Consider the following 72089-nt stretch of genomic DNA (forward strand, 5'->3'; position numbering starts at 1 on the left):
GTTTTGTTTTAAACATTAACACATAACATGAATGAACAATCTTTATATGGAGCCCTTATTTTCTTAAACAATTGTGAGTAAAGTATACTGGACATTTAACAGAAAGAAGATGAACTTGTCGGAGCTCTCTGGTGGACAGACTGTAGTGGAAACACTGGTTACAAATTGCCTCAGATCTAGTTTAGCATTTCTGTATCACAATTTTCTTGTTTCATATCGTCCGACATATACAGCCGTTTTATCTGCGATAAGCTAATATCGACCTGGCTGATTTATTCGTGTAACATACTGAACTGGCTATTTAAGGTTTAAAGCATCACCTCAGGTTAGTGCACTATTTCTACATCTTCCAGTGATGGAAATGAACTAATTGCATTTACTGCTATACTTTACACATACTTTACCATTTTCTATTACTTTATACTTCAAGGGAATATTGTACTTTTTACTCCAGTACACGTGTTTGACAGGAGTAATGATTAGTTACTTTTCAGGATAGAATTTATTGTTTTTAAAAATATTTTTTCAGATAATGATAAGCTTACAAAATACAACACATTGTTAAAGATAGTACCAGTGGTTCAGAACTTCAGAAAGTTTTGTCACACTTCAGATGTCTATGAGTTGATCAACCTCTAAATGTCTCCGCTGGTTTCTTTTAAATAGCTGTTTGAGGCTCAAATTGGTAAAAGTGTCCGCTGTTTCGCAAAACAGTCAAAGATAAGAGAAAAGTTCAAAAAGGACTCCACGTCTACCAGCTACATTAGTAAAACAATCTAATGATCAGTCGCAATTTTCTGCAGAATGAGTACTTTCAGTTTTAATACTTTAGGTACATGTAGCTGATAATCCTTCTGTACTTTTATTCAAGAAGGATGTAACATGCAGGACTTTAACTTGCAATGGAGAATGTTGGTAAATACTTTTACTTGAGTAAAATATCTGACTACTTTTTCCACCCTAGGTCTGTTTGGATGCCTCGACGCTATTGAATAATGGCTGCTTCCTCTGCTTGTCCCCCCCCCCTCACAGTAGCAGCAAGGTGATAATGTATTGCCAGCTGCTCTCTGGCATAAATTCATTTCACAAAGACGTGGCATATGTTAGAGGATCAAATGTCTTTATCCTGGTAAAGGTTGTGTTGTTTTCTAAATTAAAGGAGCATAAGGTCCCACTTTCACGTGACAATATAAACCCCTCACCTCAATAATTGTATCAGCTTATAAGAAGCTTACTGTAATTACAATATTGTCTTTTTAGAGCAGCAGCCTAAAACATGAAATACAAATCACCCATTTCTAAATTAAATGGAAACTCGTTCAAAGAGAAGATATACTAGAGGAGGACAGAGGGTTTAACGTGTAAGTCCAGCACATTTAATATTTACAGCACAATCACGCAATTAATCTGACAATGTGTTGTGTGTCTAATACCTGAACTGACTGGCCCTCCACCATTATCGCTGGTGCGCACAGGAAGTGGAGAAGCAGGGAGCGGGAGTTTAAAACTCCTGGTCTAAATGTATGGTGGCCCTGAGAGCTCAACGCACTGCAAAATAAGAAAACACATGCAAATAGACACACCACAAGCAAATTAGGAAACTTCTCCACCGAACCAAAGCACTTATTGATGCCATTTGTGGATTATGATGTTATTAAAGATGGCTATCGGTTATTTAACTTCATAAACCACAAACTATGGCAACAACAAGCATGTCCCAGCAGCGAGCATCGCTTTTGTGTCCCCTGTAATCAGTTTTCTTTCGTGAGCTTCTCTAATTGGAGTGCTTTTTCCAAAAGCTGCGTATTCTGTTTTTGTGTTTCAAGTTGGTGTAGATGTTTCTTAATTTGCTTGTGTTGTCTCTATTTGCATATGTTATTTTAATTTGCAGCGTGTTGAGCTCTCAGAGCAACTTTGCCAATTGCAACTCATCATGCAAAGTTAAATATCTGTACCTTAACTAATTGCCTAACTGTGATAATCCAAAAGTCTAAAATAGAAAAGAAGACCAAAAAATGGGGCCATGTGCCAAACCCTTCCCTAAATGTTTGCAATTTAGTCAACTACATAACAAGGAGAACTTGCAACGAATGCTTTTTAGTTGTGAGACACATGAAAGATATAACAAAGTCCAGTTAAAGTCCAGGGCTGTGGTCGAATAGTGCTTAGGAATGAAATGACCCAGAAGTATCTACTGTAAGTAGCCGCCATGATAAGAGATGTTTGAATTCTCTAAATGCTAAGGAAAGGTGATTCAATGCTTCCTTTATTACCTCCTTAAGTAGATAATTCCACCCCACAATTCCTTGCGGCAGCAACATTTAAAGTGACGTGGTACAAGGTAATCTCCCAAGAAGGTGTAAATGCACTGCAATTGTTGGATGAGGCCATGTTAAACAGAGTTGAAACACAAACAGGTTATGCATCAAGGCCGCTCCAAGGTCTGTCTCTGAGTCTCTGACATATATACCGAGGATAACACACAAGTGCGTTGGAACAGACTGATTTGCATAAAGTCTGGACATCATTTGGATCCGTTTCTTTGATAATTCGTTCTGTCAAGGCTCATCTTATCCTAATCTCGGAAGACGTCATGGTTGCAAATCAGCCTACGTATATACTGACGTGAACACAACAGATTTACTGTCGACCCTTGACGCCCGGTCACAAGTAAACAAACAGATGAGATAGCCATTAAGAAAGACAACTAAGACACTCAATGAAGAACACAGCTGAGAAAGCTTGTGTGAAGATTGGTTCATAGGACACAGACTTTATGGAGCCAGCTGCTTAGATTACAGTGGCTAAACAAAAACATTAGTTAACCTTTAATATCATCTTATCTTTCAATCATGATGATACAGTAAATAAACAAACTCCACCTTCACCAGCTGCAACATTACAAGTAAAATACACATGAATGCATCACTAATTATACCCCATTAATAAATTGGTCCTACACAATATTCAGAAATGGACCATTCTGCATAACGAGTACTTTCACTTTTAGTATATTTTGATGCTAGTACTTTTGTACCTTCACCTTCCCCATTCACCTTTTTGAATGCAGCGTATATTACCATAGCAGTGCTATAGTACAAGGTAGTAAGGCTGAGGTTGAAGTGTGTAAAATAAGATGCTGGGGGTCTTTAAAGGGTTAACAGGAGGAGGCGCAGCAGCGGGCAGCTCGTCTGGGTGGAGTGAAGTTTAGATGCGTAACGTTAACAAATTAGCCAAGAGGACTGCGTTATGGCTGTGTGAAAAGTAGCCTTCCAAGAGAACCAGAGACACCGTTTCTGCAGAAACTCGTCCAGGTCGCTACAGAGAACAACACTGAGCTGAGATGAGCGATGTGAGTGAAGAGTCGCTGCTGGATTACTTCTACTCCGCCGGAGGCAGCTCCGGCAGAGTCAAAAACGCAGACATACTGAAGACATTTAAGCCCTTTATTGGCCACAGTGACTTGCAGTTACGTGGTAAGTAGCGAGTCGTTGTCTCGTGGATTCAGATAGATGTGAATATTAACCCAAAAAATGGGTGGGGGTGGGGGAGGGGGGGGGGGGGATGTGGTGCAGTCGCGCGGCATCAGTTACTACTCGGTACTGTGAGATGGCACGAATATTAATTCACCCCAGCGCTCATATTACTCGTAGCATGAATGTATTTAAACGCAGCATTTCAGTCAGCGTTGATAAAAACGGGGTTTTATGTCCTTTCGTTGTTGCTCTGTTGTTCAGCAGACATCTGGTTGGCATTAGAAAGCCCCTCCAAACATCTACAGCTCCAGCAGGAATTGTGTCATTTCCTCCCCCCCCCCCCCCCCCAGGCCACTTTGAGCTGCCTGGTAACTGAACACATGGACCTGATCCATCCGACCCATCACCAAAGAGCACAGTGTCGCATGAAGGCCCTCGTGGCTCCTCAGACACAGCTGTGGTCCCTCAGCACAAAAAAGAAAAATGAGGCATAAACTCGCTTTTTTTCCCCCCCGCACGATTGCAGAGATTAGCTGAGTACTCCTATATTTACTGTGTGGCTCTCTGCTGTTCCCCTCCGCCCACCTACTGTACAGATGCTTATGCAACCGTTATGAATCATTGCTAAACACCAAGATTCCTCTCATATTTGGCTTCTTTAAGACAAATGTTTTTGGCTTAGGTGTTTACACCTGGCTCTATTACAGCCCTGTAATAAATCCCGTCCATTGCCTCACTATTTGACTTTAAAAAGAAGCAATAACACAAATCTTCCTGTTACAAATGAGTTGCACTCAGGAGTTTTTGCAGTTGCAGACTTACTTCGTATTTGTCGTCCTTGTTTTTAAGCTGTGTGTCTGTTTCTGTGCACATAGTCAGCCAATAACGCTGATTCTGATATGTCCAGTTACTTCACTTAGAGCTGCAATGAATAGTCAAGTAATCAATAAGTTGATGGACAGACCATCAATTGGCAGCTGTTTTGTTAGACTATTTATTGTTCCATTCATTTTTAAAGCATTCATTCATTTGAATGGTTACAGGTTCTCAACTATGAGAATTTGATGCTTCTTTTGTTTTCACAGTACATTAAATTCGGGGTTTTTTGGACTGTGGGTCGAACAAAACAAGACATTGGGATGTACATTTTCACCCTTCTGATATTTTACACACCAGATTTAACTAAGCAATGAGAGAATCATCAGAATAATCTAAAATAATCTTAATTTGCAACGCTAATGTTAGAAAACCTTAGATACACATTGCTGTGTAACTAAGCCAGTTTGCTAACTTTTCTCCTCTTGTGTTACTGTCCCACTACCATTAGAAAATGATTTATCTACAGAAGCAAAACAAAAAGTAAACACATCGTACTAAGGATGCACCGAAACTCATGTTTGATAACGGGCCGATACTGACTTAAATAGCTGGATCGGGTATCGTGACAATGGAGCTGATCTATACAATTACATTCCATGTATATATATATATATATATATATATATATATATACTACATATATTATATACTGGAACTTTATTTCCGCTTTAGGTTTTGGCCAATTGGTAGCTGCATTGAAAAGGTTTCCACTTGAATTGTAGTTCCAGTTCATTTTGGGAGATTTTTTTTACCAAATTGCTGATGCACTAATTATTATTTTAATTATAATTAACAATTAGTCAATTCATATCAATCTAGTTATTTGTTTCATTTTGCTTTTTATAAAGTTAGGAAAGCAATATTGAGGTCAAGCCTGATGTTGCGTTATACATAAAAAGAATGATCCCAGTTACTTCCACACAGTGAGGCAAACAGCTTTCCAATTACTGGTCAGATGGGTGCATCCGCGTATCGTATCTCACCAGGAGTATCTCAAGTCTGCTAACGTCAGCTAACGTTAGCCACCAGAACAAGCTGTTGGTCACGCCAGACCAAGGCAAGGCTGTGACAGCGTGCATCAGCTGAGCAACATTGTATTTTACTGCTTATATAAATTCAACTCTTTCATTTGCGTTCCCTCTCAGAATGCAGGACTGTTGTACAAACATGAGTTCCCATTGCAACCCTTAAAAGACAAAGCACACACCACTGACTAATGTCAGATAGCTTTTGGCCCAGAAGACAAATAATGAGCTTGTGATGATTCTCAACTGTACTTTTACCTTTGGCACCGCCTGACATGCAAACATATGCCAACCTCCCTAAATGATTATCCAAAGTGACCTTGCGTAGCCGTTGCGAGCGCTGTCCAGATGCGATGTCAGCACTGCAGTTGTTCACAGAGGTTTAGAGAGCTGCCTTTGATACTCTGCCATCTGACATGTCTGTCTAATTACAGAAGTGCTTCCCAGACATTTGAAGTCTGTCGTAGCGTGTGGTTGCAGATGTCGACGTCGTTATTGTGACGATAGTGTTTTAATCACGATTAAGTCCGCATGCATGACGGGATGTAGAACCTCTAATGGGGTTGCTTTTTCATCCGATCGGAAAACTGGGGCACGGTGGGAATGTAGCGGGGTTGGGAGGGGGTGCGCACACACATGTGTGTGCGTGTGTGTGTGTGTGAGGTGCTTGTTTGTGCAGACCTTTGGCTAATAAATAACTGGCACGCATACTATGTTACTCACTTTTGGCAAGCAAGGAATTCTTTTGTTGGGACAAATGTAAGTGGCTGCTTCCTTTGGATTTCCTGTTGTTGTTGAGCGAGAGCGGTTGCATCTATCTCACCACAAACTGCTCTTTTCCGTCCACATCAGGAAAAGGAAACACTCCAATTGTCCCCGAGCTGCATGCCCATGTACACCTATATGCATGAATGGAATACCTACGCCTGGAAAATTCCTTCGCTTGTGTTGCTCGACATGGGCTGCTTGATAATCAGCACAGTCAGCTCTTAATCACAGTCTGCTCACCGGTTTAAACAAAGGGAGATATAGCTTTATCTGATGATGTCTATATCAGCTTGTCAGCTCTATAGTTTGTTTAGTTCCCACAGGAAAGATTCACTGGAGGTCTAAAGTAACTCAGTGTGACGCAGTGTGGATCTTTGCTGCAGGGGAACCTCTTTCCTCTCTAGCTTGGCTTGCAGTGTTTTCATTGAAGCAGCTGTTCCTTTGCAGTGTGAGCTGCATGTAGCTGGGTCAGCCCAACGTATACTGGAGGAGCAACCCTCCTTTCTCATTACTCTCACACAAATCTGCAAGTCATCCTGCAGACTGTAGCTCACCGACCAAACGTCTACTGTAAACAGACACCCTTACATTCTGGTTGTTTCTGGGAATACTTAGTGTTTTATAGTAAATCAAACTGAATTCAAGCTCTTTTCATTCCTTCCTATTTCTGGCAGAGTCGGTGCAATTTATTTTCGCCCCCCATTTGACATTTGTTGGAGTTTGTGTTTTACTAAATGCGATAAATTAGAAGCTATATTTAGTTCTCCGTTTTTCACAACAAATATTTCCCCCCTGCAGCTAAACACAGAGAGGAATTCAAGCTCATCATTGACCGAATCGCTGTGGTGAAGTCAGAGAATGTGAGTAAACTATTCAAATATTTTTTTACCTTCTGTGGAAAAAGCTCTGCTCTCATGTATTGATACGTCAGCAGTGTGGCATTAGCTGGAATACGTATCACTTCCATTAAAAGGTTGTTGTTCTAGCGTAACTATCATGACTTCATAAGGAGTTTTTACAGAACCGTTTGTACCCACTGGTTTCCCCCAAGGGACTGCAGCTGCAGCTTTCATTTTCTTAGAAACTATTTTTATGACGCATTTTCACATACTGACAAATTTAAATCAACACTTTGTTTCACTTAAGCCCAGAACTAGTTTAAGCACATTTTATGTTCCGAGTAAATAACATGACTTATTAATTGGATTTAAAAGGGAATTAGAAATATGATGTACAGCAGTATCTTTATTTCTTTCCACAAAAAGAGTTAAATTACCTAAGAATGCATAAAATCACATCTGTTCCTTCCCTTTCATTACAAAAAACAGAATCTCTGAATATCCAAATATCGTTCCATTTCCAAAGTTTACCTTCAAGAAACACATAAAAACACACAGTACAACCCACATGACTGTGTTTTGTTCCCCTTCTTTTTAAAGGCATATTCTGCTTATTGACTCTTGTTTGTCACAGGGCGAGAAGTATCTGGTCCTGAAGAAGAAATATAGGCAAATGCTGCATGAGCGAGATGCCAAACATCAGTGGACGGACGGGGACGGACAGAGACGTTCGAGCCCAGGCAGAGCTCCTCCGGCCTCTGTACAATGGGACGCGACGGACGCCTCCACTTCTTCGCCTCAACAACAGTATGAGCCGATGTCATGTGAAGAGCCCGACGGTGCTGCAGAGGTGAATTTAAATTCTGATCGCTAGTCTTTTCTTTTCTATTTGTAGAAACTAAAACTGTGGGACAAGCTGGTATGATTGAACCACAACTCTGGGTGCTAAATTACAAAATTGCTGAATCTGCTATCACCCCCCAGCACACAGTGTTTACTCTCTATGTGAATGACGCATTTATTTCTAAACAGGGCCATCTTTGTTAGTGTCCTCTGCCTTTTCCCTATTCTCTACATGTCAGTGTTTAATGAGGGTTGACACAGAGAAGTACTGTGGGACAGACAAATGCTCTGTTACTGAGGCACATCTAAGTTAGCCAATATGAGAACAAAGGGAAAGTCAAAGGGCTTATGTCTTTACATAAAAGGCAGAGCCTTTTGAAACTAATGCATGGAAGCACTTGACACTATGTGCCGGTTTAATGCACAATAATCCTCTGGAAGTACTTTTTACATATTGTTCCTTCAATAAACTTGAGCATTTAATCATAGATTTGAAAGATTAAATGTATTTTATGCTGCCGGTTTAATGTTCCGGCACAGTATTTGCTCAAACAGGCACTAAAATAAACATTATTTATCGACACGCTGATGGTGCAGGGAGGGGGGAAGAAAGGAGCAAGCAAAGTGCCAACGCTGTCCGTTAACCTCAGCCAGCACTTGCCACGGCTAAATGTTTATAGCACGTAATGTCTATACTCCTGCAGGACCAGCAGACAGGAACATCCTTCATGCAGAACGCTCTACTGCAACTTCCTGCCATCCCAACCCAGGAACCCTCGGCGCAAAGCTACGGGGACGATGAGCCGGACAAAGATTCGGGGTCAAAGGTGACAATTTGGCCGATTGAGAGGCAGTGTGCCACTTGCTGGCACTCGCTTGCCCATTTTGCACACTGTTAATTATGTGCACTGCCACACTTACAGTGTCAGTGACTGTAGGTGTGCGTGCTGTGTTTCATTTCTCAAGCTGCATCACATCTTTCCTGGCCAAACGAGGCTGCAAAAAAAGGCAGAAATATGATGCGGAGCTGAAAAACGATTAGTCAAATAAAGGCTTTGTTAATCATCATTTTGCCCATGTCGGTTTATAGTAATCGCAGCCGTCGTAGTACAGTACAGATATGAAGACAGCAGGTAGGCCCCTTGTTTGTCACATAAATTCATAGCATAGCTGTGTTTGTGACTTGTGTGTCATTTTTTTTATTCAAACCTTTATGGGTCTGGAAATAATGACCTTGTAGTATAGCTATACGCTCACTAGTTTGCACCTTTTCATTATTAAAATTTAAATTGAAACATTGTTTTATTACATTTGACTGTAAATGCTCAGAGGAAGGACACAACTTGCCAAATTCAGTACAGTATATCATTTCACTGAGTTCTAGGTCACTCTGGTGGTTCCTCTGTTACCCACCAGGTGGTGCTAAGTAAATTACCTGGATTTGTAACCGACTGCAGTATGTGTTGAATTTGAGTGGGAGGAGGACCCAAGAATCTGCATTTAAATTAAGCCCTCTGTTATTATGTTAAGCAGCGACATGTTGAAAGTCATTAGAAGGAGAATAATCATCTGTATCCATTAAAGAGATTGAGATTCATCCCAGAGAAAGATATGTGTGGCTCTCCCTGATGGCCTGCACAATCGGCAGATGAAATATGCTGAAGTGTGTTAATATAGCACCAGCAATCAGATTAAGTGTGTTTGCTTAAGGTATTAGTCACAACATTGAACTCTGTATTTGGGACAGCCAGTGTGTTGACAGTTGTTCCCACATTGAGAAGCTACCTGGCTGGTTTCGCACACTATTCTTAATCACAACACCTGAGGCTGCAAGCTTTGCTCCTATTCATAATATCGCACTCCCAAATGCAGGATGACGCTCTGCGGCAGATGAACCCCGGTTCCTTTAACGCTTGGTTTTAATCAGGAGGAGAGCAGCGTCCCTGTCCTTGTATTAGTTTGTATTGTGATCAGTGAAAGACAAGAGCAGCTGTGGGCAGTTTGATTTATAATGAACTCAAATTAGAGCCCCGACATATCTGTATTGGGACATATGTACAAATAAATTGCAGTGCATGAATGCCAAAGATATTTAAGGAAGTTTTGAGATGGTTGTCTCAATTTCATAATGTAGTTTGTCCTCCAGAAGGAGAAGAGAAGTCTATTATTGGACTGAAACATGTCTAAAACAATTTAGGGGTCATGTAGAAGGAAAAAAAAAGAATTTTCTAGCTGTTGCATTTGTAAAACACACGGGGGGGGGGGGGGCAGACAGAAAGGTACACATGGTAGATCACGTTGCTGTTACCATGGGGATCCAATGTAACTGACATGAATTCAAGCTACAGCTACAGTTCCCTGCGAAGGACGGACAAAACTTTCCTTTCAGCCGGTGGGAGCAGTTTGACATTCATGGTTTGGAGGGAAATATCTTTTAATGGATTATCATGAGGTTTCACACACACATTCCTTAACTTTTAATAACCATCAGGACAAAAACAAGTGTTCAATTTATATACAAATTGCTACAAGATTATGACCAAATTCTTGTAAAACTGATGACATTCCCATCTGAAGCGCAAGTATTAGAATGCTTACACACTGAAACTAAGATGGTCGACAGTACCTGGTAAACGTCTGTATTTTAGCATTGTTAGCATGCTAATGTTTAGCTCAGTACAGCCTCACAGCTGCAGACTCTTCTTTAAAATCGTACAACATTAACTTGAGCTAATTATGCGTGGTGTGTTGTGAATCAGTATGAAATGTCATTATTGACTTAGTGGTCAGCTGATGCCCCCCCTGCACTTTGAAAACTCTCGTCAAATTAGTTTTGTTTTTTTAAGTACAATTTCATTTCAATCGATTTCTACTCCACAGGCTCCACAATGTCCAAGACAAAACAACCAGGGCTGTAGCGATTAGTCGGTTAAGGATAGATAATTGATTAATGATGCCATTTATATTTTAAGAAAAAAAAAGCCAAACATTTGTTGATTCTAGTTTCTCTGTTTTAGGTTATTGTAAATTAAATACAAGTTTTTAACTGTTGGTCTGACAAAACCTTGTAGAGATCACCTTGAGCTATGGAAAATTGTGATGCGTCTTTTCTAATCATTCAAAGACCAGACGAATAATTGAAAAAACATCTGGTAACCCCTCAGTCGTTCCCTTCATGCCCAACGATGTTTTTAGTTATTTTTAATGGTCTCCACCAAAAGGGAAAAAAAGGACGCGCCAGAGTGGAATAGGCTGGAAAAATACAATCCCTCCACTTTTCATGTTCAGTACACTGACGTGTGGCAGTTTGTGCAAGAGACTTGAAAGGGCCGAGTGTTTTAACATCATGTCTCTGTGTGATCTGAGAACAATTTGCAATCAAGTCGAGGAAAAAGAAAAAAAAAAACTTGCATAAATCAGCCAAAGTGACACTTTTATACATCGCTAGATGTCTGTGTTCATTTTTGCTCTCTCCTCTTGGCCCATTGAGACTGAAATGGTGACAAAAACACATGGCCTGACTGTAGGCGTGTTGTTTTTTGGTTAATTGGTAATTGGATTGTTATTCATTACCCCTTATGTGTGAAACCGGCACCTTTGTCTCGCTGCCTCATTACCTCTCTGTCTGTCTGACGCCCTTCGGTCACGTCTCGTCAGCTGGGAAACATCACAGCAGTGTGACCAGTGCGTGAAAATGGATGGATGTGTGTGTGTGTGTGTGTGTGTGTGTTTGCACCATGTGATGCTGGATCTTGCCGTGTGACTATTATAACTGATGCAGCACAGTCAACTTTTTGTCACCGCTGAGTAATAGTCGTGTGTTTTTCGTGTCTTTCAGTCCGAATCCGAGCAAGACGAGGAGTGTACGGGCAGCATGGGCTCCGCTGCTGTCGCTGTAAGTCATTTTCCTTCCTCTTCTTTTATTGTTCTTATTACAAAAGGGTTAGGGGAGTTACAAATGATACATTTGATAGACGACCGTTGGGGTTTGGTCTTGGAAACGTCACTACTCGTTCCCTTTAAACCAATAACAGAATTAAAAGCATGAACTGCTGACCTATGTGCAAGTGTGATCATGGGTGTCTCCCAAATGTGTCAGTTGGCTGTGACTCAGTCATTTGTAGGAAATGGATTTGAGGTTTGTAGCTTCAGCATTATCAATAGAGCCCACAAAAGGATGTGGACAGTAGGGTGTGTGTGTGTGTGTGTGTGTGTGTGTGTGTGTGTGTGTGTGTGCGTGCGTGCGTGCGCGCACATCTGAGCTCTCCCTCCCCTCCCTGTGATAGCTGGATCCTATAGAGAAGGAGTGGATCTACTCCGCTGCAGGTGCTCGAGTCCCTAACCTCTCTCATCTGCTCAGACAGGACCCCTCGCTGGCAAACAAGAAGGTAACGCCATGGACCCTAAATGAACGAGGGATCTTTTTGGCCATCTGTATGTGGTAATATCGCTATCGCAAAGTCTGACGTGGCAAGAAACACGGCAATCAAATGAGCTTTAAACCCAGATCAAGGCTATAGCCAAATTTAATTAGAAGCAAACAACGAGGACAAACGGAAGAATTATTACCCACTGGTGTCGAGCCCATTCAGAACGTGCCTGGTCGACACCGCACTTCATTAGGTCCTCAGCAAAACACCCCCGCCAAGTCAATCGGATGAAAATTCAAAAACAACAGACGGACAGAGACTTCTTTCATTTCAGTTAGATAAATTGTCACATGTCTCTCGAGGGGCTGCTGCAAGGCATGGGCCAGAGACAGGAGGCTAAATCATTGTGGCATTGTGAGCTTGTCAACGTTTTAAGAAGATAATCAGTAAAAAAAAACACACAAACTGTCCTTTAAATGTTTTGTAAAACTCTTCAGGAAAGTGAAAAATGCTTGTCAAAGCTTGGTGTGTTTCGTTGCTCTTTCATCCCTATTTAGTTTTGACAACAATTTAGATTATTTAGTTGTGATAAAGCATTGAGTAGTGCCCTCTTCAAACAGGGTACAGACCTCATTTTGTAGTGATTCATTCCTACTGAAGTGTATCCAATGCAACATTGTAAAACACACAGCCTGTCCGTGTTGTGGCCCTCGCCTTGCAGGTTGTAGTGGTCCCTCGAGAGCCTCATGTCGTGAACATCCATCCCAGTTCACAGACTGACCTCTACTGTACTAATTACAGGTACGCTCTTGTTTCCGGTGCAACAAGTGACTTGTACTGACATGTCAGGTATGTTCACCTTTAGTTTAACCTGCAAACAAAGGGATTTAGATAATCCGGCAAAGCTGTTGGCTTGTATAGAAATAAAGGCCATTTCTGGAGAAGGACCAAAGGACAACTGACTTTTTAGGCAACTCAGGAACTTTAGCTGCATTTCAAAGCAGAGGATTCAGGGACTAAATTTAGTTCATACACTAACGCTTCACGTACCAAAAAAGTCCCGACACCAACTTTTACAACTTGAGTACGGCTTCATTCACAAAACACAGAAGTACGAGGTGCCTCTAGTATCACCGGGACATTTCTCATGATGTTTCTCGACATAAAAACAACAGTTATGTTCAGATCCAAAGAATGTGAACGAGAGAGACAGTCGGGAGAGCTATACGATGAATGAGAGGGAGGGAGCAGCAACGAGAGGGAGAAGGGGTAAAAATATAAAAATACAAACATTACTTGTACGGTCTAAAGTTGAAATAAATAACTGTCATACTCAGATCATTGGTACTGCGGAGGGAGGAGCTTTTTGTCTCCTTTCATCCGTTTAAAAATCAGTGTCATGCAACAGTACAGAGAACAACATGATGCCGAGTCTGTGTTTTTGTTTCTTAATGTGTGAAAATGTATTTTGTCCGCACTTCATTTGTCTTCAGTCTCATTTTCACGTAAACAGGGACTGTTAAGTTCCTTTGGTTCAATACTTTCTTGCCCTGTTGGACTTTGTTATAGCGTTGTCAGTCTGTTCCCAGATCTAATCAATCACTCTGGTGGGTGCAATGTTATCAAAACTGATAGAATTAATTACCAAAACAACACAAATAATAATCCTTCAATGTAAGACGAATACAAAGTGAACAAACCTGAAAGTACATTTTCTATAAAAAAAAAAACTCAAACTGTTTCATGTGGTTGGATACATGGTTTCACTAATTTATGCTTTTGTGTCTTTTTTGTTGGTGGGGGGTCGAACCAGGACTTTACCTCAGTGAGTATTTGATATACCAGCTACAGACTGTAGATGTAGTTATTAACAACTGCTCTGTTATTACATGATTTTTGTCTGACTAAAAGCTTCTCCTTTTTTCCACTTTGGCTCTCGACACTGTGACTACAACCATCCTTCTCAGGGGGTAAGTTTCATCATAGAGTAATAACTCCCAACACCCACTGTAGCCTGTTGGAACGGACGCTCATTTGCAACTTGCGTTCAAACCGACCGTATTATTATCTCTGCGTTTCTTGATCTCTCATCTGTGATGGCGTAGTTCAAAATGCACAATGACGCTCGCTGTGTTTTGCTTGTATAACTTTCACAAGCTCATTCTGCCGAGACCTTTTTCCCCTTAATACTATTCTGAGAACCCTGTGTTGAAACATCCAGATCATGCATTTCAAAAGGTCCACTATCAAACGGATTATGAAAGATAGCTTTTAGCTCCTGTGCCCCCCTGACAACCCAAATCCTTTTATTTGTCTCCCTGTGCGCTTAAGAGATTTGAGCTCATGTTTGTTGTCCCTCCCCTGTGTCACAGTTCTCACACTGCCCTGTGACCATGGCAGACCACCTTCTAAGAGTAGCCCTAAGCCTCTGCCATCCACACCCGGACAAGATAGCACGGCCGCCATTGAAGTGTAGGGAGAAGATGTGTGTGTGGGAGGGGGGGGGGGGGGGATTAAGGAGAGTCTTAATGCCGCACAAAGACTTCACCCACTTAAAGATAATCTGAAAGTAATAGAGCAGGCTGGGATTAATTGTAGAACAATGCAGGTTGTGTCCCTGGGAAGGTGCTAAGTCCCCCTCAGGCCTCTTTGATGTTCCCTTTAGCCCTCAGCCTTTCCCTGTTCTGAGAGGTGGATGCCTTTCCAGAGATAACGCACAGAGATACCGAGAATCACAAGAACCCGTCTTTAAAACCAGGAGTCATATATATTTGATCTGAATTCTGTCATGTCCTCACTTTGCTCAACAGAAGTTGTGCTAAGTGTTCCAAATACCAGGCTTTAAATCACATGTTTGACCAGGACTGAAGGGATTACTCTTCATCCTGGGAGGACTTAAGCGTTTCCTGCTCTGACCAAATGTTTGTTAGGTTTAGATGATCTCATAGAAAACGTGTGAAGTTGCTTAAAAGTGAAGACCGGTCAGAACACCTTAGACCTCACCGAAGCCAAACACGTCTCACTCCAAAGTCTAACGCTCTTCTTCTTTTTTTTTCCTCTCTCCCTGCTCTCCTCGTGACGTGGGCCTTCGTTCCTGCTGTGACGGACTTCCTCTGCCACACAGTTTGTAAGTACATCATTAGCCCATCACTCCTCTCTGCCTTCCTCCACGTCAAGTGTCAGGCACACTGGCCATTGTGTCGCCTGTTGATGGGAGTCCCTTTTTGGGCCACCACTTCCCTCACTGGGGAGCGCGTGGCGGGGACAGGGACGTCCCTGAGTGATTGGACAGGTGGCCACCCCCAGTGGGCAGGAACAGAATCGAGAGGCGCAGGACGGGAAGACGCTGCATCCTGTTCGGCCTCGTCCATCACCCCTGCCCACTGGGAGGCCTGCCGAGCCGCCTGTCAAACAGCCCTTTGGCCAATCTGTCTTGAGATGTGACAGGGGACAGACAAAAGAGCTGGAGATACTTGAGCCAGACAGCATCTATCACAATCTGTCTCCCAGACACACGGCACTCGGAGGTGCAGCTATACCTATCGCTCCCTCAGTCCCCTCAGTGGGTACAAGCAGACATTTTTCTCTCGCCAGCTGTTGGACAGGCTTGTTGTGCTACGCTTAGCACAATTAGCAGCATAGCTTCTAAACAAAAAAAAGGACCTGTGTGCTGTTCAAGCGGCGCGCTCGCCCCAGTTTGTGCCTCTCATGTGTTATCATCACATTCAAAATCACCGAGCTAAACATCTGTTTCCCTGCTACATAAATGCCCGGTGTTGTCGTTTAACAACACTTACAGCTGTTCTGAGGGTATTTTCCAGAATCCTCAAAGACTTTTCTAACCTTGGGGAGGAAAAGAATATTCTGTCCTCAGAAAATCTAATTTAACCAGTTTCTTGGCCTGCAACTATATTTCTGGATCCAAGTAGCCGGAAAGGACTTTTTTGTACAATACATGAAAAATATAAACCCATTCTTTAAAAAAAACTCCAGTAAATTCTTTTGTAAAATGTTGACATTTCGGTATATTGAATATGTAATTTCCAGATGTTATCTTTGTTTGTGTTTGAAGAGTCTGAGGATTCTGGAAACAGCTCGAGTACATCTGTAAGTTCTGTGTTCTTCAAAGATTGACAGTTTGTTTTTTTGCAGATGCTTAGCTGTGCGACTAAGATAATGGTAATGCACGAGAGGCAAAAACTAGGGCTAGCCCTCAATTATGTGTGTCCAAAAAACACTCACGAGGTATTGTTTCAGCACGCTGTGGAATCAAACAGCTTTGCTATGAAAGTTATGATTGTTTTTCGCGCTTACCAGCACATTTCATACTGCGCACGTGGCAGCGTTGAAGTCTGAGGTTGATTTAAAAGTAGTTTAGGACACAAACAGACATATTTTTCATTAAGGACAGTATTTGAACAAGGTGCGTATCTGTTTACAAGATTTCCAATGTTATGTGCATTTACTTTGCGTTGATATTAACTTGTTTCAACTGTTCAAAATCTTTGCAAAGAAAGAGACTTCTCTTCTTTTTTTAAAGTTCAACATTGTTGCTGTTGGATCTCCACAACTTTTCAGTAGCTAAGAAAAGTACTTTTCATCTCGTCTGATCGACAGACAAAATAAAAAAGAGTGAGGTTATAAGGTTGCCATCTATCCACAGTCACCATGTCATTCTGATGGTTACTGTTTGATTCACTGTGTTAAGGGTCAGACTCAGAAGGGGTGGATGTGGTTACTTTGCAGACATCTGCACTTACGCTCTGCTTTCACCTGTTGACAGCCCATAATTACGCAGCTTAAAGAGTGTAGGAGAAACTGTGGAGATCACAGTTCCAGTCCGACAGGTGGATGTGGTTTGCATGTGCTTTTTCGGTGTGTGTTGTACATACATGTGTCTATTATTTTCACATCTTTGCATGTGGACATGTGGGTGTCGTGTCGCGGGGGCCCATGTTTTCCTCCTTGACGTGTGCTGACAGTAGTGCGCTGATGTCTGGGTGGGTCTCCACTCTGCAGGTCACACTAACATCATCAATCTTCCCCCGGGTGACAGGCGGCTGGGCCCCCCCCAACTGTGGGCACAGTGCTGTGTTGTTTTGTAATTAGGCTCTGTTAGATGGCAGGAAACCATCTCTCCATCCCTCCCGCTCTCCATCCGTCCACTCCCCTCTGTGCACAGCTGGCCTTCTGCCCTCACACGGCCAATAAGAAGCTGCCCCGCTCAGCTTAGACAACTTGTGATGATGCTAAAGCATTTACCATGCCTGCTATCTTCTGTAATATTGTCAGAGGAAGTGCATTTTATGAATGACTCTTCTTTCCTTATTGCACACAGACAGCTCTGCACTGGGCTGCCAAACATGGCAACAAGGACATGGCTGCTCTGGTGGCTAATGCGGGTGCTGATGTCAACACCAAATCAGTGAGTGCATTTTATTTTTATTATACATTTACTATATATTTTTTTATCATTACAGGGACACTCACGCTATTTAGTATTGGACATTGGTTGAATATTTGAATTGCATTGCGAGTAGAAATCTGCAACGACTGAAGTTCTTTCATTACCTCGGACCAAAATGTACACTTACATCAATTTGGCGAACAAAGTGACAGATAAGCATTTTCTGTCTTTAAAGGCAAATATACTTCACAATAAAATGTAATTATTTACATTATGGAGATCTGCATTTTGTCCCCAAAAGGAAGGCGAGTCCCCACAATGTTACTGGGTAATAGGACTGAGCGATATGTAGAAAAATCAAACATCACATTATTTCAACACACCTCGATACCGCTGTTGTTACGATCGTGGATGGTTGACCATTGGTGTTTTTATAAAATCTTTACACAATGTAAACAGTAAACTATATGTATTTGCCACAATGCCGTTTGCTTTTCTGTGCAACATCACTGATTTATTCATGGTGTTCTTCTTTCTTGCAGCATGTGAGTATCCAGGTTTTTTAATCAGGAAGTGATGGGTATGTACAGTAAGTTGTTTGATTTTAACTTGAAACAAAAAGGACAGCAACATGGCTGCTGGTTTCTTCTTCTGTGCCCCTCAGTGACATAATGCTCCTAAATGATCCAGCTGTGCAAATGTATCACAGCAGCTCGTGTTGTCGGGCTGCGGGAGTACTCCGCTAATAAATCATGTAATGTCATGTTAATTGTTTCCCCAAACAGTGCGTCTATATGCCAGCATGCACAACGCTAGAACTATGCAATTTTCAGCAAATTACCAAGCAATTATGTTTTTATCATTATCTTATGTTTCCATAACCTTTGCTAATTTGTATATTATTTTCCCACATTGTTTTCATTGGCTGTGTTTGGGCCTGGGAAACTCTAGGGGGTAGGTACTAAACCCTTCCACACTTCTCCCTCTGAACTCAACATAAAGTCAAAATGTCAATTCATTTAAACTGCCTTCTTTAATGTGTCAATGAGGCGACTGTACAGGGTGTGTTTGCATGCCACGTCATATCACCACTGTCCCTAAAATGAGAATAATTATGAAGTTCATCATACAAGTTTTAAAATGTTCTTGATGCATGTTTTCCTTTTGTTCTGCAGGGATATACGCCTCTACACATTGCAGCGTTACATGGTCATCGGCATATTCTAGACCTGCTCATCGTGACATATGGTAAAAACTGCTTTCATTTAACCAATATAGCACCGCCGTTAATGCACAATAAAATACATGATTTTACAATAAAGTGCAGTCAATCAGTTTAAGAGTGACGACTGGGTAGTTTAGTTTACCTTTGGATCATGAATTGTCTCTTAAAGCTTTAGGTGAAAGACGTCAGTGAAGTAGCTATCTGCAGTCTTCCAAGACTTTATTCTCAGCTTTCAGAGATTTTTTTTTTTTTTCTCATCAGGGGCCAAAGAAAACTTAAGGGACTACAGCGGCCATTTTGCCGGCCATTATCTGAACATCAAAGAACCAGAGGGTCCAGAGGAAGACTGCGACCTGCGTGAGTGACTCTTACTTATGCTGCTGTATGAAATGTTAAGAGTTAGATAAACGTCTTTGAATTGTTTTGTCTTTGTTAAGTCTGAAGTATAACATTTAAATACATTTGTAAAACAAAGTAAAATATGCTGTTTTTATTTCAAAGAAAAAGTTGATCAGTTTGGGAAATTCACTTACTCGCTTTCTCTGCGAAAGTTAGAAGAGAAGATCAGCACCATTGTTATGTTTGAACGCCAAATTAAATAACAAGATTAATACCGCTATCATATCTGTCTGCTGATTACAACGCTATACTGCCAGCAGCTGGTTAGCTTAGCTTAGCATAAAGACTGGGGGGGGGCAGCTACCCTGGCTCTGCCAACAAAACCCACCTACCAGCACCTCTTCTTACCTCTATTCATTATTTTACTGTAACATATTGCACAAAACATTTCTGAACAAAAGTATTACAGATTCAAAAATAACCAGCGTCTGAGCCTTTTATTGCACACATGAGATTAAAATGATTAAAATCAGCGAGGTGTTATTATTATTATAATAATTATTCTGCCACAGTCTTGAAGGGCAGCTGTAAGTTGTGCAACAACCAGATGTCACTGCGTTTGAAAGTGATATCTCTTAAATGTAGTCAATGGTAATCACAAGCTTTCCCTAATCGTGTTTCCTTTTGTTTCTTGGAATCTCAGAGTTTCAAGTGACTCAGGCCAGAGAACGGAACAGGAACAGAAAGTTGGCATCGTTGTTTCACTCCAAGAAAAAGTGGGGCTCAGCAGAGGAGCTGGCCCCGATAGAGGAGGAGAGGACGGCGTCGCATCAGCTCGCCCTTCCTCCATTCAGACCCAGAAAATTCTCCCGCTGAGAAAAAAAACAGACCCCGGGGACGATCTCTGTCTCTGCTAGGCCTTCTACACTCACGCATCCACTTTGACCTTACATGCATATATATTTACACACATGAGGTTAACCTTCATGTATGTACAATAGAAGCCTAATATGTGTATATTTGTTATGTACACACATACACCAACATTTAAACCGTATATACGATATAAAGACACGATCACACCTGAACAGCTCATCTATGCTGAACACGGACGCTTTAACATTAAATAGGAGGTGTTGCAGATGATGCTTTGCTTCTACGTGTATTAGCAATATTTATGCTTATACCATAAAAGTATTTCTTGAAGCCTTTACATTTGAATGAATGTCGCTATATGTTACTTATGCCTTACAATTTCAAATGAGCTCAGGCCACATGGATTCTTTAAGATCGTCGTCGCCTTTTGTTTGCGTTAAAGACGACGAGTAGACGATAGGACTGTGAAGATGTCCAGATGATCCAGATTCACTCTCAGTGAGGAGTTAAATGATGATTAAAATATATTAAAATAAGCAGACTAAACTTTTTAATAAAGACACTGGTTTGTGTGTTTTGGTCTATTAAAAATAATTTGTACTTGCTTGACATTTTCCATAACATACCACAAGTTAGTTTATATTCATGTCAGTATGGCATCAGACTCAATTTGCAGATACCTTCATTTTGTATTGAATTAATAATTATAAAATCACAATTAATCTGTCAACTAAGGGATAGAACGAAAGTTTAAACCAGCATAAACCTCTACAGCGTTTTAAATATTTTATCATTTTTCTACAGTCCCTTATGACAATGAAGTATTGTTGATTGTTCAACTCCAGCAGCTGAGTTTGTGATGCAATTGAACCCTTTGCATTTGTTTTCACCAAGTTTGTGTTTATTGCTTATTGTTTTTTTTTTCCAAGTAGCTTGTGAATATGCAGCGCTGCATGGCAGCAAAGTTGTATTTCTCCGTGAATGAATACACCAGCAACAAACCCTGCTCAAATATTTATGAGACAATACATTTACGTTGACAGAAAAGTGTGTTAATCAACATAAAGGCCAGTCCATCAATAAAATGTTACATGTTTGTTGTGATTAATTAGCTATTTCAAGGAAGATTCAGTTTCAAGTAAATTGTCAAACTGTGTTTAAGACAGTCGCTTCTTGGAAGGAAGCAAATTGGTGTAAAAGGTAATGCTACGCTTTGCAACTTTGTGAGTAAAGTGTAGTTATTGGGCTACATACAAAACCATAAGTGTTAATCTGAGCCCAGAGACATGTCAGAGCACCAGAAGGTTCCAGACAACATTTTCATCTGCTGTCAAAAGATGCTCATTGTAAGTATTTGTTTATAATTCAGTGCCATTGTAAGAGGGAGTCGTGTATTTTCAAGCTAATTGTTTCATCTAAACAAGAAAAAAAAAAACTGCTTCCATTACATCTTTTGCACAATATTTATATCATGAAGGTATTTTGGTATTAAACTATATTTTATATCAAACTGAATATTTGTGCTTTATTCCTCATTCACACCGTTTCTGCTCCGGCATTGTTCACTTTGAACACAGTTGAAAGTCATTGTGCGTCTACTAACATCAACCTCCAACCTCTGGACTGGCTGCTCACACACAGCTTCTCCTTATACGAAGCAGAGAAGAAGAACAACTTGTGATAATGCCGCCCCCCCCCCCCTCTTTCTTTCAATACAATAACCCTAGTTTTTTAAGCCCCCTTTGATCTTACTTCAACTACCTGACTTTGTGGGCTACGGATGGAGTAAATATGGGGCCTGCTAACTCTCCATACGGCTTTAGACCTTAATTCCTGATTAGCTGAAAAGGGCAGCACTTGCTTCTGGGTCTTGGATATCAGACGACACAGAGGGGAACAGAGGCAAGTGTTTTTGTGCTTCATTTTTGAAGCGAGGATGTTTGGGGGATAAGAGGGGAGTTTCTGTAATAGATACTTATCTTACTGCCCTCAAGCCCCTCAAACAAAGTCCCCCTCTGAAGAGATTATAACCCAGGGAGGGCACATTAACTCTAATCCGATGCTTTGAGGCCTTGCACCCCCATACCACCCTCTGCCCCACTTATTCCAACCCTTCTGTTGTTGGGGGGGGCTACCTTGTATCTAGTGCTTGTATGAGTAGGGCCTGTGGCTACACACATGGGTTGTGTGTGTGCGCATGTATGTGTGTGTGTGTTTGTGTGCGAGTGAGGGGGGTGGGGGGACTGTTTCAATAGCACGCTGACTCTAATGAAAAGCATTGAGGGGTGCATACTGCTGTGTAACTGATTCCTCTCTCTGAAGAGATTAGGCGCTACATTGTTGGTTCAGTTGCTCATTTCCATGAGAGCACAGCCTCCCACCAGCGGCTGCTTGGCTTTGTTATTTTGAGTTGGAAAACACAGAGCCCAATGTCCCGGGCTTCCTTGTTACCATTGTTTCACAAATAGGCCAAAATGTAGATGTCACGTCACAAATGCCCAATAACCTCATTAGCTGCTCTCCGTGAGGCTAAAGAGAGAAAATAACAGATGCACGAACTTCAGTTTGTGCATCTGTATGGAGACTCTGCGTACAATTTAGATAATACTACTCTAAAAACATGTGTTTCACTGCAAATACATATCCCCTATTCTACAGATGAAAGACAGATACATGGGCGGTGGAAACTTTCAACTGAGGTGGAGAAACTGCCGCGATTAAGTTTATAGGGTGACTAAGTTCCCTTAGCATCCACATAAACATGTTATAAACGGTTTATGACACTATAATGTAGTTGGAAGCAGATATTAGTGTTTATAACAACTATTCCTCATCCTGTGGACACCCATAAGTGGAGGCTGGTGTATAAAAAGATAATAAATGACAGTATTGTGAAACACAGTGATAATGTGGAATATATCTTCAGGAGAAGTTAGAAATGTTGATCTGGTCCGCAAACAACTACAATATAGTGTATAAAATGTGAATTCATTGTTTGTTTACTGCTTAGAACTGCTAAACAGGAGTGCAGTGTTATTGCTGAAGACTTAAATTGTTTTAATTGGACTTTGTTATACTCAGAGATACGGATGAGACATGTGCAGGGAAAAATGGCATCCCATCCATTATTAAAATCCACATACAGCTTGCAACTACGGTGGAGAAAGGGGATGGGGAGAAATAACGATGTTAGTACCGTAAAAAAACAACACAGCCACTCCTGTAACACTGAGAAATAACCGGTATGGCTACGTCCTCTACGTATGTGCAGGGAAACTTGCAGCCAATGTGTTGAAACAGGGTGCAGCGAGCTAACAAGCTGGTCTGGAACTCCAGGGAAGCTGCTCTGACTGGGCTCCATGCAGCAAACTGGGCCGGGGCTCCAGCCGTGGGATCCCGGGGGGGCCCTGCACCCACCCACCGGGGCCCGACACATGCAGGGACACAACCAGCAGCAGCAGCACCAGCTGTCACGCAGGCCATCACGGCCTAACCAACGCCGCCTGTCACTCACCCAGCGGAGGGCCGTCAATCAGGCTGCACCCGGGAGGGAGCTGGGAGGCGGGACACTGCCCGGCCCCAAACAAAGACATACTCACATTTGCAAGCGGTTTCAGCGCCACTACTATTTTGAAAGAATGATAGAGTGGTCCTGATAAGAGAAACGACAAAGGACAAAGAGTGGAGGGGGGTCTGGGGAAGAGGGAGTCAGATAGTAAAGAGGTGGGAGAGCTTGATAACATTCACACGTTGCTTACATCTCTCCATTTGTGTTGTTGGTGCCCCAGGGAAAATCTCATTAGGGAGTTCTGGTTGGAGACCATTATGCATTTGTTGTCAATTGATTATCTGTGCTTCTCACTATGTAAATCTCTCTCTAGAATTTTAGCTTTAAGTCTTTATTGGGATTTTTCTGTGGCTCTATATACATTTTCTGGCAACATGTCTGAAAACACACTTTAGATACACACTTTTTCATCTTTTCATTTAGCTTTTTTAATGTCTAAGCATGTTTCACGAATATAATTCTTTCATCTCCCCCGGCTCAGTTTCTATGAGTCTGTCTGTCAACTTTCTCCCCTCTCAGTATCTGGTGCGGCAAAAATAAACTAACAAGCAATAGGTGTGGAAGACTCTGTGGATTCTCTTTAGCCTCTTGTTGTCTTGTTCACACCTAGTTATTCTAATTGCATGTTTCGTCCCTTTGTCGGCTCGCAGGTATGGGGATTGCCTGTAATTGAGGTCACACCTAAACCTTTTGTCCTGACCTGCTCATTAGCCCCTCGCACTGTCGTTCTGCATGTTCACCCAAAGCCAGGGGCTTTCTGTGCAGTGAGTTGTGTGGAATATGCACAGGATTTGTAGATAAAGGAAGGTTCACAGCACTATTTCAATACAGAGGAATGACTCTCTTCTCACAGATAAAGATAAGTCCATCCTTTTTGCTATCTTGTACTGTATCTCTTTGGGTGCTGAGAACAATCGTCTTCCATTTGGTCACTTCTCTCTGCTGCAAACGACTGACATCCTAATGGCAAACAGCACAAACTCAACCTGTCAGAGCAAGACCAACACCTGCATTGTGGTCGGAGCTGCCAAAAGAGGAAGAGAATGAAAAGGAGTTCTACAAGAGGGACAAAGGCCGCTGCCCTGAGCTGTTTGTGTTGTGAGATGTAGACTACTGATGCCATAGGCCTCCTTCTCTTTGCACTCCAGCTGGAACTATTGTTGCTCTTGTTCAAATTTGCTTTAGGTTCTGTGGACCCAACCCAAAGAAATTCCTCCTTTACCACGTTTTAGTTTCTCTCTCTCTTCATATTTTGGGTCCATCATTACACACTAGTCTACCCTGAATTATGCAACATAATATTTACAAACACCTCTTATGATAACTACGGGGCTATGGTGGGAGAAACAAAACGGGAGAGGTCAGCAATATAAGCGATTATTTTCATTTTCCGTAAATCAGACTATTTTTTGACCGTTTGGACCACAAATGTCAAACAACTATTCAAAAGATGTCCAAACTACGTCTTCAAATGTCTTGTTTTGTCTGACCAAAAGTCCAAAACCCAAAGATATTGAGTTTATTATTAGTATTATTATTGTATAAAGCTGGAACTTGATAGCATTTTTTCACTGTTAATGCTTGACTTAAACGATTACTCCATTCAAAATAGGTGGATATTATTTTTCAATCGAATAATCCATAAATCGCTTCAGCATTTGCAAGCTGTACCTAATAAACTGAAAACTGAGTGTAAATTCTTAGTAGGTGTAAATTTGCTGCAACAAGGAAATCAATACATTACATTACATGGTTGAACTTTTCCCCCCAATACATTTGCAAGATTATCCTTTTAACTGTTTCAAATAATTAAGAAAAAAGAAAACCAACTGCTGGTGTAACTTTTATAAAGTCAGACTTATGGACAGATATGTTAAAAATGGGTATGTGCACACTTATAGGCTAATGTGAGGCTTAAATTTTATAAATAATTCAGTTCATAAGTCTGCAACTTGCAGGTGTTATTATTAACAGTGAGGGCCAATGCATTTCCTCAAAATAAGAAACAAGGTTTGCACAACATGAAGAAGAAAGTAAAGCATGTCTCATTATACGCCTATCGGCTAAAGAAATGGAGAGATTTTAAAAGAGTTTCATCGAAAGCAAATACAGAAAAAAGCAACTTATTGAGGCTAAGTGAAAAGAGTTACAGTTAATGAAAACTGCAGGCAATTGAAGGTTACAACTCACAGCATTTCAAATATAAAATTGGAGCATATTTTGGGTTTAAAAATGTAACAAAAACAGAAATTAAAATCTAAACAGAAAATATTGTAAAATAAATATTGTAAAGTGGCTTTAGGTATCATCACTGCACGTTTTTTCACTTTAATACTTTTGTCAGTATCGCTACCAGCACTACCCCTCTCAATAGGGTTAATATAATAATACAAATTATGCAAGATAAAAGAGGTGAAGCTCCCTTGAACCCAAACACAGAGCTTATGGCTCTTTTGAAGGGTATGAAGGGGGGAGAGACAGTGGAATAAGAAGTGTAATCTTCTCCTCTTATCTCCAACAACCCCCTCCACACACACATACATTAGCATCTGTTATCTCACAATTATCATTAGTCAACACCTGTTTCACTTAACCTCGTTTAATTAGGACCATTGAAACGTTGTGCTTCATGCAAAACAATGCCATCCGACATGTAAAAGGTCAGTTTGTTATGGTTCAGTCAATAAATGAACAAATAAAAAGATATGCTTCTAAAAGACAACTTGGTTTCATTCAATTATTTAATGAAAAAACTGCAAGAGGTTTATTTTGGAGAATGTAACACATCCGTCTATAGTGACATTTTTACGCATGCATGCGTAAAACGTACTTTAATTGTTTATTCGCCTAATGTAATGTCATTGAGGTGGTTGATTCAATTCACAAAACTACAGATCTGTAGAGGATGAAGTGTCATATGCGACAGTAGAGACTGGCGGGATGTTGTTAACTGAATTCAGGTCATTTTCTAAGCTCTCCGGCGATTAGTGCTAGACATGCGAAGTGTTAAATCCGTCTTTAAAAATACATCAAACTGGTGTAAGTTCCTATGTCTTGAAAACTAAAGAGGTAAAATAAAACCATAATAAAAACGATTAAAACGTATAAATGGAAAATCAAATAATGTCGCTAAGTGGGCGGATATAATTTATAACGTTTCGTCTTCTGAAGAAAGAAAAAAAGTTTTATTTTGGGCTGTTATCAAAATGAGATCAGTAATACAAACCGAAAGACTGTATTTCTATGACAAAATATGAGCCGATGGTAAAGTCTGAGTCTTTATTCACCTCTCAAAAGACAAATGTTGCATTTGAATTGAAACTTCAGTTCTTTACAAACAAATCTTGTGTTGCGATAAGCAGCACATATTTAGCTCCTCCACGAAAACGCTAAAAGGAACAGCGGAGGGCCTCTTTGATGGGATTTGTTGCCAGTGAAAGCTGTGGGTCTTTTGAACGTAGCTGTCAGTCACTACCAGTGGGACCTCCCCCTGCTCCCCCCCCCCCCCCCCTGCAAACACACGCTGGCAGCTGGGTGCATATAAATAGATCCAGGAGGTCGGATTGCCACTCAAAGCCGAATAGCTGGGACGCAGGAAAGATGCCCGCATCGCATCCTGGAATTGGCAGCTTTTTCTTGGAGCGGAACATCAGCATGCCGACTGGATATCAGTTCCCGGTGCTGGGATGCCCACCGAGTGTGCAGCAGCAACAGGCTCAGCATCTGGCAGCGATGGCAGCTGGAATTCCAATAACGTACTCTGGACTACAGGGATACAACTTCATCCCCTATCCACACCACAGGCACATCACACACATGGTGAGTTGATAATTCACAAAGTAATCCAGCATTTACATTAAAAGCTCAAGTGGAATCATTACAACCTACTTTTAAACAGAAACGTAAGTAAAATCTGATTTTGGAGAAGTTTAACACAAGTTTGAATTGTGTGCTCTGGGTCAAGGGTCGGCAAATCCGTGCGTAATTGCGCACAATCGAGATTCCTTTGCTTGCTCTTACGTTCCTTCTCTCTGTTTTCCAGAACAACGGTTTCGATTTGAAGGCCACCTCTCCCTACCATCACGCGCTACTGGCTCGCGGGGGGGCTTTCTATCCACCGTATCGCCCTGGAGCAGCCGAGGATCCCGGTAGGGTCGCCAAAGTGGCCACCCGAGAGAGCACCGGCGCGCTCAAGGCCTGGCTTAACGAGCACCTGAAGAACCCGTATCCGACCAAGGGCGAGAAAATCATGCTCGCCATCATCACCAAAATGAGCCTCACGCAGGTCTCCACCTGGTTCGCCAACGCAAGGCGACGCCTTAAGAAGGAGAACAGGGTCAGCTGGGCGTGCAAGGGGAAATCAGACGAGGAGGAGGATGATGAGCAGGAGGGAGAGAGCGACGATGCAGACAGTTCCATGCAGAACTGTCATCTGGATGAGGAAGAGCCTCGAGGTGACTCCGCACACACCGATGAGCACGAAGACGGCGCTTTGGACAGCTCAGCGTGTGTGGATGCGCGGTTGGAGATGCCGCAGCAGCCAAGCAGCGAGCACGAGGACAGACAACTTGCACTTGTTAAGAAAGTTGAAAAGAGCGACTCTGATCACACGCTATCGGAGAGTAAAGAAAACATTGCCAGTCAGAAACCCAAAATCTGGTCTTTGGCCGAGACCGCCACCTCAGAGACTGTTAAGAAACCCCTGGACAATATTTACCACCCGGCCGGAAAACTGTGGGCCGAGTGGGCTTCAAGAAACGGACTGTTCGTTCCGTCATGTTACACCACTCGTGAAATGGTCTGAGTGGCTATTGAGACACACATGAGAGACACTTTTCCACTTCTATGCACTTTAAACTTTCAAACCTCAGGGAGTTGGTCGATTATTCCTGAAGTTTGCAGTGAAACGAAAACCTGTTTTGAGACCAAAGACTATAAACATGTTGTAAATAAACGTAGATGTATTTTTCCATCGCCAACATGTAAATTATGTTTCCTTTGTCTATTCATGAAGAAATATTTTTGCTTGAATAAAGTTCAGCGTCTAAATACAATTGTTTTGACTGGTCTGTATTCGACTTAAACGCAATGATAAATTCAGACAGTTTTACTTTGGATAAATGGAAAGCCATATCGTTTCTCGTTAATAGGAAAACCTATAAAATGTGAAAACTCCAACATATAACAGTTGGTGTTAATAAAGGTTCGGCACAGAATGTAGCATTTTCTTCAAGATGAACTTAAATTCTCATGTAAGACTAAAAGAGAAGTTAGCTTATTCATGTAAATTGGATGAGTACAAAGAGAGTATTGGCCTTACTTTGCATATCAAACCCAAGACCCAAGTCTATTTAATCTTCCCAAACAGGTTTTGGGTCAGATTGTTGGGTAATCCCTGCCATGACTGCGTGTTGATAGTTGTGTATATTTTAGCCAATTTATCCTCAGGTAAACTGCAATATAAAATGAATTTAGATTAGGCAGCAGCAGGCTCACATGTCTGTTCCAAGTGTTAGTTACGTTTAGGGTCTGGAAGAAGGATTCTTCACTATCACGTTTCCGTGTAAATTCAAAGGGCTGTACCTTCATTAATCCGGGGATAATGAGAAAGCCCCTGGGCGCGTTGTTGCCTTGTCTTGTGGCCTCGCCTCTGCATGCAAATCCCTACAAACGGGAACACACAGAGGGCAGATTAGCTCTTATCTGAGCCCATTTTCTCACAACAAACAGATGAATATAATAGAATGTCACAAAACTTCAAAATGTTAAGAGCTACTTCTAAAACTATCTCCTTTTGATTTGGACGTTTACAGTGGTAGCATACCTAATTACACTCTTCTACTCCTTATAGTGCCAGTTTACAAAGAGCATAGTTCAGCAGTGGGGCACTGTAGAGACACTATTTGATGAGCTGCATTTCCAACAGTCGACAGTGAATCTATCGCGCCCCTCTGAGGACATGAAGTGGAACTACAGCACGATACATTCCATTCAATCTGTGCTGGGAGGGAAAAGCAACAGGTGCATGACGCTGTTCGCTAAATGTTATGATTCAGTAAATAATAAGACAATGGTTAAACATATATTTTCCGATTGAACGTGACTTACACTTTCCAAGGAGATCATTATCTCCAATGTCCATCACGAATAAACGTCCATAAATCCGCTTAGATATCATGAACGCTCATTAAAACTCCAGGACTTGACTGAGAATCTTCATGTTTTTACGTTTTCGTGAGTATCAAAGTGATGCAGTAATAGGTGTCCGAACACCCGTGGGTCCACTGCAAAGATGAACTGCTTGTAGCTAATTCGGCTCACTTTTAAAGCTGCCATTCTTCCGAAATGTAAACAAACAGATAATAATGACTGAACTTGAGTTAGCATTTCCGACACATGGATCTCGAAGGACATTACACTTCCTCATAATGTCCCCCCCCCCACGGCATTATGGGAACTGACTCGATTTTAGTGACAGACTTTGAAAAACTCCTGCATTTGATAGACACACTAACAAATATCAGGAAAAATAAACACTCCAGATTAACATTCAAGTGGCGTGCATTTTAATGCAAGTTCAAATGTTTTTACATTACATGCGTTTTCCATGCACAATTATCCCCATAACAGAACTTTGTACAATTATGTATTTTTTTAAATTATGCAATCTAAAAGACATATAATACAATGACAAAATGTATAGAAATACTTATAACATATGCCATACACTGCAGTATAATGTCCTTTCTAAAGTAGTTACACTACAACTCCATTATTAGAGAATGAGTTAATTATACTGTAAACACTTAAAGCTATATACATCATAAGGGGGAAACTATGTACAACAGAAACATAGGGCAACATTACACAACAGGTTAAATCCATAATTACACGCCATCAGCAATGATCAGCTGCTTTCAGACTGTGAATGTCTGCGTTTGTGATTCCTGTCGAGAAAAGATGGACGATTTCCCATTCTCCTGAGTCACATAGTTTCCATTTTCACTGAGAACTAAATCTGGTAACACCTCCTGGCTCAGCTCATCTTCGTTTTCCTCCGGTGTCCTCACGCCAGCCTCCTCTTGAGAGGACTGCAGCTCGTGCATCATGGACTCTTCCTCAGTAGGATCAGTTGGGTTCGTTATCAGCACTTTGGTTTCTCTCAGTGGCTCCTTTATGTCACCCAGACATGATTCAAAACAGGCCTACAAGAGAGTAAAATAGTGTTCAAATGTAGAAATGTAAGAAATATGGAATATTACATTTTCAGTTGTGGCCAGAGAAAAACCTTTTTTCATGAATTCAAGGTCAACAGTTATAGTTTGTCAGTGTGTTTATATGCTCTGAATGTAAGAGATTACTCCACTTCCACATTAATAGAAAACCTGGTTTCCATTCTCAGGTTATGGGATTAAGAATATTAACACCGTTACACCCTGTAGACCCCAAATTAAATGTAATTTAAAATAATAGTTTAACATTTTAGGAATTAACCTTAATTCACTTTTTTGTAGATAGTTAAATGAGAAGATCCATGGGACTCTCATGGCTGTTGGCTAAACATGAAGCTAGTACCAGCAGTCAGTTAGCTTAGCTTAGCATAAAGACTGTTTAACAGCTGGCTCTGTTTAAAAAGTACACAAAACACAGCTTATTGTTTTCAAACTTCAGTTTTTGTTTGTTTTAAATAAATGACACACAACTAGTTTACTAGTGAGGCGAGCTATTCCCCCTGTTTCTAGACTTCATGCAAAGCTAAGCTAACCACCCACTGGTTACAGCTTCGTATCAATCTTCTAATCCAACTCTCGGAAAGAAGGCGAATAAATCAAAAAATCTCAAACTATTCCTTTAAGTGTGCATCTTAAAAAGACACCGGAGAGGTAAAGTAACATTGTTTTAGAATCAATTATTTCCAACAAAATCAGTCACAGTAAAGTGTGTTTTTATGAGCGCAATAATTTGGATTCTTTTCAGAATGCTACAGGTTACTTCAGTCAGTTTATTGCAGTCAACAACGTAGGATGAAAATAACATTTACCTTCACTTGTCCTTTTGCGTCTCCTGGTTTACATAACACAGAAACAACAGAGAACATGAGTACAGTAAGTGGATTACTGGAACTTGAACTCACTGAACATGTCATAAAAGAGAGCATTTAAAGCACAACGTACCACGGCAAAAACACCACCAGCAACCACAAACTATAACCACAAGGAAGATCAGAGAACACACAACTCCGATCACAATATGTGACCGTGAGGTTTCCTCTGCAACACAAGAAAGAGAGAGAAAAAACATTAATCACATATTGACACTTCCAGCAGTGTCACTTTCCCAAGGCATCATCTCCAATAATACAGGATCATTTGATCATTTGAGTAGGATACAAATTGAAATAACAGGAAATGCGTTTTCAACAAATCACTGAAACACTTTCATATTTGCCACACTGTAGCAGAGGAAGCACAAATAGAAATTGAAGAAAAGAGGATTTTCATAGAGTCCATGCTTACTTTTAAATTCTAAAAATGTGATTATTTAGCCGTTTAAAACACAGTGGAGCCCAGACATGAAGGTAGCGTAAACAATGTGTCGGTGAAAGCTGTTAATCACACACTCAAAACCACAGAGCAACACAGATTCACGAGATCTATCATCACCTCGCCTCCATAGTTTCGCTTTAAGCAAGCCACCACAAAACACACAGCTGCAGGTGGCAGGAGAGCGAAAAGTGAGAAACTTTGACAATTTATCAGCCTACGCAGAACTTACCACAGATGTTGTCAGACACGTCTGTTCCTTTTGTTTTAACATGGTATCCATACATACATCTGCAAAGGATTTAACAGTGTTAAAAGATAATTCCTGGTTTCAGATTCAGGTGATGTCCTGAAGCTTCTTATTCAACTCCCATTCAAGCACACTGACACTATGGTGAATAGGGTACTCTGCTAAAGTGACAAAAAACAAAGTTGAAGCCCCTTCCTGTGTAGGACATTATGAGAAATGTGCTTTCTTACAGAGAGTTTGATGAAAATGATCAATGCCACTCTCCTACCTGACCAGCAAATATACAGCTACAGCTAGTTAGCTTAGCTTATAAAAACATAAACAAATGTGGGGGAAACAGCTAGAAACACACCAACTAGCACTTTTAAAGCTCACTGATTAATATGTCATATCTCATTTGTCAAAAAAAAGACACTTTGTGGATTCATGAGGGGTTAAGAGCTGGACTATTTCTAGGCCTGCTGCTGGCCATAGATTCATATTTAACATACATCTACGAGAGTGGTATTATTGATCTTGTCATTGAACTCTTTGTAAAAGCTCAAATAAGCGGATTTTCTGAATTGTTTCCTTTATAAGTGACGTAGTAAGCTTGAGGGAGCCCATGACAAGACAAAAAACAAAATGAGAAGAAATCATTTCCATGTTTATCTCTGGAACAGCCTTGAGGACAAAAAGGTGTTGTTCTTTTGAAGGTTTGTTTGCCGAAATACACCAGCCGAGATGAAATGGTAAACTGAGGTTCTAGGTGTGAGATTTGTGGACGTGGAATTTGAGTTCCTGCACTTACTTTGTCCATTCCTTACAGACATCGCCCCATGAGTTGTCTTCAGAAAATGTGCCCTCTGTGCATTTCTGACACACCGTGTCATGCGTGTGGTTGCCTGAAAGCAGAGTGTGAAAGATTCAGCACATTGCCAAAACAAAGCTGGTCATACTTTACGTTTTTTTAATGTGAATCAAAGCGATGTGTCATACCTATGGATCGAGCTCCGTGTCCTGGTTTACAGGGTGTGTGTGGCACACAGGTTATACACTCTCCACTTGAGCAGTGGAATCCCTCTTTACACATGCAGGTGCTTTGTTCCTTCTTGTTCTTTTGGACATTAACATTAAAGTTCTTATCTGAAAGTAGAATGGACACAAGTTGTAAGTTGTGCTACATCAAACTGAAGTCTATCAGTGTATACCTAGCAACAGTTGTGTTTAGTTCTTACGTAGGTCACAGTATGGTTGACGTTGACACTTGGATTCAATTGTGTATTTATCCTGATACTCATTGTCTCCACATTCTGTGCACTGAGGATCCTGACAAGTACCGCTGGACGACATTCTGGTCCCTGAAAAAAACATACTGTAAGTTCTTGTTCATAGTCAAAAGTCTGTGCAGTACTATATTTGTCTCAGGTATATACAGTAAACGGGGACATGTGGCTTCAAGGAGTAGTCAGACATTTTTGGGAAATAAGCTTTCTCGCTGAGAGTTAGATGAAAAGATTGATACCGTTCTCCTATCTGTCTGTTAACTACATAGTTACATCCAGGGGACAGTTAGCTTAGCATAAAGACTGAGCACAGGCTAGCCTGCTCTGCCTAAAGGACGGTAACAAAACAATGCCTCCACCAGCTCCTCTAAATCTCACTAGTTAAACGTTTCGGATTAGTTTACAAAAGACAAAGTGTAAAAACAAGAAGTTGCAATTTCTCGTGGGGTTGTGTGCTCTGCAGATCTGCAGATATATATATATATATATATGTATATATATATATATATTTTGGTATAGTTTAGTCTGTGACATGTTAAATCCTAATGCCCATTACAAATTCCCAAGGTGACATCTTAAAATGGGAAAGTGAAAGAGAAACCAACAAAGGAAAAAAAGCAAAGTGAAAGCAAAAGTAAATGTTATTAGCATCAGTGATCATGCTCTTTGATAAATGTGCTACTTTTTGCCATCTGTGACTTCTATATGCTGTACCTTTAATGTGTATTTAACTCATGTAGCTATGGGGGGGGGGGGGGGGGGGGGGGGGGACATTCATTACATTTACACCTCGATATAGACTACGTGGCTCCCAATTGTTAATGTTTTTAGGACAGTGAGTGCCTGTGTGGCTGCAATAATAGAAGGTAACATGTTCCTGGATCATTTTTAGATATGTTTACGTACCTGGACCACACATTTTGCAGCACATCCCATTCTTCTCATATTGAGTTAGAGGGTCGCAGACGTGCTGAGCAGCGGTCATCACCTGTATGACAACAAGCGGGGATAAGAGCAGTGAACATGAATAAGAGCAGTGAACATGAATAAGAGCAGTGAACATGAATAAGAGCAGTGAACATGAATAAGAGCAGTGAACATGAATAAGAGCAGTGAACATGAATAAGAGCAGTGAACATGAATAAGAGCAGTGAACATGAATAAGAGCAGTGAACATGAATAAGAGCAGTGAACATGAATAAGAGCAGTATCCTCTGTATTGATGGTGAGGTGTGTCTGTCATGGCTGTTGGACCACTTCCTCTCCAGAGTAGACTGAGGCGTGACGGAAAGTCCCAAACGTTCAAGAAGCTCTCAACTCTGAAACTGAATGCCAGCTGCTTCTCGTTCTTTCTTTTGCACATTGTATCTGCTTTAATATCATTATTTTGCGTATTTTGTGTAATTAAGAAAATAAAATAAGTCATGCGTTTCACTGCAGCGAGTTAAACGAAAGTGAAAGTGACTTTTAACAGACGTGCGTCAAAGGGTGTAACCGTGAAATAAAAATGCACAATTTCGGCCATAATATCACATTTAGCTGTACATCTGAGTAAAACAACAGAATGATTTAGAATTAGCACCAATTATAGCCAACAACCCCACGACTAAACGATACAGCGTAAATGCTGCTACTTATCATATCTAACAACGAAATACATTGATTAGATTACTCACCGAACAACCCATGATCATCATCATTATCATCATCAGCAATAGATGCATTTTAGTGGATCGTGTCCGCGGCATGTTGCTCTCCGCTTCAACAGTAACAGCAGTAAAGTGCGTCGTCGCTACTCTCAAGTCTGCCCTCTTCTATCATGGAGGGAGGAGCTGCTTTAAGGGTATTTCCTGTGTGTGTGTTTTTTTTTACTTGACCGTTTCCTGTAAATTAATAGTATCGTGCCGGCAGTTTGGTTCCTAAAATGTCCAGAAGTGACTGTCAATTCATTCATTGTTCTGGGGAAATTTCACATTGGTAAACTTCTCGAGGTTTCGCCCATCGTTTGAACCCTTGAGGATTGAGTTCAGAAAGTAGTGTCTATCCAAACTATAAACAATAACAAATGTGCTCATATACTTAATTTGCTCCAGGAATCTTCTAAAGAAATGTTATTGCCTGTTAATATTTGTATTTTTTTTTCCACTCCTCTCTTGTTCTTTTATTTATTCATTTTATAGTATAGTAATATAGTTTCTTATGTCCTGGTTGAATATATCACCCTAGTGGGAATTAAGACAAGGTGTTATGGTATCCCTATTTTAGATTAATACCTAATGTTTTGTGATAATTTCACACATAAATAACGATTACAACAATAAAAAAACAACATGTAGTAAGTCATATTATTATGTTATTCAATACCACGTTGCATTTAAAAAGGATAATTCGCTTTTATAAGCGACAGAGGCTTATTGTTTTCATTGCTGTCGTTCACACATGTGCCTCGAGCATGAAACTACACCAGATCGAGGGATTCCCCAAGAATTTTTCACCAGGGGGGATTTCCCAACACGCTCAGCGTGTGACTTTTGGTGAAGGTGCTGCTGCTGTGTTCAGACATGCGCACTGACCATTTAAAGTGTCTAAAACGTAATCGAGTGAGCCCTGCACCGTTCAGATTGTTTTGCGTGTGTATTCATGCAATTACGGTACATGTACAGCGGGTAGGCCTACAGCTAAAGAGGCACATGCGCACTTGATTTCTCACTTACTGCAAATTCCAATGGATTCCTAATAATAATAATAATAATAATAGTGTTCTTTTCCTGTGCACACATTGAACATGATGCCATTTTAGAGGAATATTTATATAATGAAACATCTGAATTTTGTACATTTCCCTCATAAGTTTTGTAACAAAATGCTTCAGTACAAATCACTGACCTTACCTTCATCCTATTCCTAGTTGTAGGATCTCTTGTTATTCCTGTTACAGGATACTTGTGAGAGAAGTTATTTTGAATATGCGTGTATGTTTGTGTTTTTCTTCTTCTTTTACACTGACATTTGTGTTCCTACATGCACTTTTTTGTGTTGCTTTTCTTGTATTAGCTCTACTCAACATTAAAGACCAGGACTGGGGAGGAAGGGATGATGGAAGGGTGGGTGAAGGATGAAATGTAAACTTTTCATCACTCTATACTAGACATTTTCCATTTTTTCTTGAACAAAGAATATAAATATTACGTCTAATGTAGTCCTAGTAATGTGCTTCTCTCTTCCTACATAGCAAAATAACTTTTTTGTCCATTTTTGAGAATTAAATATTAGCCTAAAATCCAATTTCAGTCAGTAGACATATTAAAAGTTCTGAACTGTTTTGCTGAGAATTCAGTCGGATATATTCACTATTAATAAAGTGCCAAACTACATTGTTGTTGTTGAATCCACCTTTTATGGGTGAAATCATTTTTTATAAAAACACGATGAAAAGTTTACATGTGTTGATTTAGAAGTTTGCGGTTGACTTTACTTTAAAATTTTCCTTAAAAACTGACATTACAATTAAGTCATATTTCATATGTCTATAGGCAATTACATTCTGATTAGAATACATGAGAGGTATAAAGTGCATTAGTGTATTTCATTGTATTGTTGTGGTAATGGAAACAGCAGCATGTTTCTCAGCTCTCTCTCTTCTGGGTCAAACAGGTTGAGCAGCAGATAAGGTGCATTGTTCTGCAAGTGGAGACACGTAAACTTCCAGGAAATGTTTACTGCTCTGCAGCGGGTGTGGCCGAACTGCCTCTACCTGCCTTACTAGAAAAAGTAAACCTTTAACCCAAAGAGGGCGGCCGCAGAAAGACTGACACAAATCACAACACTGTTGAGAGAAGCAGATTTGTAATTTAGGTCTTGCGTGACAAAAAAAAACCAAAGCATCTTTCATATCTGTGCTTTAAAAGAGGATCGGTTTGATGGACTGATAGGCTGCATGGACTTTCCTGTGAAATCTAAACAGTTATGATGCCAAATTTAGGATCAAAGAAGAAGGACAATCCATCCAGATTGGACAGACACACCGAGGACTTGCCACAGGTAAGATTTCACTTCATATACTTTAGACAAGGGAGCAAGCATCAAGCAGTAACTCCTTTTATCAGCCAGTCTCAAGTCCTACTTTACCACGAAAGTGTAAAAATCATTGCTTCTGCAAATCAGCCCTCTCGCTTCCATTGTGCAACAAGAGGAATAGAGTTTTGTTTTATGGGAGTCTCTCAAGCATTTCTTACTTCCTCAATTCAACCTGACTTCCCTGCTGTTTGAAGTTTCCCACAAACGAATCACCTTTTTACTCAGAAATGTGAGCAACAACAACTGATTTACGGAAGTACGTTCCTGTAATTGCACGTATCTTGAAGATGCAGATGCTGATTGTACTTTGAAACGCAGTGGTTCCTCTTTACAATTCCAGTGAACTGAGTCTGAAACAACCGTCTCTCTTATCAAGCTCCACACATAATAGAAGATTTGGTGAAAAGAATACTGCATGACAGATAAATGGAAAAAAGCATAAAAGCCCTAAAGGAGGTTTGAAAATGGCTTTGTAGTAAAACTCTAGGATTTATTTGTTTGTTTGCCACACTAGGGCTAGTTTTTGTCACACACCACCATGCATATTTTGGGAAATACTAACCAGAATGGTGCACGTAGAGTATACTTAGTTCACAATAGAGATGATTTCTTAAAAAGAAAGAATATGTACCTTGTTGTGCTTTCAGTTGAGCAATGAGATGCAGCTGAGCATCATGCAAAAGGTGAAGAGCGGAGAATTGTCCATCGAGGACGCCCTGAACCAGGCCAGGAAGGACGGGAAGCAGGGGCCTGATCAGAAGACAGTGGCTGAAGAGGTATGAGCGTTTTAAATCAATTCCTCACTAGTTTGAGGGTTGTGATCCTGAAGTTCTGTCAACCTGATTTTGAGTATGGCATAGTTTTCTACTCTATTTTGATCAAAATGGGGGACTTACCGTTGGTGCTATAGGCAGGTAGCGCACAGTGGGTCTTCAGAGCTATTTCACTGGAAACAGCTGTTGAAAACAACATGAAAGCAGTGAAAATGAACCAATTCAGTTAAGTTTGGGGGCTTTAAAACAATGATGTTGTGTTCACCAACTTCCCCATCTCCACAACACATGAGAGTGGCATCAATCGTCTCATCTGGCTCTCTGCCACATTGAAGTGTATTCGTTTTAAAGATATAACTTGCATCTTATATTGCTTTGTTAATGACCTACTTGGCAACTCTGGAGTTAACGACCTGCTCAGCCTGCTGGATCGGTTCAAAGTACATCTGTATGTGGCCAGTTTGATTAGGACAGGTGCATTTCTTTGAAGGAATGTAGCAGACATTTTGTCTGTGCCTTACTTAGCAGGAAACAGATAAAGGACAAAATATAGTGTCCTTAGGATGCTACTTGTTGTTGACTAAAAGGAGATTGCCATTACGTATTCATGTCTGACGTTTGTTTTTTTTGGCTGTTGTTGCAGGAACCACAACCCTCACAGTACAACTTCAGTGTTCACAAACACAGTCGCTACAGATGGCAGAAGAGGGTTCTTCAGGTGAGTTAAAACAACAACAACAACCAAACATGATTAAGATCATAAAGCCAGCAGCCTAGCAGCTCTGTGAAGCTACTTGTACAGCTTTGAGGTTCAGCATGCTAAAATGCTCACAGCGGCAATACCAACATGATGTATAGCAGGTATAATGTGTACCATATTAGTTTAGGGTATTAGCATGCTAACATTTGCTAATTTGTACTAAAGTACAACTGAGGCTGATTGGAGTGTCATTTGCTTTGCAGCTAAATGGTCATAAACCAAAGTATTGGACTAATTAAAATGTACCTGATACGGTAAAAACTAATTGATCACCAAAGTGATAACAATTCATCCTGAGGGGGACATGAACATGTGAACCCAATTTGAACAGGACAAGTCAGGGGACCAACAAAGTCAGTAGGATTCATCCTCTGGAGACCACAAATGTCTGAAATTGTTTTTATTGCAATCCCTCCAGTAGCTTTTGAGATATTTCAGGGTGGAACAGCATGCTAGCTCAGAACTCAAAAGATCAAATGTGATCATTTTTACTGTGTTACAGTAGATGTGCGCTAGTAAACTAATTAAAACCCTCTCTTTGTTTAAACCCAGATCGATTTCAAGACCAAAATGCTGTGCAGTATTGAGAAAGGCATCATCAATCGGCAACTTCCCTTCCCCTATGTCAAAAGTTGTGATGATGGAGTGGGTTCTAGGTTCACCATTTCCTTTAAAGGACATCATGATTATGAATTGGAGGCCACTTCACTGGAGGACAAACAAAAGGTAAATTCATACGTAGTTTGTACACTTAAATATGTCATTTACCATCACATAATTTGCTACGGCTGGGAGATATGGAGAAAATCTGACACTTTTACCAATACCTTGATATCGATATTGCAAAGTTATTGTAGGATTGACCATTGGTGCTTTTACAAAATATTTATTTAAATGATGTTTAATCAATAATCATCACTCATGTGGATATATTGACTAAGTGGGAAAAGGCAAATAATATTTTATATATTTTATCATCATTTTACTGTAATGCATCCTTTTAAACTAAAACACAACACTTATTACGATATCCACATATAAGACGATATCTAGTCTCACAGTATCGATATAACCCTTATTTGTGCTATGAGGAGGAATAGCACTTGTTCTTCTTTTTCCGTTTTGTAATCGATGTTTACATTGGGACTTTGTTTTCCTGGTTCTCAGATGATGCAGCTCGTGAATCAGATCATTTATGGGAACATATACAGTGACAATACAGAAACACGTCAGCAGCCTCAAGCGTCACAGAGACTTCAGGAAGGCGTCTTGTTACTGCACCGGGGTGGCCTGGCATCCTCCAGATGGGTGAAGTACGGATGTGTCCTTATTACTGTAAAGCTGCTATTGTAGAACAAATACACAACAAATGTGCAGCAAAGTTAGCGTTTTTTTGTGCTCCCACTATAGAAGTGACAAAAGTAAAGACATGTTCTAAGATATTTAAAACACTTTAATTTGAGTAATACTTTGTCTGATATAATATTATTCTTGTATACAGTACATACTGAATACAGTTGGTATATAGTGAGGAATTGAGACACAGCTCAGGTCCTTCTTCCTTCTTCATTTTGTTCCAGATATGACGTCCAGCTCCATCCAGGTCAGCTAATACTGCTCCCCTTCAGGCGACGAGGCCCCGGTAACACTGAGGTGACATCCTCGGTGTCCTCGTCCATCGTGATTCATCTGTCAGACGGCGACACCAGTGTACAGAAACCTAACAGCTCCGACGCGTTCACACTGATCACCCACAAAAACATGTACCAGTGAGTGAGGATTTTTAAGATGTGGAAACAAACAGTTAACAGTTAATCAAATCAGCTGTTTCTCTTCGAATTCATGGCCTTGTAAAAGTGTGTAATTTCAGTTCCCCGAGATATCTCAGCCAATGAGGGAAGGTGAGTTAGGTTTTGTTGATTTATTGCAGGTTCCGGGTCCCTGTACCAGATCAAGCAACTTCCCCTGGATCTGTCCAGACGGAGCGAGATGCTTGGGTTAAGGCTATTGACAAACTATGTTCAGGCTGGAAGAGGAAGTCCATGGACGAACACACGTTTATGGAAAGAAAGGGCCTAAAACATCTCAGCATAGCTGAAGACGCAGAGGACACCAACGCAGAGCTTGAGTCAAGTGGTGAATTGGGTGGTAGAAATACGACTTATCCTCCAGTTGATTATGAAAATGCAAATCCCCCTTCTGGCGGTGGAGATCATTTATCAGCCGGTGACACGAGTCAAAGTTATCCCTCAGCCGATCATGCAAAGCCTGTTCCGAAACCTCGCAGCACCAGCAACACTGATGTCAGGCCTGATATTTTGCCTCCCGTCCCATCACCAACCTCCCCTGATGTCTTTGCCTTATCTACGTCTTCTTCCCCTCAACCCTCACCCTCCAATGCTATCCGCACACCCTCTTCCACAGTCCCAGAGTCTCTTAACCATGAATCAGGCACGTCAGTTGAGAAAGAGCCTTCATCCGCGAGTGTCCCACCCACCCCACCACCTTTACCCTTCACACTCACGATGAATTTAAGGAAATCACGTATCAAGGCTTTCCACTGGGACCTAGTTGGCAAAGAGAAGGTAACTGTCACAGTTAAAACTTAAAAATTACATTATCTTTACATCTACGTATAAAGCTTACAAAGTGTCTCATTAGTGGAACTTGTTCACATTTAAAAGCAGTGTTTTATTATTGTGGCAAACACTGAAAGGTCAGTTTCAACTTGGTTTCACTTCATTATTGCTGATATTGCATCATTGTTGTGAATTAGTCTTTGTTTTTTGTGTCAAGTTATTGCTTCCCTAGTGTCGCTCTTTTGTAACGCTCACATTGATTTCCTCCCATAATGGTAGTTGTCTCAGTCCTGAATTAATTTGTTTCTTGGCAGATTGCAAAATCATTTTGGATACAGGAATGCACCGGGAGGATTGAAATCGACACATCGCGCTTATATGAGCAATTTGCCGTTAAAGATCTGGGGACGTCTGGTGTGGCTGAGCAGAGCAACACCCAGAATATTATGCTCAACAAGAAGATCGCACACAACTTCAGTGAGTAACTCAACAATTAATATGTGACTGAGTGGTGAGGTAAAGTCGCTTAATCCTGCAATAGATCAGATTAGATTTTCCCAGCAAAATTGACCTAATTAGTATAATTTCATGTTGCAATGAAGAGGCATTCTACTGGAGTATATGTCAGATAAAAGACCTTGCTCTCTCAGTATATTAGAAGTTGTCCAACAGAGGGAAGCACCACATAGAAAGAGTAACCAGGATCTATGCAGAAGCAGTGTTTATTTTAATTAGACTTGCCCAGTTAAGAGAAAGCTGACCTGGGAACTATTTTAGGAAGGGCCTATAAATGCTGCCATTTAGCTTTTTAAAACAATGGTTGAGACTGTACTGATGCCACAACGGCAGATGGATGTTCCCCCCACGTGTCAGCAGGGGGCAGTGTGTCACCAATCCTCGCGGTGCCACAACTGCCCCTGCAATCTGCAGAGCCATTGTGAAGTGGAACATATTCTACATCCCTTCTAATGGCTTTTTCGCTTTTGATTAACTGAGTGTGCGTGGCTTGTATATTTCAAGACCCAAGCCAGGGGAGAACATCTCAGAAACTTCCTTTCACATCTCTTCCAGCAGGCACAGGCACTGGGAAGTGATACAGATGTGGTGGTGGTGGTGGGCTGCTAAGTGGAATCAGTGTGAGTGTGCAGACCAGCAACATAATTAGAGTTCACATGTTCATGAAATATGGATAGGGGATCTGAGCGACAGCCACAGCGATTTCCTGTCTTGATTCAGAATATCCTAGCGTTCAGAATTCGTGCTCCTGCCTGACCTGGAAACTTTGCTCATGTCAGGAGCAGGAGCTGAGTGATGACAGCCTTCAGGCAACCCAAGGCCATGCATCGTTCTGTTGCAAGCTTTAGAAAAATGTAGACATTTGAAGAACAAGGGAAACTCTGTGTCTCACTCTCTCTCCTACTTTGGTATAGAAAGTGACATTCAAGCAGCATCAGAGGAAGTATTTAGATCCTTTACTCAAGTAAAAGTAGTATTACTGCAGTGTACAAATACTCCATTACAAGTAAAAGTCATGCATTGAAAATGACATCTAAATATTATCACCAAACTGTAGTTAAACTATCAAAAGTAAACGTTTTCTTAATCCAGAAAACACTATTGTATATTAAATTATTGGAATATTATTACCGATGCATTAATGTGTAAGCAGCATTTTCTGGTTGTAGCTGGTCAAGGTGAAGCTAATTTGAATTATGTTATAAACTACTCGGTAGTTTAGCCTAGACTCATATGTTTTGTATGTAAAATCTCCTTTGCTATATATAGTAACATCAATAAAATCAGGGGAGTAAAAAGTCACACTACGCCACTGCAACTGCAGCTATTGACCTACTGCTACTATATGTTAAACAATTGAAAAGACAAAGGGCTTTTTCTTAAATAATACAAACTGAATCAGACCAAAGCGGGAGGACTGTCCCCCCCCCGGATTCAGATCTCATTGAAGCCACATATGATAAAACAAAATCGGTTAAAAGGACCTCTTTCTCTCCTTCTCTCTCTATCTCTTGGCATCCCCCACACAGACACACTCTCACGCTTCTTTGCATGTTTATCACCACTAAATTTCTGCTGTTTATTCAGCTCATATCCAATTCTTTGCCACACTATTTATTCATCTGATCCCATTACACTGGGAGCCAGTATGCATGCAAAATCTTACATTTTCTTTTTTTTTTCTTTTACAAAGATAGCAACAGCTATCAAAAGCTATCATTTGCGTCAGACAGTCATAAAGCTGGTACTCTTTCTGTGTCCACAGCTTCTTTAACTACATTATGTTGTTTGTTGTTACACACTGAGGCAGATGGAGTTAGACAGCTTGTGCAGATGGTTCTATTACTGTTGTACTGCGGTTTTAAGTGGTTTCCTCTGGTAATCAACTTGATCCTTGTGGGCAAGCAAGACCATCATCTGTGTCGAGAATCCATAGGAAAATGGTGTGATGATCCATGTACTTATGTAGAGTATTTTAAGTGCTCTACAGGAATCCAAAAGACTTTTGACAACAAGATTGTAGCTTGTATTGATTTTTTTTTATTGCATTATTTAGAAAAACACCTACAGAGCAGCTGAAAGACAGAGGTATAAAGTTTGTGTGTGGACGTCTGTGTGGTGGGATTCTCTAACTGGCCGCCACAATGATCAAATCAGTCACCAGTCACCTATAATGTACAGAACTGGTTGAAACAAGATACTTTAAGTATCAAAAGCAAAAGTACTTCTGTAAAAAACTTCCCCCGTGACTATTGGATTGTAAATATTGATGTATCAATGCATATGCCGTATTTTACTGTTGTAACTTGGGGCTACTAGTGTCGTCCAGTTCTAACCTAGTTATCATGAATACATCTGAGGGGTCGTGAGATTATTAACAGGAGAGGAAAGAAGAAAAAACTAAGTTCCGCTGCACAAATTTGTTCTTTTTTAATTTCTTATAATAGCCAGTTAGGGGGTATATCCATGAGCAAAATGTATGGTCTCAATCGCTAGTTTCAAGTCTTCTTCAATACAGCATGATGTTCATTTAGTAAATGATGGTTCCATTTAGAGGAAAATAGACCATAAAGGGGAGTATGCTTCAGGGCGGGCTTACTGTGATTGACAGGTCGCTGCTGCTACCAGAGCCGTATACAGTGTCTCTACGTCACTCCTCTGCAAACCCAAATATGGTAACTCGAGGATTCAAAACCAATGGGTGACGTCACGATGACTACGTCCGCTTCTTATATACAGTCTATGTCTCAACATGTTTTTATTGTAAAATCTTAATTTGAAAAGTACTTCATAAATATAGTTGTCAAATGATTTCAGTGGATTAAGAAATACAATATGTTCCCCCTCAAAAGTTTCAGAGCAGAAGTATAAAGTAGCATAAGATGTAAATACTCAAGTCCAAAATACAAAAGTTTACTTTTACTAAGAGGAACTGTCATTTTGTGTTGATTTTGGCGGTCCATGTGGACAAAAATGGCAGTGTTTCCGAGCACCAAGTCCCTTAATAAGAAAACCTCTCCTTTTACTGCAGCAGGAGGCCTGAGCCGAAGGAGTATCTGGTGAACCTGCGCGCCTTAAATCGTTTTATCTGATTTCACGGGAAATTGGACCCAATGACAGGCACGCAGAATGACTATGTAGAGATAGCCAATATCCTCGCTGATGGTCATGATTACTTATGTAGGTCATATAGAGGCGACCGATGACCGAGTATGTAATTGAAACAGTTTCAGTCAAAAGTCAACTTTATGTTCAGTAGGTGAGCGAATCTTTCCACTTCTGGTTGAGAGCCATTGTGATTTTGTATGATCATGCAGTTCAGATCAGTATATTTCTGTTAAGATTGTGTGTCCAACCACCTTGTTTTATTTTTACCTTGAGAGCCACTGTGCATGCACCGTATTTAATGACTGGAAATGGTGCAATCCTAATTAAAAGTACACCTGTGGCTTCCTGCGCCCAGTGGGACAGACTCTCCATGTTCATACTTTAATTTGCCAGGGCACTGCCCAGTTTGTCTGAGTGCCAATCAACAAAGGGCTTGATTTGCACTTTGTCCTTTTAGGCCAGCCGCCTAACCCTCCCTCTTGAAGACACTGGTAGCGCTCAACATTGTTCGTGATATTTGATGTCGTGTTTCCTCATTTAAAAATGTGACACGAAAGACTTTGTTGGTACTGGCGAGGGAATTACTGTCTCCGGTCTTTAATTTCAAGGATTTAGAGACGTGTTGATTACTGCTCAACATTCAACATGATTATTTTATTCACTTTGCCATGAGCAGATTTTCAATTGACGATTTGGAGTCAGTATTGGATATGTTGGAAGTCAGCCTTTATGGACAGATAAAGGAATAGTTTGACATTTGGGAAAATATGCGTACCTGCTTTCTTGCTTACAGTTGAATGGATACTACTCTGGTATCAATCTTCTCATATAAATATGGACAAGAATAATAATGCAAAAGTATTTATTTTACATTTCTTACACAGCATTTTGAATTAAGGGGAAATGTTTTCTGTGCCAGAAATGCAAAGCTCCACTTCAGGAAAATGTTTTGACCACAACAATGTGTTACTACTTGATTTACTTGACAACCTCACAAATTAATAAAAGAAAATTACTTCCAATCAATGCTTGAGTGTCTGACTCTGGCTCAAGCATCTCTGCTGTTTTTTTTTTTGTAAAAATGTACCATGTATTTCAAATACATGTCTTGAAATTCCTGAAGCTGGCTCCTAATGAATGCTTCTCACATCTTCTGAATTATGTAGAGGCATTTTCTGTACAACAAAAAAAAATCAAATCAGCTTTGACTTGATAGAATGCAAATTTGTGCATTTCCCTTAGGCATTTTGGGGAAAGTAATTAAGCAAAGGACCCTTTGTTTTCAGAATGTTTTTAGAGTTTTTTTAGTTCATCGGAGGATAAGAAGACTATCTGCCAAGAGGGAAGCTTTCATGTACTATTGCGTGTGTTGACATTTTTCAATCTATTGTTCTTCCAGACATTTTCCTCAAAAGTTTTCCAGTGCAAGCGGGAGAGCTGAAGGACAAACTGTTCATTGTTAATGAGGAAGACGGAGGCCTGTCTGATGAGCACATCACCTCTCTGAGGAGGTATGACTTTGTGCCAAAAAAGAAATGCTGATTTGTATTCCTTCCTGATAGTGTCACAACTGAAGCTGAGAGGTGAATGACTTATTTGCGCCCAAGTTCATGGGCGGTTGATGTGAAAAACCTCTGAAGAACTAGCAGCTTAGCAAATCATCAAGGGATGTGAGTGCATAGTAGAGTCAGGCCAATGTGAAAGGTTTGCACAGCCGTCTTTACAGTGTTCTAATACTAAAGAGCAGATGCTAGAACCTTTTACCAGAGCAGCTTACTAATAAAATTTTTATTTCTGGTTATTTGCGGAGATGGAAACTATTGACATGCCCCTGGGAATATAACACTGAAAATGGGTAAAATGCTTCCTGACTCTTACTTGCAGTTTAGTCAGTGGCTTTAGATGGTGACCTCCTGGAAGGCAAGTGATCTAATGTACTGTGTGGAGGATTTTATTTATTCTATGAAAATATAATATGTATTTTAATGCGCTGTGGCGTAGGCCTGAGGAATACAATTTTGAAAGAACGACTCCCAACAGGTGCTGCAATATTAATGGCCAGTTGCTACTCCAGTGGCTCATGAAAAAGTGAATGCCTTTGGTTTGAGGTCAGAATGCACAGAAATGACAGGAGGAGGAAGTCCAATTTAAGATGAGCGGGGGTTCAAATTCAGTGCAAGTAAATGGTTGCTCCCATTAGCGTCGTTTATCTTTGTAGAAGTTGACAAGGACCGTCAGCGCTGCTTGGCTTTTAATCACATGCCTATTACCGGTCCACTGGAAATCAATGTAATGGCCTGAGTCCAAGGCAGAGAGGTAAAGAACATGTGATGACATGAAGAGGCAAGGGTCAGAATTGGAGAGTTTGTGGGATAGAAATAGAAAAAGTTAGCATCACACTAGTTCCCTCGACAAAAAGCCATTGGGATATTTCCATTTTTTTCATGGGTCTTGTGTTCGGCGTGATGGCGTTTAGTAGTCTCCCACTTGTGAATTTTTAAGTACCAGCCTAAAAATTCGCAAGCGGGTTATTTACTGACAAAAATCTCTCAAGCTTGTTTTAACCTAATTTCAGGCATATAACCAAAAATCTCTTTCAAAAATGCCATTGTCTTCCAGACGAAGGAACAAGATATGCAGAGATGCTAACTCATGTCCGTGTTTTAGGACTCATTCCTGCAGCACTCTAAAATCACTGATATTTAGCACATGTACTCTTTTATGTTCATCAGCCTATATTTATAGTTTTCAACATAATCAGGGGGACCAGGTGTTGATTAGTGAAAGACCTTCCATATTTCACACACTGGTTGCAGTACTATCACTAAAATAAAAGCCTAGAGGTAGATAAGATTCTATTAAATTGTACAGCCTATTAAGTGTATTCAAGCAGTAGAAGTCTGATCCATAACCCCATATGAAGTAGACCAGTCGACATTTTAAACATGCACTCTTTCCTCACAGTAATACATATTAACTATGGCAGACATCACTCTGGAGTGAGAGTTTCTACTTTTGTGATTGTTGCCAAGCGTCTTACTGTTAAGTTATTTGTGTGATTATTTTTATGTTTATTCCTAACCCTGGGATGATGGTGTACTTCTTGTTTCCTGTCTGATGTGGACCCTTAAGGGGCTTTAATCAGTATTTTGATGATAACAGCGATTCAAATGACTGGGTTTAATGAAAAAGGAGTTATGCGTATAGGGCCTTTAAGTGTTTTAAAACCTAGTAAGGCATCTAACAAGAGTAGTGATACTGTTGTGTTTGCTCTTATGTTTAAGGTACATCCCCACGTTGAGTGATGTGGAAATGTACAAATCACACAAGGGACCTGTGGCAGAGCTGCATATTGTGGACCAGTACATGATGGAGGTAAAGTTTCTTGTTCTCCATATTCACTAGAACTGTGATTACCAGAATTAAGATAGCAAATTCCTCTGGATTTGATTGGTGACATCATGAACCACGCAGAATCTGGATGATTCTTTAATTAAGAAGTGCTTGTTGAGTAGACATTCACCTGCCTCCTCATTCTCACACTGTGGGTGTCATGACAAGCTCTTATACCATTCATCTGGTTATCACCTTCCAGCATGCCTGGCAGTCATCTGAGTCATGTGTAGTTGGCTAAAGGCTGCAGGAGGGCGAACAGATGAACAGCAGGATCAACCCACAGTGCCTTTCAGGAATATTTGACACCAGTCATAAGGGATTTTACATGTTAGGGACAGGGCGCCTTCGCCTATATGGAAGCTGCATGTACTTCTGGAGGCACAAGCCTTCTCTGCTAGACTGTAGTCAGCCTGAATGCCACTAAAAATACAACATAATTCTTCTTCTTTACTGCTGCCAACTAAAGTAGGTATTCAAATATTGCACTTAATAGCAACTGAAATTATTTGAAACTCCTAAGATAAGAGGTGATTTCTTTTTTTAAATTCTAATCAGTAATTTTCAGTAATTCCACACATTTCCCCCCTAAACCCATTCAATTATTAAAGAAAATGAAAGGGCTGTTACATTCTTTTTAAAGCATCACAGTTCCACAATTTTTAGCATCATTATTACTCGGAGACAAATGTGTCCTCCATGTGATACATAGGAGAGTCAACCTCAGTCTCAGCGTACTACCTAATACCAGCATGTATCTGCTGGTGATTAGCATTTGTGCTTTTTAGCCACGCTAGCGGTGTGGCTCCACGAACGGCAATGTTGGTCTTACAGTTGATCTGTTGGTTGACTCACCACTTTGGTCCGGACCGAAATCTCTTTAACAAATATTTGATGGATCCACATGAAATTGTGTACATACATTCATGCTCCCCAGAAGATGAATCATACTGACTTAAGTGATCCCTGGCAGATTTTAGTAAAATGTCCTAACAACTACTGAATGGGTTGCCATGAAGTGTGGTACACAAATTCAGGTTCCTTTCAGGATGAAATGCACTACCTTTGGCGATCCTGACTTTTCATCTAGTGCCATCATCAAGTCAAACTTTTCATTTGTCCAATACTTTTGTTTATGACCAAATACCAGCAAACCAGTAGCCTTCCCATCAGCTTTACTTTATCTTTAATGCTAATTAGCAAAGGTTAGGACACCAACACGCTAAACTAATATAATGAACATGGAAAACATACCGGCTAAACATCAGCATGTTAGCACCACTGTACCAATGTACAGCCTCACGGAGCTGCTAGCATGGCTGTATACTCTTATGTCTTGTTTTCTTTTAGACGGAAGAAAATGATCTGAGTTCTGAATAATCACTTTCCTCTCAGGACGTGTGCAGAGAATACAAGAGTGGCACCTGGAAACAAATGTTCTACCATTAAAGAAAACTAAAAGCATATTAAGTGTAGAAGTTCTGACCTCTTCCCTAAGATAAATCAAACCCTAATAATGCTTGGCAGAGGGAGAGTGTGTTGCGCTATACTGTGCGTGAGGTTGTTGTATGTTCTTAAATCATGCCCGCCTTGATTTATCTGGGAACTTAAATCCTGTGCTCTGCCAAAGCGGAGAGAAGAGTATTTATTTTTAAATCTCAAATGTGGTAAACATGAGAGTTCCTAATTACGGATCACAGTTAAAGTCAGCAAAGTACCTGATTGTGTGACTACTTTAAACTCAGAATGTGTGAACACATTCTTTGCCCAGGAGCTAAGAAGTAAATTGATACCTTGCCATGGACTCAGCGTGATCTGTTAACCTTGCATTAGACATTTCAAATGCGACTGAAAATGTGTCAACACGAGAAACACGTGCTTGAGTATGTGGATAATGACATATATTTTATAAATAGCCAAATGACTACATGGTCTTGATTCTGAACACTAATCCTAATACCTCTCCTTCACCATCCGTCAGACCAAGTGCCCTTTGGCTTTTGGGAGAAGGTACCTGAGCATGAGCGAGACGATCTGACAATGTGGAATGATTTATTAGAGGTTAGCGCCGACTCAAAGGTCGACTAGGCAGCCCAGCCAATCGTTTCAAGGTGTCAAGCCTTCAGTTTCTCTGTTAAATCAGCCTGTCGACAGGCCTGCAGCACTCCACTTTTGGCTGAGGTGATATCGCCAAAGAACCGGAGTGTGTGTGAGAACAAGCTGCAACTTTATCTCCCCGCAGCGCTGCTTTTTCGTTAATTCTGAATAATCACATGGAAATAGGTCGTGTGATGGTGCGATCGTCGCACTCTCTTCTGTATACACACACCTTATTACACTCACATCTTCTCCCCCGTTACAGATGTGCAACATCCCCTGTCTGAGCACACAGCTCGACCTGCTGCTGACTCTGAGAGAGCTTCCGATCAGCATGAACGACCTGCAGCCTGTGAGTTTACACGATCGCATAAGAAGTCAAATCAAAGGTTGAATCAGAAGTTGAGCTGTTTTGTAGTCTGTTCCATTCCCACAAGCTGAAAAAGGCTAAAACCAAATTTATTCCGTAATACAAATGGTAATGTTCAGATACACCGTGGCTTTAGATATAAATTAAAAGAACATCTGGGGACAAACTGACGTAAAAGCTTTATTTTCCTCCAGTTTGGATTTTATGTTTGAAGTGGTCGGTGAAGTAGTTTCTGTTCTATTTGCTGGATAGTTAAGAGTCTTGAAAACAGAAAGGCATGAGAGGCACTTTAAGACACCTCTCTTCATTTAAGAGAAGAAAAGATGGATCTTAATCAAATCAAGTCCCATTTTCCTGTAGGTGGTGAAAAAAATGCAAAGTTGTTTTTTTTCATCTTCATCAGAAACCCAATAAAAACCCACTTTGGTGTTTTCACTGGGGAGAGCTGTGAAAAAAATCATGAATTTAACTTCATTCAACAAACTTCTGGACCCTCTTCAAAGACAAGCACCCTTAAATAAATACAGATAAAATGTAATAAAGAAAATACACAAAGCCGCTATTAAATTATGTATTTTTCTTTTTCTTAACCCTTACACACACATCAAAATGTGAGTATCTGGACATTGACATCAGACTAATCGTTAACACTCTTACAGTGGATTGTTTATTGGCAGTGAGGACTGCAGGGTGTGAAGATATTGCAGTCAGACAAGTATACCTCCCAGCTCCGTGGCTTTTTTTTATGTGATTCTCTGAAGCCTCTGTTCCTTTCTACATCAGTGCTTCAGTAATCTCTTGTCTGCTGACTGTTTGAGAAAGAAGAGAAACAATGGATAAGAATGATGGCACTGTAATCCATTGACTCCTGCAGTAATTTCTCTTTGTCTGAAACTCAAGTGCAGGCAAGATGACTCAACAAGAAAGATTAGCATCGTCATTAAGTTTCAATTTACTCTTGGCTTTTTCTTGCTGTTGTTGTTTCTCTTTCTGCTGCATTGTAGCTGAGATTTATTTACAAAAAGGTCATTTTTGATCACACCGTGGTATTTGCGTGCAGGTACTCAAAAAAAATATGTTGTTATCTAAGATACAATCCGGCGCATCACAATACAACGTGTTCAAGCATGAAGAGGTCTCTGTTGCAGAATACTCGAAATCCTTCAATTCTCTAACACAGACATCTTAAGGCAGAAACATTAAGGAGGATTTACTCACCACCTGACGTACATAGAGGCTTTAGAAAGAGAAAATGGAGAAGTCGTCACCTGGGGGGAGGGGGGGAGGGTCTTTCTCACCTAAAATGTGCTTGTTGGTGCTTCGTCTCACTGCCCGGATGTCAGGTCTTATTCTGCATTGTGGACCTGGCTTCTTCTTTAAGCTGTTTGCTGTGCTCGGTGAGCAGCCATTTCCAAATGTAAATAGGAGAGGCAAGGACACAGAACCAAAGCCAGTGATGCAGTAGACAGGGAGAGCTGTGGACAGGGAGGCAACCCCCTGAAGCTGTGATGTACAGTACTGAATGGTAAAACTAAATGTAGAGTTTAACAGTTTTATCAGTCGCTCCTCCTAACTGAAGTCAAAATGAGAAACAAAAGTAAGAGTATCTTTAGCTTCTTTAATGTTAAGAATTTCAGAGATAAACTGAAAATGTGGCTGGCATATAATCACGAGAGGGATTTAAATCAAATCCTTCAGATCTGATTGGATCACTAAAAAAAAGCAGGTAATACGGAGCGACATTGAGCTGTAGTGAGACACTGGGCTGTAGACCTGCCTCCACCAGAGTACCATTACTGTCCCATAGGAAATATCCAGGAAGCGGGGATGCGCTAACAGAGGTGGGGAAGTTGACAGTATGCCAAACCAACCAGTTTGTTTTCATCCTTTAAGTCTTTTGTTAAACTGAAAAATACTATCTGAAAACATATTTGAAAAAGCAGAAATCTTACCTTTGTGTCATGTGCGTGAGCGTGAAATTAGCTCACAAAAAAACAAAAAGGTACCAGTTTGCGAAGACGACGCAGCACTAGAAAACTTACTTGAACAAGACAAAGTCGATAGTTACAGTCTGCTTTATCGGAAGTGTTTTCAACAGTACCTTTTGATTTTACAAGAAAAAAAAGACTTCAAGGATGGAGGCTTACTGTTTAGTCTGGCAAAAGCATGTCAACTTCCCCACCTCTGATCAGTGCACATGCTGTTTCCCTGAGCTTTTCTATAGAGACCATGAAGAACCGTCTCCCATTCTGGGGATGAGACAGTCCCGAATGGGGCTTGAATGGGTTTGTTAGATCGGGAGGTGGAGGACGAGGGAGAACTGAATAAATTAGAGCAGAGCCGTGCTCTTTGGGGATAAGTAAACGGAGCTTCTGCACACTGAAACACACACATCCCCTCCTAATATATATTGCTCTGCTAGCTAAGACCATGCACGGCCATGACCCACAAGCTTGGATTAGAACTTAACTTGTTCGATTCGTTTTTTATTTTGTGTTTTAAAGTAACTGCTGGCTTACAACATAGTGTTTACAATTTGTTCTGTATAGTTGCACAATACTTTTTGATGTAACTTCAATACCAAATCAGAAGGCAAGGCTAAAATCAGGTAACGTGACGTTGGGCTGTTTCATTTATGTTTTATACAAATTACAATAGTTTGCTGCGACGGTACAGATGGTTCTCTGCAAAGCCAGTAGGTATAATGTAGCTGGATATCTGTTGTCTCTTCTGTGTAATTGAGACTGTCTCACTTGCAGGTTTTGTTACTCTATAAAACAGGAGCATATGGTCGGAGTGTTGTTGCCGGCTGGCTTTTGGACAAAGCTGAGTCTTCGTCAAGGACTACGATTCCCATAGCATCAACTTACTTTTCCTCCAAAAAGTTGGCAAAACCTAAAATCCCACTTTCATTTATTTTCGGTATAATTTCTATCCATATTCAACAGGAGCTGTTCAGAACTGGTTGATCAGGGGTGCGATATTCTTGAGGGATATTTGTACTTGACACAATTGCATCCCAAATAATGATCTTGCAAAAACAACACAGCTCTGATTATTCATTGTATGAGGTCAAATGAGGTGTTGCGACTGCTGGTAATCTTAATAATGTAAAATACTGAAGCCTTGAGTTCTTTTTTGACAGCACTTTACAGGCCCAATGAGTGAAAGTACCTGCATGCGGTTGGATTACAGAACAAAATGATTTTGCTCTGTGCCTCTGTGTTTGTCTTTCAGCTGATTAACCAGAAGATCAGAATGTGCACGCAGCTGAACAACTGCAGGTCATTTGTTTCGGTGCTGGAGTACCTCCTCGCCATTGGCAATTACCTCAACGAGAACGGCAGGAAGGGAAAGGCCAAGGGATTCCGCCTCTCCTCCTTAACCAAAGTAGGACTCGACCACTGTTGCCTGACCTTTGATAGAGTTGCAGCACAAGGCTAATAAGACTACTCATTGATATACGCGGCAGCGCTTCTCTGCATCTTCCTCCAGTTTTCTTTTTTTCTCAGGTTCACTCGGGTCTTTGACACAGTCCTGACAATTGTGTGTTTGTGTCGCTACCTGGCATCACAGGAGAAATTAAACTTTGCACAAAGTGTGGCCACTCGCGGCTGAATCTCCTAGAAGTGAACCATCATCAACTGCAGTCAGTCAGAGGATCTTTTTTGTTTAGAGCACAAATGTCTGAGCCAGGTTTCTGGTGTATTTAAAGGGATCATTTGACCTTTTTTGGAGATACTAGTATTCACAGTTGTGCCGAGAGTCAAGCCTCTTTCCCACAGGGCAATGTCCTCCGCGCACTTTAATGAAGCCGAGGCCTTGTGTTCCCTCAGAGGTGTTTCCAGGTCTAATTGAGAATAGTAAACTGATGCTGCTGGAGACAGGCTCTCATCAAATTAATGGCTGACTGCTTCCAAAAAAAATGCATCGAGGTTATCTCAGATCATCTTTCGGTTCTTGTTTTTTATTTGTGAGTATCAATACTCGGTGCGTGTTTTGTATATGTATACCTCAGAGACTGGCTGGGGCCTTTAATTAGTAAACAACACAACCTCAAAAAGAGTACGAGTGCCTATCACAGGGTAAGAGAGGTCCACCAAAGGAACTTGTGAATTTTTCCTTTTTTTTAATCATTATTTATTTATTATAGGCCCATTCATTTTTAATTCTAATAAAGCTGTTTAGGGGCTTGATACATTAACAAACTAATTAATTTTCTTTATTTACATTGAACTTTTTACAGCAGAGCCAGAAGCAGACACACTAACACAGGCAATGATCAATGTAACAGGCCTATGTCACATGAGGAAAATGTAGACACACTCATTTTTAAATTTAAAATGTCGCTTGTTTTTTTTCATTGACTAATCATGCAAATTTATGTCAGAAACCCCAAATCATTTTTTTAAAAAAATATGATGTAATATAACTTCTTGCTCAGTATGATCAAGTATATATGTTTTTCCCCACATCATCCATTTTATCCATAGTACTACTGGCCATAGCCGTGAAGTGTATCAATAGAGAAGAAAAGGGAGTAAAGGTGTCGATAAATAAATAAGAAAATTGTCCTTAATTCTCCTTTACAATAAGTCACTACATGTTTAAAATCATGTAGACAAACTCAGTAAAATATGCAATAATTGAGACCAGTGTATATGATGGAATATCATTACAAAAATGGGATTTTTACAGAAAAAATTCTTGGGGGGGGGGGGGGGGGGGGGGCTACTTTCCCCAAATGGCTGGCTCCTCCATTTCCTTGTGGGAAGCACTGCTCCTGCACCTATGCATGCTGCTTTTGTGCCAAAATAATTTGATTAAACTAAGCAAAATGGAGAACAGACTCGCATTGGTCTTCGCCTGGGGCCTCCAAATCATAAAATTCCCTGCTCACAGCAAGGTGTAAGCAGAGTTATTTAAAATGAAAAATCAAAAGTAAACCTTTGTTGAAGATACTAAAACACAACGCAATGGATCAACAAAATTATTTCCCTGGCCTCCAGTAAGGAAACAAGTTTGCAAGAGCCCACAATAGTGTAGATATCTCAGTTCACGTATGTCTTGCTTCCTTTATACGTCCTTGTGCTGTGTAGACAGGGAATTATAGGTTTGTACAAGCCGCGACCTTTTTTCCCCCCCCAACTCTGTGTTTTCTCCCTCTCCAGCTCAGCCAGCTCCGTGGAAAAGACAAGAAGTTCACCTTGCTCCATGCCCTTGTGGAACAGATCATGTTGCATGAGCCGAGCCTGGCCACTTTTACCCAGGAGTTGGCAGAATTTGAAACTGTCCCAGGAGGTATTTGCTAATCAAGATTTGATCAACGCTGAACAAAAGAAAAATCAGTGTGGTACTTTTCAATTGAGGTGTGGTTAGTGAAATGTGTATTTTCTGTCTGTGCCACTGCTTTTTTTCCCCTCTCTTTGTTGGATAGCTTCCATCAAAGGCCTGACCGCAGAAGTGGATGGTGAGTAGATCACATTTTACTACTGTGTCCAAAGACAAATCTGCTGAGATCACTGTAATACTGACCCTAACGTTTTACGTGCCAAGGCAACATTTACTAGACACTTTCTGTAATTGGAGTTTCAATATACTTTGTTGAAACACTATGATCTCATTGTCAAGGACATATATGAGCTCAGCCCAACATATTGTCTAGATGATGACTTATAAACAGTTGCTACGAGCACAAACACGGCACTTCACAGGATCACACAGGAGACAGCATCTGATTTAAAACAGCCATTTGCTTCAGTGGTTGAATATGATGGATGGTAACCAAGGTGTGTGTGTGTGTGTGTGTGTGTGTGTGTGTGTGTGTGTGTGTGTGTGTGTGTGTGTGTTGCTTCAGTCATGAAGAATGAACTGCAGAAAGTCATTCAGTATAAAAAAACGTACAAGAAGACAAATGCTCGAGTTCATCGCCCAAACTTCTCCAAAGACCTGAAGGTGAAGTAGTAAATCCTGTGTTTATTATTTATTTATGCATTCATTACAGAAAAATACATTGTGTCTTCTTGAAAACAAACAGTATTGACTACATCGCTTCTTGTGCAAATTAATTGTTTACTATCTGCTTTGTCTTCTTCTCTTCGCTGTTGGCACATTGCTGCCTGTTACTGTGCATCCCTGCCACTAGTGATTTCTATCTCTTTTACATGGCTTTCTAATTTGAATCTATAGAAAGCCCTTAATAATGATTAAGCTTGAAAAGTGCGACATGAAAACTATTGTTAATATTACTACAGTAAGGATCTAATTATATGGGAATGACCCTTGTGTGTGTGTAGCCTAATGTGTCACTAAAAGCCAGTCAGTAAACTACTGCTCTTGCAGCAATCTGTCGTCTCGCCGTGGGTCCAACCCGGACAGCTGACAGCGAGGCCAGAGGCATACATACATACATACATACATAGGCTGCCTGAGAGAATGGAGAGTCAGCCCTGCAGGCGCAGCCTCGGGCCTCGCTGTCAACGGTGCAGGCTGGACCCACGGCGAGACTACGGTGGCGTGCAGCAGCCTAACGTGCTGGATCTTGATATGAGCGACAGACTACTACACAGACCCTTTAGGGATGCTACAACAAGCTAACTGTTGCGTTGGCTAACGCAAGTAACTTGCTGGATCAAAAGGGAAACAGAAATTGTTAATACATTTCTACTATGTTGTAAAGGCCTAGATAAAATTAATTTCTTAAGTGATGTGTATTTTCTAATATGCTACGATAAGTTATCACGTTACTGCCAGTTCATCACATACAATACAGAGGTGAAGAACAGCAGGAGCCCGTCCTCCTCCGTCTTCCACCACCACTTTCTTGTGGAAATATATTTTCTTGTACACACACACACGTATGTATGTAGGCCATGCAGAGTTTGACCCATAACCGCAGTAGCAGTAAAGTTTAAGCAATGATAGACTGAACGAATGAAAAAAACTCTCCAGGACTTCATTGTGCTTTTCTTTATACCCTAGGCTTCAATTGAAAAATATAACACGGATCTCTCTGCACTGACGAAGACATGTGAGGAGATGAAGAAACTCTACTCTGTCATGCTGGTAATCCATGAGTTATTATTTCAATATCTCTTTTGTACAGCCTCACAGACAGATAGTTCCCTGTTCCAGTAGTGTCTAGATGGCCCTCTTCAGTTATTTGTCATCTTACAGCATCTCCCCACCACCACACGCTGGGAGAGTACATCATTTCCCAAGGAAGGAGTCTCTGAGGATTACTGTTTTTCTCCAATAGGTGTCCTTCAGGGCTTACACCGAGATATAATGCATCTGACACAGTGGTTAACTGTGGCCTGCACATCATTTATCAGCAAACATCACTGATTTGTGGCCTTAAAATACTATATTTACTCCTTTAGGATAATTTATTCATCCTGACCCTAAAATGTGTGATGTCACATTTATGAATGGTCTAGCAAAGTATTAGCCCACAAGGACACATACCACAATGTTCTTTGGTTTATTGCGTACGTGGAGAAGTAGTTCATATTTGGAATAATCGTTTTTACATTATTGATATATCATTGAAATATATTTGTAACATCTTACAATGAATTAATTCATATTTGCACTATTATTGAAGTGCTCTCTGGTTTTGACTGGACTCTCTGAGACCAAAAATGATAATATTCTTTAATGAGTTTGTCTGAGAAGTTGCCTTTAAGCATTTGTGTTGACATCAGATCTCTCATATTCCCGTTACACATATGAGATTTAGTGGAGGTACCGGTCCCTGTGTTTTCTTTCATTACATCGTCTATAACGGAGGACATTTCTTTTGCTCAGCAACTTGGTTAGATTAGGTTTATAGAGCTCAAGCCTACTGTTGACATCTTAACAGGTGCTATGTCTTTTTTTTATATATAAGTACCCACCAAAAACAATCAATACAAAAGTAATGCCTATCTTCTCTCCTTACCCATATCTCTATGGACAATCCATCATTATAGAGAGTCCAATTACCCTTCCCGCTGTGTTGGAGCACTAAGATATTATAGTATGAGTTGTGAGCTTTAAGACTGGTAGGAAATTGGGTTATATTAAGCCCACAATGTGATCCCTGTGTACTGCAAACTTTTTCCACAACTCACACACGAGTAAGCAAAGGGGAGGGGAGGTGAGTGAACAGAGTCAATGCTAAGCTATGACCCTACTTCTCACTCTATTTATTACCTCAGTAAACATTGTAAATATGAGTTTATGTTCTCAATCACTAGTTTCAAGTCTTCTTCAATACAACATCATGTTCATTTCGTAGATTATGGTCCAATTTAAAGTAAAATAGACCATAAAGCGGAGTATGCTTTACTGTGATTGCTGGTACCAAAGCCTTATACTGTGTCTCTATGTCACTCTAATCAAAACTACTCTGGGTGGCAGATACCCTAACCCAGATACTTATTTTTTAATGCTTATTTTGGTAAACCAACTACATTTGATAATCTACCAACACATTACCCCCCAAACTGGGTTGGTTTATGCATACTCATATTGTACATTGAAACCATATGAAAACACATTGCAGGGTGTGTACTAGACAATCTGCTTAGGACGGCATCTTCTCCCAAGTAAGAGTATTTCCCAAAATGTCAAACTATTCCTTTCGTGAAAGATCCTCACTAGATAAATCCTCAATATTTCAGTAATATTCCTTATTATTCTTAACATAAATCACTCCTCCATGTATTATTGAAAATGGTCCAGTGGTTTAGTGGCTGTGGCCTTTTGAAATGGAACAATCTGACCTTTAACTGCAGTGTCCCCTTCAGGCCATGAGTTGTTTTTAATCATTAGGCAGCAGTGCCAAAATGTACCATCATTCCAGTCTGTGGACATATTTAACATTCTGAATATTTCAGATGACTTTTCTTACCATGAACAATTGCGTTTGAAATGTACTTTTAAAATTTTTAAAACATCCCTTTCAGTCCATTCTGTCGTCTTTAAATACCAGAGCAGCGCGCCATCAAACATCACTCTTCCAAATTTAGACTAAATCAGACCTGTGGCATTTAAAGATGGACACAGCCTCATTCTTAGTCCCCAGCTCCACCTGTGTCACTCCCCTCCTCCTCTTATTTCACTGTGTGGGGACACTGTTCTAATATCGTGTGTGTGTGTGTGTGAAACCACCTGCATATACAATAAACCCCTTCAGGAGCATTCGGTGAAAATGATGGAGACTGACTGGGCTTCAGTGTTGTTCAAGGGAGCAGCAGGTTGGGGAAAAGGTGTCATATTTAGTCACTTGTCATGGGAAGAATACATGATGATGCCCTTGAATAGCAAACATGCACATTTATTAAAGATAGAAGAAGCTCATGGAAATGTGTGGTGCTTTTTTAGGCCCTCTTTTGTACTTTTATTTTGGAGGTTCTATGTGTCTCTTTTGACTTTTTTTTCTTTTTTTTTGAAATTCATTGTTGTTTTTTATTGCCAATGGGGGAACAAATTGCAATGCAACTTAAAAAATTAGACCCTTCCTGACTTTCTTGGTTGCCAATAACTGCCTGTGGACTGATTTCTATATAAAAAGGTAAAATCCAAAAGGATGTAACCTTTATGCATCGTCCCAAGTGACTTGACAAATCTCAGATTTCACTTTACCGCGACTTTAAACATAATAAGAAGTAAAGAATAGCTTGAGCCTTAACTTCAACCTGCGTAGTCAACAGCATGCAATGAGCCAATTAGTACACTTAGCCACTGTGACCCCTCCTCATAAAGTTTGACTTGAGAATTACGAACACATTCTTTGCAAGCCACCCTAAACCACCTAAGGGTAAGTATTAATTCAGCAGTGCATGTCTACCTTGTTGTCTAAGTGCACTCAAGGAATGGATTGCATGCTGAGGCAGTATATGAGGTGATTATATCAAAAGACCATTGTTAGGAATCTGCATGAGCCAGGCACCAGTTAACTTATGAAAGGGATTGTAGGTGCTAATTGTAAAACATTTTTTCCTAAAGATCAAAAGGTCTCAGAATGTGTAATTGCTGTCAGATGAAAGTTGTTCATTTCAAAGCGACTAATCCTGTTTTTCTCCTGTCAAGGTCAAATTCGGTGAACCGGCGGATCAAGACTCTCAAGAGCTCTTTGGGTTGATCTGTCATTTTGTCAACGAATTCAAGGAGGCCCATGCTGAAATTCTATGAGTGAAAGGCCGACTGTTCAGAGTACATATGAGAAACCACTGAGACGGCAGCGATGCTTAATAAGCCAACCGAACGGGTCTTATTCTCTTAGTCTCAGGTCAGAAACAGAAACACACAAAAACATATGGGATACAACTTAAATGCAGTAATTAATAAATGAAGATACAGTAAAGTAAGATTATGCCTGGGTTTAAAATGTTAGGTGCTTGTATTTTTCTTCTGTGTACAGATATCTTATTTTACAATGAGCGTTGGATGTGATTCATTGTATAGACATGAAGTATGAAGAGTACACCTCATGCACCTGGGCAATAGGATGTCGGTGGAAATCTATTTTGTGAATGTTAAACTGATCTCTGTATGTGTTCCACTATTTCATGTCAAAAGTTGGTTTGATTTGGATCAACTTCATGAGTACTGACATTTATTTTTGAGACGAATCAGTAATGCCGGATTTGCAACACACTTGGATGCTGAAAGTGTGCCGCTGATACCCACAGCGGTCTGCTGGCAGAGAAGCAAAACAAACATTCCTTCGGAGGCCAGCTGAGGCTGGTGTACTTTGGGTGTGTGATTATTTTGAAACATGCAATCGTGCTGTGGTCGGGGGACGTTTCCTATCCCCACGTTCCTGAAGAGCTCCAAGGCTGCCTCTGATTAAGGAACACGTACCACTGTGCCATGACGAGAAACAACAAAAGACCTTCTTAAGGTAGAAAGATATTTTCAGCACTGGTTAGAACCAGGCGGCAACCTCAGCTTCTGACGAGTGAAGCCGATGCGGAAGTGTCTTCAAACTTGCATTCTCTCTACTGGCCAGCAGGGGGCGACTCCTCTGGTTGCAAAAAGAAGTAAGATTGTATGGAAGTCTATCAGAAAACTGACCCTACTTCAGTAAACATTGTGAACATGAGTTTATGGTCTTAATCGCTAGTTTCAAGTCTTCTTCAATACAGCATGTTTCTTTTTAATGCGTGTAATACTTGACTTCTTTCTTTACAGGGTTTGTACAAAGGCAATAAAGTAGTCCATGAATATGAAATATGATTTTACAGATAATTACGATCCCTCGTCGGCGTTGTGTATGTAAGTTTATGGCTTTTGCCAGTTACACCTATAGTCTAGACTCTATGGGCATATCCATGGTTTACACGTTGTCTTTTTGATCTTGTCTTTATGGTTAGAACTGATTTATGTGTTACTCAGGTTTGTATGTGACATTTTAATCAGTTGACAGCAGAAATACTATTTGTAGTTAGAACTGTAAACTGTGAGCATGTAAAGAATCAAACCCCTTAGAGGGCAGGAAAGGTTGCACATTTTCTTGTAAAAAGGAGAATCCACTGATTCTTATTAAAACGTTGCATCACCAGAAAACGGTGATTAATTAGCTGGAAACATATTTCCATTTAAACAGAAGATTTCATCTTATTAGTTTTTAGATTTCCAATTTGCCAAAATTGCAGCTGGAAGGATCATTATTAAGGCAATTTTTTGTACCACTTTTCAAAATGAAAGAGAGATAAGTGACCTCACATTAAACATGCACACAAAATCAACTTTAAAAGTCACTTCAAATTATACGAGTTTCCATTTTCTCTGCTACTTTGGAATTAGTTTCACATTTAAAGACATAAATATAAAAGTTATGCATTTGAATCCCTTTTCACAATCTGTACTGCTATGCTGTTCTTTTATCTTTAAATACTTTTGTCATTATGAGGCTTGAACCTCAGTTTGTTTGGGCTCTGCTGTACTTCCAAGTCATCACTGTTTTTTTTTTTAGGTATGTGTAAAAAAGCAATACTTTTGATTTGACCGTCCTGAATGTCAGGATTGTTTTATTCTTAAAACAAAGATAACTGTTTAAATTCCGTTTTTGACTTACATTTCTCCAGGGCTGTACCTGAATCAGAATTATTTTTATGTTAATTGGATTTAGCTGTACGATACAAAGATTCAACCACTCATTCCTTTTTGTCTCATATAGACTATCCTGCATTCCAAAAATCCAGTTTTCAGTTTGTGATTTCGACCACATTAACATAGTCAAATGTGGGCCTCCTACCCTGTGGGGAGGGACGGGGGCCTCCTACCCTGTGGGGAGGGACGGGGGCCTTCCTACCCTGTGGGGAGGGACGGGGGCCTTCCTACCCTGTGGGGAGGGACGGGGGCCCTCCTACCCTGTGGGGAGGGACGGGGGCCCTCCTACCCTGTGGGGAGGGACGGGGGCCCTCCTACCCTGTGGAGAGGGACGGGGCCCCTTGTTCCCGGCACAACTGTCAATCAGGCAAACTGTCCTCATTGTCGGCAACCCACCTGACCTGTCTCGTTACCTATGCTTTGTGGGTGTGACTTTTCTGCCGTGTCATCACCATTCATCGATACAAACAATGTGTTTATTGATTAATTTACAAGAGCACAAAGTTCTTCATAGCTTCAACAAAACAAACAAACAAAAACAAAACGTCTCGAGAGGCTCCCCGACAGATTCTTCCACACACCAACTTTCAGAGGGCAGCGCTACATTTCTCCCTTCAAATCTGAAAGAATTTGGATGCATTTGTGATTTAAATTCCTGGTCTTTGAGCAAGGCACTCATCACTGACATGGTTCAGTGGATAAAGTTCATTAGCCAACAGACAGGGCTTTTCACAAGGAGAAAGAGTAACTAGCTAGTATTTGTGGTGGAAAAGAGGATTTGCTTTATTCTTTATGCGCTTACTATCATATTCATTAGTCCATTATTCCTTGTGATGCAGACTCTCACACAAAACAACATTCTCTCAGAGAGACAGGCAGAGAAAACATGGATAACATTTGATAATGAAGCCTATTTCTACTGTCCAATTCCCATGTTTTTTTAGTGAAGCAACTACTCTGCGGACTGAAGTCTCTCTACGCATCAGCAGGTCAGCGTTAAATACTTCCCGAGTATGAAACTGCTGTATCGTCTCTGCTCTTCATAAACTGTCATCATCCCGTCACATCTCTCGTCCAGGCCCCGACTCTCTCGCTCTTACTCTCCTTCACTCAGATTTGGAGTTACATCCAGTAACTACTACCACTCAAATCACATTCAGGGGTATTTTTAATCACGGCGCTAATCATTTAGCTGCGGTGCTGCATTGCCGTTAAATGCATTAAGGGGAAACACTTTCTAATCAAGACTACTTTATTAGAATCAAGAATGTATACAGTAAAGTGGCCGGCTGGACGTAAATGTGTAGTCGGCTTATGGAAAGCTGTGAACAGCTTGAGCAGTAAGTTGCTAGTGTGAAGGTGTTATTATCATTATCATCGTCCCTACTGTGAGAACAAACTTTGCCAACATGTGTGCAGCGGAAAACAAAGCTTCGTATTCGTAGCATCTGTAGTATCTGAAATACCTCGCCTGCCTTGTGTCTTCTTTGTGCGGGAAAGCTCTTATAGCTTCCTCTGCCTTTGTTTATCTCGTCATGCCATCATCGCATGCCAACTTCTCCAACCGGCCTCCTGGTTTCATGTAGTGGACCAACATGAGAGTTTTAGTCGGACGGTTATCTCTTTAACGTCTGTGAATACCAAGCAACATTGTACAAATCAATTTTAAGAGAAGCCACATAAACATATGCACATTTGCATGTGGTTTCCATGTGGTTTCCATGTGGGACAGCATTTCTAATTTGGGAAAGTTTGTTCAGAGTGTACCGCCTGCTTAATTGGCAGCTAAGGGAATAAAACAAATTCATATATGCACGTTGCAACAGCTTCAATGCATCTGCCTATTACGTTTAAGCTGCTGTAATCAAAATGTTTATATGAACAATGGATCCAGTGGCTACTGTAGTATTATCTTCTCCAGACACTGAAGTTCACCGAAGCGCTACAGAGGGTTTCAGCATCTTTCAGCTTACTGTTTTGTTTTAACTGTCCACAGCTTTACTATTTTCCTTGTCACCTTGATTTCAGCAAAAAAAAAAAGAAAAGCTCCGATAAACCCACCTTACACTACCTGCTCAGCTACAACAGACTAAGTGAGCGACTAGTCGGTGAACATTGTGGTGCAGTTAGCAGCTAAAAACTAGAGATGCACTGATTGAAACTGGACGTCAGTCTCATATTTTAGATTTTCTTTTCACATTATACACACGATAGTTGTACGTATAGCACACAGCGGCACAGACAGTAATGCCACAGCCACACACACACACACACACACACACACACACACACACATCATGTCGTCAGTAAGGAAGTTCTTCAGCGTGAGTGAAGAAGTCATAAAGCTCGCAATATGCCAACTCCAAATTATTTTGAACAATGACAACAGTGAATTCAGGACGGTCGTGAAAAAAGCCTTGCTGTCAATTATTATTTGAAAAAAAAAAGTGGAATCTGCAAAAATCTGAATCAGCAGGTCAGACTTAAAAAAAAATTGGAATCAAATAAAATAGCAATAAGCATCTCTACTAAAACGTCAAATATATTTTCTCAGGAATTAGTGGAGAGTGAATACTGGACTTATATTTATCAGATCGCTAGAAACACAACTCCAAATAAACAAAAGAACTTAGTGCACTCAATAAGTTTCACAGTATGCTTAAACATGAACCATATTCATACACAATATTCCAGTATTTCGAACATACTGTATACACACCATATGAAAAATTTCAAAACTGATGAATGAAGTGTTCCTTTATTATGACGAGGGATGGGTACCTCAACCTGGTTTATAACGGGCCCCACCGCTAAATTATTGAAGACCAGAGTATTGATAAGCGTAAACGTTATTGGTTCTTTTATTGGTTCTTTTATAACGTTCCGGTGTTATTATTTATCACACTGCAGCATCTCCCCTGTGCTCTGTTTCGGGGCTGAGCATCTCCACATACATTTCCAGCGAGATATTACTGAGTATATAGTCTTTGTTGTTGTAAACATTGTTGTTGTGGCTTTGGAAACAACATTTAGTTCAATTTAAAACATAAATAAATTCCAATCCTGTTTTGAATGTATTCTTTTATAAATAGTATGAAAAAAAGCTATTATTTAGTTATGAAAAAGATAAGGAGTATCGATAAAGAACAGATAAGGAGTAGCAGTATCAATAAAATCCTAACAAATACTCCCAACTGTGGCAACTGTGACAAAGTCTGTTTCTCCTTTGATATGCTCAAGTCTCCTCAGTTAGTTTGCTCAGTACATTTCAGGTTTGAATCAATTCAGATCCGTCCTTAGCCCTGGGTTCAGTAATTGTTCTGGGTGCATCCAATAATAAAAGAGATGTGAACTTGTGACACAGTCCTACCACACTGGTGTCATCACAATGAGGCAGTGAATGAAGAGTTTTCCTCTTCAGGAACCAGCGATGAGGAGGTTCAACGGTGGCTCGCCATCTCCTTTGTCAGAATCCAAGGTACTTCAAAAAGGTCTCAACAAGGTAGCCTGAATTACAAAAGGGTTATTAGGTTCAGTCCCAAAGTTTCAGTTATTTATGGCTATAGTAAATAACCACATCATCAAGATACAAAATAATGCTACTTTCACATAATAGCAATAACATTTTCTGTAACAACAGTAAATTGAAGGATTAAGTGTTAATCAGTTTACTTTGAAGCTTAATAAACTAATTCAAATACACTTGGATCAGCTGGAAAATCAACGTTACAAAATGATGATTTTACAGAATGTGATACATTGCTGTAGAGTTAAAATTAATACCACCTTAAATATTCAATGCAACATACACATTAATGCAGCGGTAATATTAATCCAGAAACATAATAAATAACACGGACAGTGACCATTTTTCTGCATAATGACTACATTTACATTTGCTTTTAAGTACATTTAACTGATAAAACGTAGATACTTTTACTTAAATACAGTTTTGAAAGCAGGGTTTTCACTTGTTATAGATTTGCACAGTTTTAGTATTTTTACTTAAGTAGACGGTCTGAATATTCTTCCACTACTGTCAATGTAAAACACAAATGTAAACAAAACAAGTCTGACAGTTAAATGAGTTAAATGGTGTTAAACTCTTCTCTTTTTTCTTCTTAACAGAAAAGCTTACTGAAGATAAAACCATTTTCTCAAACTGGGTTACACTTGCTTCAGAAGTTGGGACACTGGATTTGTATTTACAGGAAATTGTTTGTGTCTGCAAAGCTGATGTAACCTGAAGCTCCATGGATTAGTTTGCTAATGAAATAACCTCAGGTATTAATGTCTGAAGTTCTCTCAGGGGTTCGGGTAAGTTAACAGGCAGCTCTGTAAAAATAACAGTTAGAGAACTGTGTAATTCCAAGGAAGTGTTTCTTGGTGCATTAAGCTATATCGCCCCTCGGCTCTGTAAACGCTCTACTGCCATGGAAACATATTGACATGCACAACATTAGACTCTCAGAGCTGGGTGATGACACAAATCTCACAAAATGGCAGCTATTCAGGTTTTGGATGACGATCTCCTCAGATCGTCATCCATGTGCAGATGGATGGATGGATGCCCAAAACAACACTGTGTCTGATGATCGAAGGTGGATTTGTACAGTTGTATTCAAGGATCTAAAAACATTCAATGCAGATTTAATCAGCTGTTTTTAATTCCAATATGTTGTAACTCTGAATACATAAAAGCAGATTTTTTTTTTGATATTCAATTTTTTTTCATCCAAACCACCACCTGAAATCTGTTGATAAAAAGGCAACTGTACGCTCTGTACACACATGTATGAAACACTTTTCATCATATTGCACCTTGTGTGCAAACACTGGGTTCAGACCCCTTTTAAAATTCAACCATTTTATCCCTTTCAACAGTGTAACCTAATGATTTGTTGTTCAGCCACAAAGATCAAAAAGCTGCATTCATAAGCATGGATTTAATGTGAAAGCAAATGAATCCCACACACCAAATGTGATTTTCAGGATTCGGGCTTATTTCACTTTAATAGCACAACGCACACTTTACAAACACATTAACTACAACAATGTTTCTGAGATATGTCTATCTATACTTTCAGCATTGTGCCTTAAGAGCATGCCACACTGCACATCTTTATGTCACCAATAAAGCTTTGGATGTTTTGACCTCCTTTAATAAATACATCACACTATCGTTTTGAACAGATACAAGGACATTCTTTTGTGTTCATTCATGTATATGTCAACAAGTGTAACTCCTCGTATGATTTACGAATATTTATTCATCTAATAATTTATTCTCTACAACAGCTGAGGTGATTCCATCTGCTGATGAAAGCCACACAATGCAGCTGAGAGGTTCTTGGGAGGAAAAGGACCTTGAGTTGAGATTTGTATTGGATTCTTTTATTTTCACAGGGTCATGAATTGGCCTTCAAGCTCCACATGTCTTTCTGACTTTAGAAAGCCATCTGTGAATGTGTAAAGGTGTATTAACAGTTCATAAATGTTTTTAATATTTGTAACAGTTGTGTAGTCATATAAAATATGATTAAAGATATGTCATATTCTGTTATTAGGCATTCATATAGCAGTTATGGATGCTTTAGAAGGAGTTGTTGATTTAATTTTAAATTTGTATTAAATTTATTTCCAGTTTTCTGGGAAAGAATTTGGTGGGAAAAATGAGGGAAAGTAAGTTAGTTGTGTTGAGCTTAAACGCTGTCCTTGATCTTCAGAGTAATTCCCTCGAAAGAGCTGCTCAGCTACATGCATCATTAATTTATTGTTAGAAGCTTTGATCTTCCTACATGTTGAATTGTACGCTATAGACTTTTTTAGCTGCTCTGACTAAAAATATTTAGCTTAACAATGAATTCAAATGATTTGGAAGAGTCCTGATTGAGGCAGATGCTATTAATATCCAGGTGTCTTTAGCAAACGATACTATTTACACCCAGGGTGCATATAGCATGTCAGAGGTAAGCACCCAGGTGTCCATAGCCAACAATGCTATTTGTACCTGACCCTGCAATATTAGATACTGTATTTGTATGTAACCTACTGTAGGATATGTATATTTTTTCTAAACCTAATCAAGTAGTTTTGCTGCCTGAACATATAATCAAACTGCGACTGAAAACTGAAGTCAGCTAAGTGTAAAAATACCCTTCTGGAAGGACTCAATCCCCTTTCTCCTGAGTGATAGTTGTATGTCTGACCCGATATCTAACCTTTCTGCTATCTATTGCTAAATTAAGTTGCACAGTCAACTTGGCCAGGTGTAAATAGCAGAATAGCTGTGGTGTGACTATTCTCATCCGGGCGTAAATAGACATTTCAACTAATTAAACACCTGCACATCTGCTAAACTACAACTACTAATTACATTATGTCCAGGATAACAGCATTTACAGACCCAAGAAATACTCACTTGCAAATTTCCTTATAAAACTTTACAACTATTACATTTAAATGTTTTACTCAAAGTCACTTTAAGACGCTGCGGGTGCCAAATGAAGCAACTCTTTGCAAGTCAGTGAGGAGCTTTACATTTTTACATTTTTACTGACAGATTATCAGCCCACCTGTGCAATGCGGTTATGAGTCACTGCATTACAGTAAAACCCAGCACAGTCAGAATGGACTGGGAGGTCTGGGAACTAGAAAAAAGAAAAGGGCATTTTCAGTTCTATACTTCTATATTACAGTCTGGGAAATCCTGAGAAACTATATTTTATGGATTTGTTCCTGGATGAGAGAGAGTGTGAACTGTACTCAGCTGTAATAACACAGCCACTCATTTGACATAAAGCTACAAATAAGCTGGAAGCTATTTTATGGGAAATTAAAGAAATGTAAGCTTTTGCCAAATTACGCAGGGACAGTTAATTACAACTTCTACTACCACATGTGCGTGCGTAATGGCTGGGCGCGCACACACGCATCACATCATTGCGGAGAACCGCTGTTGTCAGACGCGTTACTCGGAGTGGGAGTGGGGGCTATGGACGATCTATCGAGAGATTCGCCTCTCAGACTGGAGCAGCCCTCTCTAAAACATATACTTTTGTCTCATCCACGAGCTTCGAGTCTACCTGAAAAATGAGAGGCATACACAACGATCGGTGATGTCTGTGTTTCTCGGTTGTTAGCAAGATACGCTTTAGACTTAATACGGACTGTTTTTTTGTTCTCGTGGATGTCTCACTTGGATATGGCACATATCTGGATCCAATAAGAGAATTGCACAGCGTCAGACGCGTCTGCGGCGGGGAGAGACCAGTGGAGGGACTCGGAAACTTGTGTGGTGCAGGAGACGGTCTCTCTTTTCGAATCGGCGCTGCCACAGCTGTCTCAGTGAGAAAGGGAGAGGGAGAGAGAGAACCATGTTGAACTCCCTCATACTGATGCTCAGCTGGACTGTGATCTCTGGGGTGGCGAGAGCTCAGAATGACACGGAGCCTATTGTCCTGGAGGGGAAATGTCTCGTGGTCTGCGACTCGAATCCGACCACGGATTGGAAGGCTTCCTCCTCTCCGCTTGGCATCTCCGTGCGCGCCGCCAACTCCAAGGTGGCTTTCTCTGCAGTCCGGAGCAACAACCACGAACCGTCGGAGATGAGCAACAAAACGAGAATAATCTACTTCGACCAGGTTAAGACGATTTCTATGGACAATAATGTAAACAAAAAAGTGCTTAACTTAGAAATTCATCATACCCATGATTTCCGATCTGTCAAAACCGGGTCTAATTTAGTCCTTTGTTTTTTTGTGATAAATCTTCATCCTTTTAGCTCAGTGGTGACTTGTGTTGCAGAACATTAAAGTGTCATTGCAGTTAAGTGTAGCTGCACCCCGGTGGTTAGTTTGAGGATAGTTGTAGTTGGCATGTGGATTCCGTACAAGTGCACATCAAACGCAGGCAGGTTTGAAAGTGACTGGATCATGTTTGAGAGCGGGCGTCCCGCAGAGTCTGCACACGCATTCATCAGTTTGCCTCAAGCTACCCCATCACGAGCGCACGCGCTAGTAGCTACACGCGCGCACACCCTCACCTAATAACCCCCACACACCCCTCTCCAAAATAAACAAATAAAATGAAATGAAGCAACAAGATTAGTCACAACGGTGGGCAGAGTAACCACATCACTCAACTGATCCTCTGCCCACTCATTTGAATTACATAACATTATCTTTTGCTGTCAACACACTGCAAGTGATCTGATTGGTGTGGACCATGTCCGTGCTGTTGCTATGAAAGCAACACGTGTCAAAGGTCGTGGCTGAGGCTGCAGTGGTGTTTTTTAACAGGTGAGCTCCAAGTGTTTGAGGCTCTGAAGGTATAGACAGGAGCTCTTGCTGCCTTCATCAATCATGACCCAAAGAAGTTCATTTTTTTTGTTTTGCTATAAATACTGCACGTCTAATATGACTGTAGGGTGCTTGAAGCCTCTTAGCGACACTCATGAGGCAGCATTACATGTTGTGCTGACTGACATATTCAGGGTGGATCGTTTCAGGAAGAAAAAAAAAGATTTATTTATCGACACTCCAATATTCATTAGGTTATTGTCACATGCAAATGCAGTATTGAGGAAGTGTCTGATCCTTTTCAGGCACTGTCTTCTTATCGGTGTAAAGAGTGGAAGGAT

General features: G+C 40.4%; 4 protein-coding genes and 2 long non-coding RNA genes across 6 annotated transcripts in view; 5 read left to right on the plus strand and 1 right to left on the minus strand.

Moving 5' to 3' along the window:
* Positions 1–3159: 3159 nt before the first annotated feature.
* Positions 3160–21557, plus strand: LOC142956603 (uncharacterized). Its single transcript, XM_076098265.1, has 12 exons — positions 3160–3476; positions 6947–7008; positions 7622–7837; positions 8535–8657; positions 11669–11725; positions 12117–12218; positions 14014–14025; positions 15325–15327; positions 17539–17631; positions 18783–18855; positions 19094–19189; positions 19875–21557. Exons 1-12 carry the CDS (start codon positions 3344–3346, stop codon positions 20045–20047), a joined length of 1143 nt encoding a protein of 380 aa, XP_075954380.1. The 5' UTR covers positions 3160–3343; the 3' UTR covers positions 20048–21557.
* Positions 21558–27215: 5658 nt separating this feature from the next.
* Positions 27216–28419, plus strand: irx7 (iroquois homeobox 7). The gene is made up of 3 exons (XM_076102604.1): positions 27216–27434; positions 27658–28121; positions 28164–28419. Exons 1-3 carry the CDS (start codon positions 27216–27218, stop codon positions 28417–28419), a joined length of 939 nt encoding a protein of 312 aa, XP_075958719.1.
* A 1739-nt stretch (positions 28420–30158) lies between these two features.
* On the minus strand, positions 30159–35505 carry cd40 (CD40 molecule, TNF receptor superfamily member 5). The gene is made up of 9 exons (XM_076098231.1): positions 35350–35505; positions 34580–34661; positions 33626–33748; positions 33387–33533; positions 33199–33292; positions 32391–32449; positions 31790–31885; positions 31657–31679; positions 30159–30820 (listed from the first exon to the last, which is right to left on the minus strand). The coding sequence occupies exons 1-9, from the start codon at positions 35419–35421 to the stop codon at positions 30533–30535; spliced, it is 984 nt and encodes a 327-aa protein (XP_075954346.1). The 5' UTR covers positions 35422–35505; the 3' UTR covers positions 30159–30532.
* Positions 35404–38445, plus strand: LOC142956618 (uncharacterized). The gene is made up of 3 exons (XR_012956036.1): positions 35404–35527; positions 37656–37714; positions 38398–38445. It is a non-coding gene; the product is annotated as an uncharacterized LOC142956618 (long non-coding RNA).
* Positions 38446–58346: 19901 nt separating this feature from the next.
* On the plus strand, positions 58347–62567 carry LOC142956612 (uncharacterized). The gene is made up of 2 exons (XR_012956035.1): positions 58347–58411; positions 61424–62567. It is a non-coding gene; the product is annotated as an uncharacterized LOC142956612 (long non-coding RNA).
* Positions 62568–70824: 8257 nt separating this feature from the next.
* Positions 70825–72089, plus strand: part of cbln4 (cerebellin 4 precursor) — a 2129-nt gene continuing 864 nt past the window's right edge. The window contains exon 1 of the mRNA XM_076098242.1: positions 70825–71091. Within this exon, the coding sequence (XP_075954357.1) occupies positions 70825–71091 (267 nt within the window). The remainder of the gene's footprint in view (positions 71092–72089) is intronic.

Source organism: Anarhichas minor, unplaced genomic scaffold, assembly GCF_050575085.1.
Source record: "Anarhichas minor isolate MPS153535 unplaced genomic scaffold, ASM5057508v1 ptg000003l, whole genome shotgun sequence".
NCBI classification, from domain to species: Eukaryota; Metazoa; Chordata; class Actinopteri; order Perciformes; family Anarhichadidae; genus Anarhichas; species Anarhichas minor.

Coding starts and splice junctions, on each gene's coding strand:
- LOC142956603 (XM_076098265.1), top strand. CDS start 3,344: ATGAGCGATGTGAGTGAAGAGTCGCTGCTGGATTACTTCTACTCCGCC. Junction 7,009..7,621: donor CTGTGGTGAAGTCAGAGAAT/GTGAGTAAACTA, acceptor TGTTTGTCACAG/GGCGAGAAGTATCTGGTCCT. Junction 18,856..19,093: donor CCTGCTCATCGTGACATATG/GTAAAAACTGCT, acceptor TTTTCTCATCAG/GGGCCAAAGAAAACTTAAGG.
- irx7 (XM_076102604.1), top strand. CDS start 27,216: ATGCCCGCATCGCATCCTGGAATTGGCAGCTTTTTCTTGGAGCGGAAC. Junction 27,435..27,657: donor ACAGGCACATCACACACATG/GTGAGTTGATAA, acceptor TCTGTTTTCCAG/AACAACGGTTTCGATTTGAA. Junction 28,122..28,163: donor GGCGCTTTGGACAGCTCAGC/GTGTGTGGATGC, acceptor GCAGCCAAGCAG/CGAGCACGAGGACAGACAAC.
- cd40 (XM_076098231.1), bottom strand. CDS start 35,421: ATGCCGCGGACACGATCCACTAAAATGCATCTATTGCTGATGATGATA. Junction 33,749..34,579: donor CTGCAAAATGTGTGGTCCAG/GTACGTAAACAT, acceptor TGTTTTTTTCAG/GGACCAGAATGTCGTCCAGC. Junction 31,886..32,390: donor CGTGTCTGACAACATCTGTG/GTAAGTTCTGCG, acceptor CTTGTGTTGCAG/AGGAAACCTCACGGTCACAT.